Genomic DNA, 67,311 nt, shown 5'->3' with positions numbered 1-67,311 from the left:
CTGCAAAAGACTCCAGGGAAATGCAAAATCCACTACATGCCTCCGACAAAAATCACACAACTGCGTTCAGCGCTGACAATGTGTGTCTTGTTTCCAATCTCACATTTTCCTCGTTTTGCTCTCCAGACAGCAAGTTGCGCCGTGGCTTGTCCCCAGGTGGGTGCCGGTAGCCGGGAGCCCCTCAAAAACCACGTCCACCTCTCCCCGCCACCCAGCAGAGGGGCACGTTAAGACAAAAAAATCAAAAAAAGGTGAATTAAAGCCAGTTAAAAGCTTAGGGAAAATGCAGGGAGGCAGGATGTCATTACCAGAGCTGGAATTTGGCCTGGGTGCCATGGAGATGAAACGCAGCAGATGGCTAAGGTGTACACGGGAACCACGCGCACAGCACCTGACTATAGATTTAAGACCAATTAATACGACAAAAGAGGAAACTTGACAAGGAAGCCAGAGACCTACAAAATGAATAAGTGAACCATGAAAAGGGGAGGCTCTCCCATCCAGAAAAAAAAATAAAAGGAGAAAAAAGAAAGGAGAAAAAAGAAAAGCAGCAGAGTATACAATACCTACAGAGCTGTGAATAAACTGAAGTTGGAACAGATGGAGACAGAAACAAACCACCGTGTGTATTAGTTGGCTACCAAGTAAAAGAGCCACTGTGGGGGAAAGAGCTTCCCCGCAATTCAGGGCAAGAACAATAGGCACCGGTTCTGCAGCACTCCCTTCCCGAGGCGCTCAATGTCCTTCCTATGGCTTAATTTAAGGCTCACGAGCTGCAGCACTCTCAGATACAAGATCCTAACAAATGATCAGGAAAGCATATTCTTTTAAATAATAAACCAAGCCGCTCTAATTAAAAGAGCCCAGGCACTACACAGCAGAGACAGGAGCCTTCCCTGGCAGCCCATCACAGGGGAACACACCCTGACTACATGGTCCTGCCTCAGACCTGATATGAAATGGGATTGGGAACAAGAAATGAGGGATTTCCAATGGATGGCGACTGCCCTGAGGTGGCCGTGGTCTCAGCGCACTGGTTAAACACACGATAAACCCCAGTGCTACCTCGGAGGCACATAGGTGACCTTTATCTTTGCAGGCCAGGGCCCCAGGGCCGCAAAGCAGCTTCGCACACAAATGTTTCCATTGAATTTTATCTGATCTCCTGTGAACTGAAGCCCTGGCCAGGTCAGAGATGGGAAAACAAGGAAGGAGACAAGCCAACACACCATGGGAATGGGAGCAGGGAGGGGTGAGCATGGTGCAATTAAGCACAACATGAGAAACACCTCACTTCAAGGACATTTAAAATCCCAGCTGTGAAGAAGAGGAGGCAAGCGTCCCAAGGAGCACCGGGCACTGGCTTCCCAAGAGCCACCCTCGTCCCAACCTGAGGGCAGCAGCAGCACCCCAACACCCACGGCAGCAGCACCCTGACATCCACGGCATCAGCCCCTTCTCAGGTCAGGCCAGCAGGAGCAGGCACTCAGCTTTCACTCCAGATCTGCAAACACAGGGCTGTCCCGCCACTGTATCTGTGCTGTAAATCCCAAAGATAAACAAGCCCAGCTCTGCAGACAACATTTATCACCCACTTTAAAGACAGGCAGCTTGGGGCTAAGCCCCCTGAGAAGCACCCCCCATGGTAAGCTCAGCCTGGAAGCGACAAGTTTTTCACAGCTTTGAGTCCTGCCTTGAAGCCGGCTGGCCAAAACTTTACTGACTTCAAAGCGAGAGGTTTTTTGCAGAGCCACGCAGCCCCTGAAAACTCTGTCCCTAGAAGCCCTTCCTTTTGTCCGTGGTCTGGGCAGACCCCAGAGCATCGCTGGTTCACGCAGCAGCAGGCACGCTCATGCACCGGCTGCTCCACTCCTTGCACCTCTAAGGAGACACCAGCACATTTCCCCACCACCACAATGACTTTATAAAACAACACCAGCTGAGAGGCAGCACCTGCAATGAGCCCAAGCAGAGGCACAAGCTATTAAAACACCTCCTTTCCCCACCTCTACCCCCACTTGATTCCCTTTGTGGCTTTAAGCAAATCACATAACTTTTCCTCTTTAGTTTCTGCACCTGGGAGAGAGTAATATTTACCTACCCCAGAAGGGTGTTGAGAGGATTAGTTAATATTTGCCCAGCATTTTAAAGGAGAAAATATCCTGCATTAATTCCTAGCTGCTGAAAAGACTGATATGTACAGCTTTCATTAGCCCCAACAGAAGACTTTTTGCTCAAGCTAGGCTTTACTGCTCCAGAAAAACATAAGCAAGATGATGTGTGATACTAACATTTCAAAAATACCTGCAGCACATACTGTAAAACCTCTTCTGACTTCTTCCCAGCCTGTGCTGTGGAGGTGAACCTGCACCTGTTAAACATTACAGCAGCCCAAACCCAACATGGGGTTGGGTTGCAGGCCCCCACGGCAGAGAGCTGGCCTCACCTGTGAGATGTCTTCTCATGGATGAAAAGCAGCCTTTGCACCTTCTGCTCAGATTTATCAGCTCTTATTTGAAAGATGGGAGCTGATGCAGGTGTTCAGCTGTCGCCTTTAGGTGGGATCCGTGCAGCGCCGCGTCTGTTGGCAGATGTGCTGGTGGGTGGGCATCCCCTGTGCTCAAGTCGTGTACAACCAGGTACTGGGCAGAAAGAAAAAGCGAATAGATGAGAACTGGGCTCTGGCTGAGCACCCAGCAGTCTCAGCACACTTTACAACCCAGGACACCCACAGCACTAGAGAAAATACATCATTGCTGCACATCTCACAAACCAACCCACCCTCTGCTCAGGCCCTCTGCATTCCTAGCGTGGCACCAGCACAGCATCCTTGTTCCCCCCCCACATGCCGGGCATCTTCTTTTGGAGAGCAAGGACAGCGAGGTGCCACCTCTGTGTGGTGTTGCACCCCCAGGCTCATTTCTCTCAGCTGTTTCCCACCACAGCTCACCTCAACACGGGTCTCCCACACGTTAGGGGTGCCCATGCCTTCATTCGTGGGGGCTCCACTCTCATGAACAGCAGGTGGAAATGCCAGCAGGCCTTATCATAGAATCATAGAATAGTTTGGGTTGGAAGGGACCTTCAAAGGTCACCTAGTCCAACCCCCCTGCCATGAGCAGGGACATCTGCAACTAGATCAGGTTGCTCAGAGCCCCGTCCAGCCCGGCCTTGAATGTCTCCAGGGATGGGGCATCGACCACCTCTCTGGGCAACCTGGGCCAGGGTTTCACCACCCTCATTGTAAAAAATGTCTTCCCCATGTCTAGCCTGAATCTACCCTCTTTTAGTTTAAAACCATCACCCCTTGTCCTATCGCAACAGGCCCTGCTAAAAGCTCTGTCCCCATCTTATAGGCCCCTTTTAAGTACTGAAAGGCCACAATAAGGTCTCCCTGGAGCCTTCCCCAGGCTGAACAACCCCAGCTCTCTCAGCCTGTCCTCACAGCAGAGCTGTTCCAGCCCTCTGATCATTTCTGTGGCTCCTCTGGCCCCTCTCCAACAGGTCCATGTTTCCTGTGCTGAGGGCTCCAGAGCTGGACGCAGGACCCAGGTGGGGTCTCACCAGAGCAGACCCTTGTGGGCTCCCAGGACAGAACAAGCAGAGGAAGAGGCCTGGCTTTGGACCATGGTGTCTGTGGCTTGCTGGGGTAAGCAAGCTACAGGCACTGAGCTCCCGCCTCCAGTGAACACCATGGCTGTGGTGAATGCACGTCTGTATGCCTGTCTTCAAAAGCAGCATGGCAGGGCTGAGCCCCGCAGCAGTGAGGAGGGGGCGTGAGGGGCTCGCAGAGCCGGCCAGAAAGGGACTTGGTTTTAACTGCTGGTTTACAGCCTGTCAGCAGAAGTCTATGGCTGTACAACAAGGGAAAGGCTGGAGGAAGGTGTTTGAAGATCAGGCCAACCCAGCCCTAGACCTATGAAACAAAAGCAACATCAAACCAGCCCCCCACTAGCCCCACAGTTTCAGGAAGGGGAAGCATTTTTGAAGCCCAAGAACAACAGGGCGATCTTTCCCTTCTTCTGGTGAAGGTGAAAGACCTCCTTGCAGAGGTGTCCACGCCAGGGAAGCTGCTGAGTGAGAAGCCGTGGGCCAGTAAAGCATCCCTTTGTGCCTTCAAACACCCTGTCTGATGGCAATTCCCAACCTTCATCGCTCCGGCCTGCTGGCAGCGCCGGCAAATCTCAGCCCTCGGCAGCAGGTCACCCCGCAAACCCTGAGGAGAGACAAGGGCACAGCCGTGCCAGCACCAAGGGCTGCCGGCCAGTGCTGGACCATCGCTCCCCACGTGCCGCGGGACGGCTCGGAGGGCTCAGTTTTTCCTTTCCCCGCTTCTCCCATCTTGCCCGACTTCCAGGACGGCAGGCAGAGGCCGAGGCACCGCAGACGTCTGCTGAGCAAAATCAGAAGCACAGACCGAAACATGACTAATTTCAAACACAGCCCTGCCTACGAGTCACTTTGTTTGTGAGCCCAAATCGCTCTCCGCTGCTTTCATACCGGCTTGTTTCAAGGGTGAGTAAGCAGACGGTGGCAGACGTGACTTCTGTGATTCCCAGAGCTTTGAAGTGGTACCATTTCCCCGCGGTTAGCTGACTGCATCAGCCGCCTGTAGTGGCACATTTCGAAGAACTCAGCAATGATGCCGAGTTGGAGCTCAGCATATTCCATTGACGGTATTTCGTGGTGACTCATTAGCTGCCCACCCTCTATTACTCATTGGTTTTATCCCGTCATTTTATTTCAATATTCTCGACAACTTCCAAGAAGGCCCTTTTGTGGACAGAGGTCAAGGGCAACAAAACCAGCTTCAAGCTGTAATCGAAGCCACTTTCTGTTAAATTAGCAGCATATGAGTTAAAGTGGATTTTGTGATGAATATATCCTCGAAGAGTAAACAACGCCACTTGAAGAGGCAGAAATGTGGAAAAACTGTCTCCGCTACAATAGTATGAGCATTTCATGTATTTATGCATGTGGATATGATCGTACATATGCAAAAGACTAAACATAGAATCACGCATCTATTAGATAAGAAAGTGAAACTTCCTGCATTTTTGAATGACTCATTTAAAACAGCTTATTAAATAGATTATTTTTTATATTTAAAAATACAGCTCTTGCACACATTTTGACAGAGAATTGTATGGCTTATTTCCATCTCAGGTTAAACTGCTATAGTATTTTTTTCCTGCTGCTCCAGAGTTCCATGTTTCTCATCTATATTTCTACATTTAACCACTTCTAATTTGAATGGCTGAACATCAAGAAGACTCTCTGCATAGCGTGAAGCAGCACGGTTTGAAAGCGTGTCATATTTTTAGCTACGAAACTTAGGTCAGCTTCAGCACAAATACGAACCTTTCGTCAACTGGAGGCATCACAGCCACTTCCTCAGGAGAAAGTGGCACCACAAACACCCGAGTCTAAGCAAAAGCTCTGGATTGTAATTGTGGGGTTATTTACACAGACCAGGTCAAATTCTACTGTTAATTCCAGTGCCAAAAGTTTAGGGGCTGAGATAAATCACTCTTTTCCCTTTGAAAGAGGCTGCTTGCGTTTATGGCTCATTTCAGAGTCCAAGGGCCCAGGCTGAGATGAAAGGTGGGGGGCAGAGCGGGGCGATGCCCCATGTCCAGCGCCGCAGAGGGCTCGGGCTGCGGCAACCGGGAGAGGAACTGCCAGATTCGGTTCCCAGCAGCGCTCAGCCCTCTTGGGTAACCTCAGATGTGTCATTTAGTCTCCCGCTGACTCAGTTTCCTCATTCATGCCGTGGAAATAACACCACTTCTTTGTTTTGCAGGAGTTTTGGGCAGATAAATATCTTCTAGCTCGCTATCGGAATCCACTCGAGAAGCGTAACTGAAATAGAGATCAGTTACGATCTGAAGAAATGACACAAGCGAGGGCTGGGAGGAAGGAACAAGACGTACAGTACCAACATGGGGAGCTCTCCAAACTGGGCTGATTTCTCCTGTCACCTCAGGGTACCTTCAGAGCAAGAGCCTTGGCTCCCCATACAATGTGGAAAATTCCAGGGACCAGACGGTTTCCCCTAATAGCTGAGGCTCACTCTGTCGGTGCAGTTTCCCTGCCACGCTTGACAAGGCTTGGCATGAGCTGAGAGGCACAGGAGAGGTGCAGATCCCAGTTTATGATCCTGACGGGGCTCCTGCTCCCCAGGAACTCCTACGGTCCCTTCAGAGGCTCCACGGTGCCTTTGCCCCCTGGTTATGAGGGACGGGCTGCTCCCTCACAGGGGGAGGGACATGAGACATGGCATCTCTCCCATGGGTCTGGTGCATCTCTGCAGTCCCCCCAAAGGCAGGGCACCCCACTTGAGTCCCTGCTGGACGGGCATTCAAACCCCTGGGCCGTGCCAGACTTCTGAAAAGACGTCATGTTTTGGCATGTCAGACGTCTGCACGACCCAGATTCTTCTACTTCCCTGTGAAGCGGGTGCAAGGGCAGGTCCCAGCCCTGTTACTCCGGCAAGATCAGATATTTCTGTGTCTGACACCTGGGGCTGCCTGGACCAGCGCGCCCCACCACTCGGTGCTCTGCATCCCCACCCCATAACGCAGACATGGTAACTACTGCAGGGGGACGTACGTGGCCGGATGAGATTTTAGACACGTGACCAGTGACCTCGCAGCTCCGTCCCCATTTTGCTGGAGGTGTGATGTGGCTGACCACAACCCCCCTCCACCTTCAGCACATTTTGGTGGGTGAGCCGGGGAGGGAACAATACTCCTCTTTTTTCACAGAAGACAAAGCTGCAGAAGACACCGATTCCCATGGCAACGAAGGCAGAGAAGTGTCCCAAGATGTGATTTGCTGTCACCGTACCCACCTCGTGGCAGATAAGGACAAGCAATAGCTGTGAAAGGAACTGTTTCCATGGGACCCTTCCCAGCGAGCACACATGGTGACAACCCAACTGTCTGCCACAGCTTTCGGTGCCGAACAGGTCTGAGTGGCAGAGAGCAGCAAAGGCTGCCTGTCTCCTTCTCATCCTCTTGTGAAGAACACTGCCCTCCTCGCTCCTCTCGTAGCCTCCCTAACCCCAAACAAGCCAGGCTGCTGCTTGCTAATCCACTTACCCAGGCAATTACACTGGGATAGCAGCTTGCAGAGAGCCATGCTCAACTTCTCAGCTAGACATCATCCTAAGGGGTTTTTTTAATCCATGGAGTGCTACCTTAAACTGTGCTGAAAGCTCCTCACAGACCTCACATTTATGCTTCGGTAGCACGTGCTATGTAAGTGCGTTTCCTTCCGACACTTTCATTTATCATACTTGTCCCCTCCCAACCCTGCCCTTTCAGTTCCCTGGGGAAAGTTAGTGAATTTATGCAGGAACAGAGTCACCTTGAGCTTTAATCCACACCCTAGCAGAAGGAATACGTCTGTCGGCAATCACATCCACCCACTCTGCAACCGCATTACAATGCTCACTTTGTTAGCACAGAAAATACTGGCTCCTGTTCTAGTCCTGGAGACGAGCTACCACAAAAGCTAGAGCAAAGAAAACAGACTGGGGACAGAAGAGGGAGGGATCCAGCCCTGCAAATTTGAGAATGAATGGGTAACCTGAGGTGAAATGGTGGAAGCAGGAAGAAGCAAACAAGTCTGGCAAACCAAGACCTTGACTTATGATAAACTCTCCAAAGCAACTCCCTGCTCGCTTCCTACGAAAAGGCAGCTGAGAAACCTGCAGTCAGCGAGGTCACAGAAGACAGGCAGAGATCCTTATCCAACTGATAGCAAAACAGCAGCCCAAGCAAGTGGCAAAGTACGGCAAACCAGGTGCATAAAACAATCTGGATTTCGCCATCTGGGAGCAAAGGCCAGAGTCCCTCAGAACCAAGGTGGCACCCAGCTGCTGGGGCCATAGAATCACAGAATAGTTTGGTTTGGAAGGGACCTTCAAAGGTCATCTGGTCCAACCCCCTGCCATGAGCAGGGACATCTTCAGCTAGATCAGGTTGCTCAGAGCCCCGTCCAGCCTGGCCTTGAATGTGGCTCCATGTTCCCCCGACACCCTCCTCCTTCCCTCAGGGAAACCAGCCCTGACGCTGCCTGAGCACACAGAGCCAAGGCGGTGTTTAAAAAAGGGCCTGGGAGCTCCAGTAGCCCAGAAGAGCATCGTAGGTGTGCACAGAAACAAAGGTAGGCAGCAAAAAAGCCACCTCCAGCAGAGACCCTGCCAGCCTGCACACATGCTCACCTGATGTTTCAGAGCTGTGCGTGAGTTGTGAAATCCCACGTGCTGGCGCAATGCTGACCCACGCCTGCTCCTGCGGGCAGCGTTCCCACCTTTGCATCTCCCCTGGCGTAACAGCTCCTTTCCATTCACCAGCAGAAACCGCGGCTGCCTCTTGCCGTCTGTCCTACGTGTTGATGAGAAGTCCTGGGATGAACCTGCTTCTGACGGGAAGAAATGAAACATTAATATTCCCAGAAGGATGCATGAGTTACAGCAGAGGGCGAGGAGACTGAAGAAGAGGTGAAGGGATGGTGGAGCTGGTCCCGACGAAACTACCTCTTGGATACTCCCATCCTTCCGGCGGAACAGCACAGTCAGCTGTTGCCCCACTGCTTTGTCATCTTTGGCAACCGCTGCAGGCAAGCGCCAGCTTTTGTCAGCCCAACGTCACTTTTCTCTGCCATGCACCCCAGAGCAGATAAGGGAGTTTCTGGAAACTGGTGTCACCTGACAAACGGGAAAAAGAGTGAGGATGTAGGTCTCCAGGTATAGGAGGTCTCGGAGCTAGTGCTGGAACCCAGAAGCCCAGAGAAATCAACCTACCCTGAATCGGCCATAGTTTGCTTACCACATTATAAGGAAAGAAGATTTAAATAGCACATCTGAGTAATCTTATCCTCATCTGCTGTCATTCCACTGGTGCACTCCAGATTATATTGCTACCTATGCAGCCCACAAGGACATGAGGTGGTGGTGGTTGGATTTCCTATCCTTGGCAACTGAGCAAGAACACCAAAGGACACAGGCTTCACCAAATCACCTGGAGGTCCATCAGCTGCCATCTGCTGCTTTAAAACTATGCCAAAACAAGATAGGTTGTCCCCAAACAGTTTACCTGGGCTCCTGCGATCTCAGCAGAAATCTTCCTTCCCCTGGTAGTAATCTTAAACCTAACAAGAGAGCCACGAAGTCTGCTTTCTGCTCCCGTGCTCCAGGAGTATGTTTTGATTTGCCCATTGCATTTGTTTTCGTAGACGCCTGCACACTGTTGCAGAGGTGGTCAAAGGAGACATTCCAGGAGAACCTTCAGGCATCCAGACATGTACACAGACACAATCACCAGCGCAGGAGAACCAAAGGGAACATTCACAGCTATTGCCCAAATTCTTCTTCTCTGCATTATTGCAAATATTCATCTAAGCAACTCTTATTTAGGAAAGGCTTCAGTAAAACCAAGATGCTTTCATGGGCCTGTACATAACACACACACCCCCAATCCAACCCCACAAAATGCTCTAAGAGCTTGTATTTATGGCCTCCAGAGAACGGCAGGCTGTTTACTGAAAGGATTAGATAAGGCTTGACAAAGATGCAGAAAGGTGGGCATGCTGTGCCTTAGAAAACTTTTGCAATACAGAACCCAGAACATCCCTGTAGGCACTTTCTGTTCGAAAACCTAGAAAAGAAGGGGGGAGAAATAGCAAATAGGTGTGACAGAGCACTCTGGCCACCACTGGATAGGGGATAAAAATCACACGAGAGTAACCAAACAGTAATGTGTCCAACACATCCCTGAACAGCTTGTGCTTCTACTGGTGAGATCTGTGTGACTCTCAAAATAGATACTTCTGCCTTCTATCTCAGGGAGAAAACAATAACCCTTAAAACATGCTACTGCTCCTTCTCCCACTTTCCGGCAGAAGGGAAAGCTGCTCTTCTGGGTTTGGTGGGGACAAGAAGCTCATATCCTCTCCAAGGCTGCCCAGCACTCAGAGCAAAAGCCCAATTCTTTCCCCTTTGGAGAGCACTGTGATAACTGTGGTGGTAACTGCAATAACAGGTGGTGAAACCCTGGCCCAGGTTGCCCAGAGAGGTGGTAGATGCCCCATCCCTGGAGACATTCAAGGCCAGGCTGGATGGGGCCCTGAGCAACCTGATCTAGTTGCAGAGGGGGTTTGCTCATTGCAGAGGGATTGGACCAGATGAGCTTTGAAGGTCCCTTCCAACCCAAAGTATTCCATGATTGGTTTCTGGAGATGGCAGTCACAGTGGTGGTGTTAGGACTGCTATCACCATTTTCAAATAGATACTCAAGCAAAGCTCTATTCCTTAGAGTACTTCCAGTGTTGGCTGGAAAGTTCTTTGTGAGTAGGAAAAAAAAGACAGAAAAGGGTTAAAAATAATGAATTGTTGCTCTTCTTGAGGAATAGCATCATGGCACCACTAAACTACTTGGAGTTGAGGGAGCAGAACACGCAGGCATGGGGGCTTCCTCCAGCAATCGAGTATTGTGCTCAACCCTGAATTTACGGTAAACTATAAAACACAAACACAATTACAAAGTTCCCCACTGTGCCCATTTAAACACAGCTAAGCGTAGGTGTGGATTTGTGTTTAAAGAAACAAGCCACGGGAGAGAAGGCACAGCAGGGCCAGCAGCCACACGGCACATTTAATTTCAAGGGAAAAACACCTGACTTCTACATGCAGATCAACAAATAAATAAATAAAACCAAGTACATGTTCTGGCTTCTTTATTTAAGACCATTAATTACATCGTTCTGGGCACCTCTGTTAGGAGACTCTCACAAAGCTTCTCGTGAGACATCAGGAAAGAGTGCCAAAGCACAGCATGTGGGACACGGTCTCCTTTTGGGCTGAGGTGAGGGTTTGGTTTCAGGGTTAGTCGGGGCTCAAGCCTTCACAGCAGTTAAGAGAAATGCAGCTGTTAGAGCCAGGCGTACAATGAGGAGGAAATAAGCAGGCTCAGCAGAACCGCGCTGAGAAGAGTAGAATAAAGCACACGGCAGAATTAGCCCAGATCAAGTCAAAAGAAGTTTATTCATGTGAGATCAGATTAAAACCTTTCTCCATCTGAGCACCTTGAGGAAATTCACACAACCGAAAATCCAGGACAACAACAACAACCACCACCACCCCCTGAAGCCACAGGCACGCCGAGCTAATTGAGGGTGGCCTCACAGCACCGCCGCGCACTCGCCGGCGAGCTGCTGGGCAGCTTGTGCTTGCAGCGCTCACACCGCCTCTGACACTTCTCCAGAGGGGACAGAACTGTTTACAGGAAACCATTTGTTACAGGGGCCCTGCCTCTCCTCCCCCCCAAGCCCTGGCCATGTCCATTTCCCACCCCACCTTTCATCAGAAGCTTATCTAGCACCCGGCCGGGCCGCCCAAAAAGCTCATCCAGGTTGGAATCTGAAACCACGAGATTCCCAGACGCCGTGGCTGGGGCAAACGGTGCCGCCACCAATTTTAGAACTAAATTTCAGGGAGTTTTGATTCTATTTGTACAGGGGCTAATGAGTAGCTTGGGATGTGAACACTAACCCCAGGGCATAATTCTGAGAACAGGATGATAGATTCTCCGTCTCCTGCTCTAATTATACGGGCAAAAATTGGAATGGGAATGAGAAGAGACAAGAACAGGGTTCAAGTCCCTCATCAGCTTAATGGCATCATTTGGCATCAATGGGAAAACCAAGCACAGAGATTTTTCAAGGGTTAGCAAAAAATGCAAGAATTGCCTCCACCAAGAAAGAAAGAGACTCTCAAAAGTATAAAATGGAGCAACAGAGTTTCACAGTAAGCAAAGCTGTGCACAGAGCCATCACTGCAGAAGCAGCAATCACCAAGCAGCCGTCCAACACAGTAAAACCGTAAGGCACTAATAAAGTTTCGCTCCTTACAATCAACACGACTGAAAACTGACATTCATAACTTAAAAAAAAAATCACCGTACATTTTAAAAAGGCAACTTTTCCCATTTAAAAGGTTTCAAATTTTCAGCTCCCAGAATTTTCCTACCCCCCGCCCTAGCCCAGGCATCACTGACTAGTTAGATGGAGTGTTTAATCACAAGTTCTGCTGGTTAACACACACCTATTAAAATGAAACATCCCAAGGCATAAGTGGAAAACAATCTGCTGACAAGTTACTCAACGATCCCATTAACACCACCACCAAACGTTAGAGGTGGAGGTGGCAGGCAGAGGCACAGGGGGATGCCACGAGCACCCTCCAGTCCCTACCTGGAAGCCCACGGCCGAGAGCAGCCACGTCCCTTAAACTCCTTTAATTCCATTCTGGTTCTCCTTTGCTGGAGATGAGCAATTGCCCAATGAGTACAAAATCAGTGACACCGGTGTCCTTCAGAGGGTCACCTGACAGTCCCATTTTGGTCAGTATTGATCAGAGTTCCAATAACAAAGCAGTAGTGAAAGGATTTGTGTCCCGTTACTGATCTCCAAAGCCATCTAAGGATCCTTTAAACACAAAGGATCTAGTAAGGCTTATTCTTAGAGATCACAGTAAAGTATTGCACACTATTTGTCTGCTTAAATATTTAAAAACTGAAATCTCATTTTCCAGAGATTTGTAATATTATAATTATTATTATTATTAAAAAATGCTAAAAACAAATATGGAGGTAACATCTCCATGCGAACCTACTGTAATATTTAACAGTTAATAGCTGGGGATAGCAGAGGTCCCTCTGTGCAGAAATTTAGCAACAGCATTTTTTAAACAACCGGACAGCGTAAATTCCAAATAATTACTTTTGCCCTTTCTAAAAGCTAAAGTGATCATAAATTCAGACTACCCATGAAATGCACTGTATGATTTCACTGGCACAAGAGAGCATCAGAATTCATTGCAACACAGCCCCTCCACTGTCAGTTTTAAACACTCGACCTTTGGTCAGGACATCCAGAAATAAATAAGAAAGGGTATAACAGAGAGACCACCCAACAGGAGACGCTGCTGTGACTGCTGACATGGAAGAGTCTGGTAGGCTGGGACAATCTGTCAGTCCCGTGGATTGTCTAGCTTAGGTCAGCAGCTCCATGATGCGGGTGGCCTCAGGACGAGTATTTGGTACTTCACTATTGAGCTCGCAAAGGCAGGTCAGTCAAGTCTTGCAGAGTCATTTTGAATTAGTCCAAACCTGGAGGATGTAAGAAACAAGTCTCCCAGAGTTCTGATTAGTGTTCCAGCTGTCAGGTCCATACAGCAGTCCCTCCAGGGGCAGGCAGAAGTCACTCAGCCAGCACCCGCAGGCGCCGCTCGTGCAGAAGCAATCTGATCTCCCTCACTATTAATGGCGAAATGAACAGGACTGTTGAACTTGTCTGCGAAAAGAAGCATATCCAGGACAATTAGCACAGAGCAGCCGTAGTGGCAGCCATCCTGTCTCCAATGTGCATTCAAGGCCTCTCCAGAAAGACACAGGCTAAGAGAAGTGATAACTAAGTGGCACAGCACATGGAGGAACTGAGCTTGCAGGGAAGCTCATGCTATTTCAGCCGTCATGATCTTCTTTTAACAAAGAAGATGAGCTCTTCACCTCCTCAACAGCCCTCCTCCTGACCACCTCTGCTGGTTAACCAAAGCGGCCTTTTCCCTTGTCAGCAGAGATGCAGAGACAATTCCTGGCACTTCCAGCAGGGAAGATGGGGTTAATTGTATGGCATTCACCACTGTGACAATGCTGAGGAGATCAGGGCATGAATGGTCTTCTCCCCCCGTGCTACACCAGGGCAAGGCATTTCTATTTTAATTTCAAGATCCTCATCACTCCTTCTACTCCTTCCAAACAAGCAGCTTAACTTCAGCCCCCCTGAAAATATTAGGAACTACGTATCATGGAGATGAAGAAGTCCTGCCTTGGAAGTTAGTCAGGTGGCATTAGCTTTAGGAAATGGACACAGGTGTTTTAATGCAAGTGTTTTTGTGTCTCTGCCACAATCTCAGTTCCTAGTGGGCAATGTGACTTTAAAGGATCCAATTTAAAGGATCCAAAATGAACCCAGCTGATCTAGACACTCTAAGGTAACACCATAGACCACTTTGAGAAGGGCATCAGAGTTCGCAGCTGTTGCAGAAACAGATTGCACATCTACATCACAACTTTCGGGTTCTCACAAAAACTTTCTATTGCAAATTGAACTTTAACAAAGAATATTTTAAAAGGTAATTTCTTACCATTAGAATAAAGAAATAGAAAACCCACATCCATCCCAGGTTCTCCTGGATCAAAGACACTAGATACTAAAAAGAAAAGGGAAAAAAATTATTCCAGCTGGGAAGATATGTATGACTTTAAGGCATTACTCTCATTTTCTAGAATTTGTGGGCTGTTAACACTCCATACAGAGCTGATCACAAAACCTTCCAGCTGATCTTTTCCTGTCAGAAGAGATGACTCAGGACAGCAGCTTTTCTGTGTGAAACCCACAGTCTCAGCAAAGCGGAGACACCATCCTGAAGCTTTACAGTAACTCATGGCAGCATAAAGACAGAACTGAACTACAGTTTCAAAGGCTGACAAATTGACTCCGCTGAATACGAGGTTTTTGCACAGAACACTGTGACATAAGTGGATCTAAGTACTCTCAGAAGAACTAAAAGCTCTAGAATGGCTTATAAATTACACAGGACGCATTTTCAAGAGCTGTGCAACCACTGACTACTTAACCCTTCATCGTAGGTAACACACGTGAGACTACAGTCTGTTCTGAACTGCAGCCTGGTTCACCAGGACTACGCAGGCTACAAAAGAAAATGTATTCCCTATTAGCAGATTTATATTCGGATGCTGTACAAGGGCCTCCCTTTTTCACCACTGGGTGTATTAGCACAAAACAGGATCTGAATTTCTAACATGTTCATTGTGCATTTGCTGTTATTCACACACCCCCAGAATGACGTCATGGTTGTCTCTGTTGAAATAAATGTAATGCTAGAATGGAAGGCAGGTGGAATTTTTCAGAACTAAAGACTCAATTTCTGTGATGATGTAAGTTTGAATGGTATGTGTGGGGGAAGACAGAAACACTGCAGACGATGCAAGAAGAACATCGAGTGTAACAGTGCATTTTAAGATGTCCACAAAGCACTTATAATTTTCCATTTTTATGGTGCTAAGCAGCATCTTGCCTATGAAACACAAACTGAATGATCGTATTTATCAGGCACTCAATGTCAAGTATAAACCCAACTCCCTTTCCAGAAAAGAAACTTGTATTCCTTGCCTGCACCCTTGGTATTTTACCAGCACTAGAGGGTGCCTGGAACAGAACTGGCTCCAATCTTTCTACTAAACCCTCCCCTCCCCAAAGTACCACTGTGTTCTTCCACATAGTTAACGCTTGTATTTGAGAAGAAAGAATGTCCCCAGTGGGCACACTGTCAGCTTCCTTTTCTGCAACAGTCTAGTCTTCAGACCTCTGGCAGCGTACTGTAAGGGCTATCAAAGCAAGTGGGGCTGGATTTACAAGGTGTAAGAGACATCCACAGATAAAAAGGGGGACCACAAATGAGAGCAAATTTTAAATTACTTCATAAACACTGTAACATTTATAACGGGTATTCTAATTTCACTCAGTTATACAGGTAAACATTTCTGTAAGTAATGGTTTTGCTATTACCTTTGAACAAAAATCCCCCAAAAATATGCAAAATGTTTTATTTTCACTCTTTGTGAAGTTGACCTTTGCTTGCTTTTGGGAGTTCGGGATATGAAAGCCTTTAAAATTTAACTGAATTACAAAAGTGCCATAACATTAGCACTATCAATATTTAGTTTAGTTTGTTGTGGTTTTTTTTTTTTTTTAATTGCTTCCACTAGAAGCTTAAAACACACATTCCTTTGGCTGTTTCATAAATAAATATTTTTTTAAAAAAACACCTTCTCTTTCTCAATGTAACTTTGGATTAAGGAACTGAGCTAACATCTCTAACCACAACAGACTCTTTGCCTCCTTCCCCAGACCTCTGTTTTCCTTTAGGTAGCCTCACCTGGCCCACTGCAGCACCAATACTGCCAGTTCCATCCACAATTCCCGTGACTGTTGCCAGTGCCTCGCTGCTGCCTTTCACCAGGTCCTGGCGCCCCAGGTCAGCAGATATTGCAGAACTGATCATGTTGGAAGGGCCTCCGATGAAAAATCCTGGAAGCGCCAAGAAAACAGGCTTGGTGCAAAGCAAGCATGAGGATAGATTCTCAACAGAATATCTTCAAAAACACAGGTTTTCTACCAAGCGAAGCTCAGGAAAAGGATGAAGTCTAGGGGTAGTGATCACAGTCTAATCATAGGTAGCGGTGTACCCTCACAGCTAAAGCACATGGCCATGGCACACATCGTGTACCTGGAGCACACGCACAGAAACTGTCAACAAGCACATTTTCATCCAACAGCAAAAATGAGGTAATTAGCTGCAGCACACTCTGCAAGATGAGTCAGGACACCCCAAACTGAATACAGAAAGCTACTTTTGAACAGCATGCATATACAAATCCTCAACACAAAGCAGATTTAGATACATTTCTGCTTGGGAGTAGTATATCCCCGTGCTACTGCCTCAGTCTCCAGGGGCTGGGGAAGGAGATGGAAAGGGAAAAAAATGCAACAGGACAGAGAGTTCTGAAGTAGGCGTGTTTGAAAAGAAAGGCTCTATTCATGCGGGCTAATCTTAATTCCATAAAACAGCATAGTATGTCTGGTAGCACACAAAGCTTGTGACCTTTCACAGTACCCAGGGCATTTGGGGTTCTGACAGACAAACACCCTCAAATCTGAGCTGCAGCTCATGACTTTGCCATACGTACACTTCCTCAGATACCTGATCGCTGCCAGGTATGTTGGCATAAATCCATCCTCATCATACTGAGCCAAGGCAGACCCCTTTAGGCCCAAGTTATTATTCTATACAGTCTACTTTCCATACCTCCCCCTGTAAGGCAGTTTTCCTACAGCTGTATTCCAAAAGTAACAGAAATTGGGCCCCAGCTTTTACTACTTCGGCAAAACCAGCAGAGATGGCAGCACAGACAAACGCATTACCACCACCTGAGGCTGGCGTTACTGATTTTTCTGCAATGTATATACATGTCTACTAGCATTAACGGGCATTTGGTAAGATACCTGTAATTGCCATGATCACAGCATTGACAGGTTTGCTGTTTGGAGAACCTGCAAGAGAAAGACCAGATGAGTGTACCTCAAACAAATGAACTTCAGAAAGCCACTTACTTGGAATCAGAAAGCAGCATGCAAACATCCAGGTTGAACTGCCTGTTCAATTAGCTACATAGTGACAACAACAAGCTCTATTTGACTAGATACATCTACAGTCTTACTGCAAAGGCATTTAGAGACTATAGACCCATAAATTTCCCCACAGCACTTTACAGTAGAAAAGTCACCTTTGTAATTATAATATTTTCCCTTATTTTGATACCAGGTTTGCCTGGCTCTGGGTTCCAGCTCTTGTTATGCTTTTTTCTGTGACCCAGAGCTTGCATTTACTCTCCTTGAAAGTCCATTTAAATAGTAAGAGAATCCTCCCTCTGTCTCTCTGGGAAACTTAGACTCAACTCAGTCTCTCCCACCATAAAGTATTCAGCACTTGGATCACCCTTCCACTTGTTCTGAATTTTCCAAATTTTTTTTTTTTTTTTTTTTTTTTAAAATACAGAGATTAGATCTGGAGGTAGTAATTCAGCAACTGCCTAAACAATGCTGCACAATAAAACAAAACATGCAAAACCTCATATCCTCATTCCTCTTTACAAAGCCATGCTTGGTTATTTGTGGGTTCCGCTTGCCTTTCCAGGAACAGCATCATCCTGTGCACATGCAGCTGTTTTTCCACTACAGTCTCCGTGCTTTTCAGTCACTGTTTTCCCCGATACCTCACTACCAGGCATCACCTGAATTCTTTTTAATCGCTGCTTCAACTTAAGGCTCACACGTGGTCAAGTTACCACACATAAGGCAAGTTGCAGCCCTCTTCACATATTCTCAGGCCATTGTTACTCCTATGTGCAACTCACTATGAGCCTGACAAGGCTTTTTGGTCTGGCTGATGGAATTTAATCATCACACTGCAGCAACTTTGTATTGCCTGTCTGAGCCTTCTGTATCGGGCTGGACAGAGTTAAGCACAAGACACTGGGACCTCTGGCTGCTCTGCTGTCTAGGACAAGCTTCAAACTTGGTCAGCAGTAATTTCATATTTGCTTCCAACTCACTTTTGAAAGTAATGAGTTAGCACAAGAGCCTACAAAACTCCACCAAATCCAACCCTTGCTATTTAATGACTACACCTTCTTGACCTTACTTTGAGAGTGTCCAAGCAAGCCAGCACACTTCTGAAAGGCACACTTTACTGCTCATGTTCAGCTCTGGCAGCGATTTCTGTCCACAGATCTTTAAGTGCCCTATAAAAGCCAGTCTGTATCACCAACGCATTTGGGAGGAAGATGCAGAGAAGTGGAATGACATCCCAGTGAGTTAAATCACTCTGGTACCACAGGACACCATGTCTGAGGGCACAAAACTGTTACCCTTAGAAGAGCTTCATAGAAATGAGATCTGCCCGTCTCCTTCTACTCAGTTTTCCTGACAGACTCCTTTCAATAACCAGTCATAGAGAACTACACCTGTTATAAAAGAGGCAGAAACTCTTCAATTTCACCACTTACAGAAGCATAAATGGTGAAGTCTAAGAACTTCTGCCTCTTTGTGGTGTGTGTATATATATATATTCCAGCACAGATTTGTCCCCAGATTCTCTTTCCTCTAACTATAGGGATGCACCTGAGATTTCCTGCTCTGCCAGTTGTGGTGTTGATCCAATGACAATATCAAAAATCCCACTGACACTGGAGAGGGATCAGTACCATAACTCACCAGTACGGGGAAATCCAATCACTCGGCGAATTATTTTGCACCTCATTAACTAGAGAACAGATTTATTTCTGTGCAGTGCCACGCTTCAGGCAAAAAAAGACGAAAAGGCACCATCCTGATCCAGAAGCAGTTTCAAGACCAGAAAACGTAATTAGAACAGGCTGCGCTCTGGTTCTCTCTAAGAAACACCCAAAGAACGTCTTATCAGTGCCCAGCAAAAGCATACTCACGGCTGTATCCAAAAAGAGAGCCTACAGCAAAGAGCAGGCTAACCGCTAGCACTGGGGCTCTCTTCTGTAGCACATCAGAAATCAAGCCCTGGATAGTCCCACCTGCAAAAAAATAAGTCATCGTCAAGCTCAGGATATTAACAACTTGAACAATGCTCATTTCAGTGAGTGCAGTGGCCTCTTGCCTTCTCATCAATATGCTTGCTCTATAAAATCCTGAAAACTAAGTCTCTTGTCCTTACTGCCCCAGACACAGAGACAACAGTAAACTTAAGTGGCTCAGACAGAGCAGGGAAAACTACCCATACTGCTTTCCCAGGAATTTATTACGACTTTTTTTTTTTTTTATTTCTGGCACACAACTAGCCAATGCTCCTGCTTTCCTTTTCCTTCCTCTACAGGACCATTACAGCTCTAGGATCACCACAACTCTGGATGTAGGCAAGCTTAACATTGTGGCTGTTTTCTTTAACAGAAAGTGCAGAAAAAAAACCAACTGTTTTTCACAGGGAAAGCATTAGCACACGGGGTCTCACACTCCCTGCTGTCTCACCTACTTAGGGTAGGTACAACTTATTGCAACAAATGCTGATAGTTGATAAAAATCACCCTATGTATCATTGCTGTGGAACTGCTCTGCTGGCAAAAACTAGAGCACTTCAGAAAGCCTAATATAGAAAAGTCCACAGAGGCAGAAAAACTGACCCTGAACAGACCAAAACAAGGATGTCTATTCTAGGAAAGCTAACTGGACAAGGTAATGAAGCAAGAAACTGAGCACAGGAGAGTGGAAGCCTAAACACATATACAATATGTTCTTTATTCTAGAGGAACAGGGTCATATTTTGCAGCCAGCAGAAACAAGTGCAATTACATTTCATTTCTGAGCGTAACACAGTTGTGCCTGCTCTGCTGAGATCTGTGCTGAGTCTGTTCTTAAAAATACAGGACAGAAGGGACAACACAGAACCCAGTAAATCGAGACACAAACTCTCCCTCAAGGGTACCCGTCAGAAAGGAAACAGCAAGCAGCAGGGTCACCATTTTGTACGTGCCACTTTTCAAGAAGTCCCAGCGAGTAAAGAAAAATACTCACTGGTGGTAATGTCCAAGAATAAAATAGTGCCCTTTAAATTTTATGTAAGCTCTTTAGGTGGCTCCCATATTCTGTGTTTTAGGAAACAAAACAAAACAAAAACAAAAACAAACAAAAAACAACAAACAGCCAAGTAGCTACATACATAACTTGCCTTTTCATTTATTCAGTAAACAGCAAGATCCCACTGAACACCACTACTCCGAGCTGCATTCACTGCCTTTCATTTTCGAATGCCAGCAGGGCAACTGCAGGAAGATGTCATTCACTTGCTCACTCACCTACGATTCCTCCCACATCGTACCAGATCGAGAGCTGGTCAGCTTCTGCTTCTTTCCACCCAAAGTTGTTGCTGAGGTAGAAGGGCAGCCAGAAGAAGAATGAGTAATTCACCAGTTTCAAGCAGGCATAGGCCAAAGAGTACTGGAACAAAGAGAGGGCCAGCAAGCAGTTAGCACTTGAGAAATGCAAACAGCATTTCTGCTTCTTCCCATAAAGCTCTGTAACCTGCTAAAGCTTTCAGGGGGAAGTGCCTCTGCATTTCACATGAGAAGGCAGCACTATGAAAGCTTAATGCTGAACAAAGAGAAGCCAGGAATAAAAATTAAAAAAAAAAAAAAAAAAAAAAAAAAAAAGGTCACTGTCAAGAAAGTTACTTTCACTGAATGCAATGGGTTAAAACACTTTCAGTGTAATCTTGAGAGGAAATGATACCATGCTTCGAAAAATGAAGGAAATTTAATTCACCTTCTGAAGAGCAGAGGCAACCACATGACATGAAAAAGGTTGGGATTTAGTCATTTGTACGTCACGCTGAGAAAAGTTATGTGAAGTAGCTCCTATGTGCTATCTTTTGCTGTTCAGATGGCTCATCTGCTTACTGCACCCGAAGAGAAAGCTTCGCTCATAACCTCCAGGACACAAGATGAAAAGTTTGACCAAAGCTAAGCACATGCCTCCAAACTCAACAGCTGAAACAACCTCCTGCTTTTGGCTGCTGGGCTCACGTTCTCCTTAGCTAACAGGGGGTCTCCTTCTTTAGAGCTTTCACAAGTGTGGCAAACGTTTGCTCTCTGGGATCACTGGCCCAGCATGCAGCGGGACAAGTCACACCATTTCAGTAAGGCCTCCTGATAATCACTGACATGACAGTTCAAGGAACCCATATTTGAAGAGGTAAACAAGGATGAAGGTGGAAAAAACCTGTTAGAATCACAGCTTTTGAGACTATGTATTTGTGTATGCACACATTTGTCTTTGAATTTCAAAAAGCAGATCTTTTCATATATTAAACTCCACAAAATCTTCTCTTCTGAATTCATATTACTTTAACAGATACATCCTTTTTAGCTGTATTATTAATGCTTTTCTACTCTTAGAGGACACAAACTAATCTCTACCATACACATAAGACACAGGGATGTTTGGTAGAGTTCTCTTGCTCTGGGTGTGAAAAGTGCACTGCACGAAGCGATCTTTATTACAACAGGCTTAGAAACTGTCTACCAGATTGTCTGACTGATTAAACACTGAATTTCTAGAGGCTCAGGGGAAAACTGTCTGTACTAAAACTCTTCTAACATACCACTCAGCAGGAGGAGAGAGGAACTGCAGAAAAAATGTATCAAATAAAAGTCTTTGTAGAATCTTGACAAGGCTTTGGAAGTTTTCCTGGTATTCAGTCTCACTGATCTGACACAGTGTCCTGTTTTTGCTGGGCACTGATCTGACATCAGATAAAACTCACAGAATCAGAGGTGTTCACATTGCTGGGTTAACGCACAGAACACGTCCTCAAAATCCCAAGTACAGAAACAGCAACATCATTTGCACAGGACCTGCTTATGTTCCGGCCGATGAAAAAAGTCACACAACAATGAGGCAGCCTCCATCACTAACAAAATTTGCCTAAAAGTTCTTCGTACATCAACCCATTCTTAACACTGCCAAAACTGCGCCATACTTTCTATGGCATATAGCCATCCTGGGAAAGAACTCAAGATTGGTAAGCTTTCTTTTGCCATCTCTCAACCAAGGTCTTAATAACAGAACTGCGGTTGTCCAGCACTCTAAACACTGACAATCCACTCATCCCTTCCTAGATTTTGTGTTTCTTTAATCACAACCACCAACTGCTTTGCCCACTAGGGGCATCCGACAATACCATCCATTCAGTAGTTCTGCTTCATGATCAAATCCAGACAGTTCACACTGTATTACTGAGTCACCCACTCTGCCCCCTTCCTTTTACTGGTTCTAGTATCCAGGGAGCACACAGCCCACTGACACAGAACGTTAACATTGGTTTTTAATGGCACTGGTTTTAATTTTTCAGCTGAACCAAATCCATGAATTAGGCAATACTGCTGACACAGAAGTACAAGTTCTCACACAAGGGACAGGATGAGGATATGTGGAAACTGCATCACCAGGCCTTGTTTCCAGTTGTTTATAAAAAAAAAAACCAACACCTACTTTGCCACATTACATCATGCTGATTAAGGCTTTTGAGGCCAGCTTTCTGTTTTAAGGCAATTAGAAAAAAAACACCAAAACCAAATATCAGTGCCACAGAGTTGTGTGTGATGCTCAGCTAGCAGTGAAAATCCCATTCCTCAGGGCGCTGTAGCTACCTTCCCAAGAAAGCATCCTACAGCCACCTTTGCTCATGGCTTCCCTTCTAAATCCAGCAGGAAAAAGGGCAGAATCTCTGCTGCCCTTAGTTGGCGCATTACATGCACTAAATGAAGGAGGACTCCAATGGGAAGAGCAACATGCAACCACATACTCAGTATTAAAATCAATGTGCACAAGAATAACAGTCCCAACCCCAACGTTTTAACAGCATAAGAAGTCAAATGTCGTCAACTACAACACACGGTCAACATATTAACAGTGATGTCAACAAATGCTAACAACATAAAAAGTCAGCTTCCTGTTTAACAACATAGGAAGTTGGGTCCCATTCAAGATCTGCACGTAGCAGTACTCACCAGCACCACACCCGGAAGGCAACACGCCTGGAAAAAGCCAATGGCCTTTGGCTGGTTGTCAGTGTCAGTTGCTTGAATAGAGTAATTCCGGTCGTCATCGTCTGCATCATCATCACCCATTAAAGGTCTGTTGGCGTCTTCCTCCACACCACCGTCTTCATCTGCTCCAAGCTCTGGGAGGCCTAAGTTATACAAGGGATATGCAACAGGAACAACAGACAGCAGCCTCTTCACCCTCTCCCCACTCTAAAGCTATGCTCACTTCTTTTAAGCAATTCTCCCTTCTAGCAGTTCCCTTGCTCTCCCATACCTCCATCCTCCTTTGGCTTAGAAACTCTTCTAGATGGTGCTCTGCAGTGTCGCCAGTTTCTACCCTTTGTCTTCTAGTGCTCTTGAAAGTACTCTGTCTGATCCTGGCGTCCGCTTTCTCTGTTCTGAGTGTCTGGCCATTAGTTGGAAGACACAACAAATTAGTGCAATTTCCCCCCCTATTTAGTGGTTGGGATCCTGGGACCTGGCTCCTGGGTACCACCGCCCTTGAGTGTGCAGGCTGAGTGACAGCGGCTGCCTGTCGATGCCTCCACTGGAACAGGAGGCCTAGGAACTGCACTGCGCTTTCTGGGCTGATGTGTGCTCTTACAAGCACCCTTTATGGTAGCTTTAGTGCTACCAAATTTATAGCCTCTGCAGGCACCTGGGAAACCTCGTCCATGGCCCTGTCAAAGCCCCAGAGTTCTTTGGTCTTCATATTACACTCTGGCTTGCCCATCACCTTCTCAGAGAAGGACCATATCCAAGCTGAGAGCTATTTAACCAGCTGCTGGAGGCCTGCAGATGAAAGCACTTTCCCTTCCCACTGCACAGTTACAGCTTCCCGTAGTTTTCTCCTACAATAGCTAGTTACAAGTTTCCCTACTGTTTCTTTAAAAAAAAAAAAAACAACCAACTGATTTTTCCAGGTGAAGGAAAACTGATAATTAGGCACATCCTAACAGAGATGTTAGAGCCAGGCTGGTTTACTTTGCTTTTAAAAATATCCAGATCCTATACACACGATGCACGACAGCATTTAGTCTGATCTTGGCAACAAAAGCATTTTCTCCACTAAATACACTAAAGTGCAACACCATTTCAGAGGCCCTGAGGATATGTGCTGTCAGAACAAGCAGCACTTTTAGTACAACATTGCAGATCTGCTCTCCATGAAGGGACTGAAATGCTACAGCCCTCTTCTACTTACCCACTTCCTTCGGTGACGTCAGGAGCCCAAAGAAGACAATGACTCCACCAGCAAACTGTACCGAAGCAGTCACCAAGAAAGCATACTGAAGATAAATAAAAGATAATTTTTTAAAACACTTTTGGTCACATAGGCTTCCCCAACTAACAAGGGTTTCTTCACATTCCAACCCTGTCAGAGAGTAAACACAGCTACAACAATCCAGATGACATCCATAAAACTTGGAAACCAGTGATCTCTGCATCTCCTGAACAGACTCAGTTCTATCTAGGCTGAAAGACCACATTGAAACAGCTGTTCTAGTGTATTGCGGTGACAGTGATGAGGAAGGAACTCACCCAACATGACCGCAGACCCAGCTGTATTGGAAGGGACTGCTCAAAGAAGGGCCAAACACCAAATTCAGACAAGGTTGCTCAGGGATTTGTTTGATCAGGTCTTGAAACACTTCTAAGACAGATCCTCGAGGCTCTGGCCCCCCATTCCAATGCTTAACTAACTTCATAATGAAATAGTTTTCCAAACATCCAGTTGGAACTGTCCCTGCTTTGCTTTATACTCACTGCTTTTTAGCTCGCTCATTGTGCAACCCAGGAAAGAGTCTGGCTCTGATTTCTCAGCAATCCTCTCACAGGTTTCGGAAGGCTGCTGTTTGGTACCCTAAGCCTCCTCATCTCCAGGGTGACAAGCTCAGCTCTGTTAGCCTGTCCTCACAGGTCACACGTTGCAAAACAGGCTGGTTCACCTACATTCCCTCTATTCAGTTGCATGCCTGCCACATTACAGCAACGTAGCACATGCCTGGCCTAATGTAGAGAAGCTACGTCTCCATGACTTTCAGAACCTCACGACTGTTCAGCGGCAGTGACTTCCGTTAAGTGAGAACCTGTGATGGATGACTCTGAAGAGCACTTCAAGCCACCCAAATCAGAAGACGGTGTACTATGTCACTAGGGCTCTTTGATAACATCAGTCCCATTTACAGAGAAGTCTCATGCTCCTTTCCGCTGACTTGGAAGGGTCAGGAAAGGAATATTCTTTCTATTCTGCCTACTGCTTCCTACCACAGAAACCAGGACGATGAAACTGCACACTCTGAGCCTGTTATCTCTCAGAGACAGGACAAGAAGCTAGTCTCGCATAACCTAATCAGACATGCGGTCCTAGCTAGAAGCCAGACAGCAGTACCTACCTCATAGCCGTATTTGAGAACACAGGATGCAAGGAATGCCCCGAGGATATTTCCCACAGAAGCACAAGCACTCCAGAGTCCAAACACAAAACCTCTCCTGCAGAACAAGGAAGAAAATTTGAAGAAGCCAATGCAGGGAGAGGTGACATTAGGAGCAAGACAAAGATATAACATTAGAGCAAACTTTAACTTATGAATAAAGCTACAGCATCCTCCCAGTCCACTTCAAAGAGACTCCAAGGTCACTTAAAACATAGAATAACTTGGGGGTACCAAACAGATAAGTAAGGAATGTTCTATCCTGAAACACCTGTGTTACAGCAGAGGTGAACTAGCAACACCATGGTTACAAGCTCTGTCTAGAGTGCATCTGCAATACCCCCAAGTGACAGAGTTAAACATATGATATGTCAGTTTGTATTCAGTCTCTTCAGTGATAAGTAGACAGAAACAGGCTTTCCAGTGGCACAAAAATTTGAATTCTGCTACTCTGCACTACAGGACTTTTAAAGTTTGAATCTGTGCTTTTAACACACACAATTGTGTTCACATCAAACTGTTCAGTGGCTCCAGAAAAAAAAAAAAATAACAGTAACAAGTAAGGTATTAATCATCCCACATAACTTTAATTCTGATCTAACAGTTAGCCTTTTTTGTTTAAGACTTTCAGCTCAATCTGCCACAGAGCAGGTCAGATATGCAAGTCACTGAAGAAAACTCAATTTACCCAGCTTTTCCAAACCAGTTGCCCATGACAGCAACCACACAGGGCCAACCAGTGGACTGCAGCAAGCCGTTCACAATCCAGAGACAGCAGTAGAACCACTTGTTGTAGAAATGCAACCATTCTGTAAGTGTGCCAAAGAAAAATACCTAGACAGGAGGGAAAAAGAAAAAAACAACACAGAGGAGAAACCCTGAGGCTACTGCTGAAAGCCAGGCAGGAGTGGGGTGCTAAAAAAGAATTAACATTTGAGGGAGAAGGTCCTCCGCAGGGGCCAGACCATAAGCAGACCTGGCATTGTTTAAAAAACAGCTCAGAGCTAACAGCACCCTCTGCTGAGGCACCGCAGCACAACTCCAGAGCCCAAACAACAGGAGGGACAACCGTGCTGTCATGGCGCTTCCACTCCAAAAGATTTTCAGCTTTGTAAACAGCACAGTTGTAACAGGAGAGGAGGAGAAAGAGACAAATACTTTCCGTAACAATGCCAAGCATACAGTAGCCTCTTGATCTGCTATTGTACTGGCATCCAAATCCACAAGCTCTATGCAAACACAAAACCCTCAGTAGTCATTTATCTTAGCAAAATTTAACATAAATACTAGAGCCAGGTTTCAAATTACTAAGAGCCCCAACCCAAACTAGCCAAAATAAACACATTTTGTGGTGCACTGTGCTTGATGCATGTTTGTGGTCATGTGTTTGCAGAACGCAATAGGCCATAGTGGGGTTTGTAGCCACTGGGTAAATCAAAAGCACTCCACACATTTTACCACTAGTTTAACAACCAGAAAACCACAATGAGATAAATCTCTCTCACACTCATCTGCAGTGGCTTGAATCTGAAGAAAGCTTCTGTTTTAAGTGAACATTCTTTTTTGATACATGCTTTTCCAGCAATTACAAAATAAGTAAATGAGTGCTTAGTGTTGTTAGCATGTCCTTTAAGAAGAGAGCAAAGATTGTGTTTAGAAGCAAAAGCCTTGATGACAACATATGTGGGCTGGGAGAACAGTTATAAAACAAAACAGTATCAAAAAGTCCAAATACACCAGTCTTGTACAAAGGCTGTTCATCAAGTCTCTAGACAGTACCTCAAACTCAGGAATTTCCTTCTGACACAGAATCCATAAATAGATATTTCAGGAAGAGGTGAGTCATCTAGCATAGCTCTGTGTTTGAGACAATGCAGTGAGTGCAACCAGGACAAAGTTTTACACACAGACTTTGAGACCACTGAGGTACAGCTACAGAGCCTCCTTCCTCCTAAAGCAAACCCCCATCCAGAAACCCTAAGAGAGATTTCTAAAGCACACTAGCATGTTCTAACTTACCACTAGGGCAGAGGAACACATGCCAAAAGACAAAACCCAGCGTAAATTCAGGCGATCCCCAACTATGCCACTGACAAAGAGACCCTAAGAACAAAAAACAGCATTAAATAAAGCCACAAGATCTGCATCTGTTATTTGCAAGGATTAAAAAGATGTAGAAGGGTCAAGCTGACCCAAATGTTGCTGTTATACAAATTTACAGTTTGATTCTAACCACTTCTTCCGCCACCAAAGAAACCCTCTCATTGAATTGAGTTGTTCATTAAATTCTTATTTTAAAAAATTTCAGTTGAGAACTCTTGGAGAGCTAGAATTAGTCCTCCCACCCACTGGTGATAGAGACATAAGAAATTCTGAAGTGGTAGTATTTCTTTTGTATTTGTTAACAAGCATCTTTACGTGGGGGACAGGCATGGGCAGAACTAACAGATATCGAAGGAAAAAAATCCGCTCATGAACTAAGCTTTTTAACTGCATTTGTGCTAGGCAAGACCAAGAAGAAGATCCTGTTAGTCCTCTCCAAATGTGGGTGTGATTATGCCAATAAGATTCAACCAAAGCTAAGCAGCTTAGGGTTAGTTTTACTTACCACAGCATAGGAAAACAAAAAGATAGTGTCCAATGTCCCCAGGAAGAGAGTCGCTTCTTCTGCATTTGGAAATAAATGGCTGCTGTTCCAGAGCTACAGAGAGAAAATTTTGACAGCTAAACAGGAAGAGACACAACCCATTCTACTGTTTTTTTATAAAAACCCCAACTCCAAAGGAGAACAGCATCTGGCCCAGTAACCTCCCATTACTCTAGCACTTTAATTATCGAATCAAGAACAATTCTGGCATTATCTACTGCAGAAAAATGCCCACTGCCACTTCATGTCACTTCTAAAGGGCAATCTAGCACATCAGAAGTGAGAAATGCTTGTTCCACCTGGATCGACACAAATGACTCGCAAAATAAACCCTACTTCTAACAAGTATGCAACCGCTAGACAGTTTCTTACACAGAAACACTGATGAGCATCTTAATGAATAATACAATAAAGGCATATTCTGTTTTATGTGCAGTGTCTCTTCTGTACTTATCTTGCTGTCTTCACTAAATGAATAATTCCCTTAAAGTATTTGTGTCAGCAATCATAATAAGAAATGACAGACCACAAACAAAAAAGAAAGAACACAAAAGGAACAAGGGGAAGAAACAGACTGGTTGGAAACTATTTACGATGAACTCCAGTCACTAATGTTGGGGTTTTTGTGTTTACTCTGAATTTCAGTATAATCAAAAAGGAGACAAAGTCTCAGTTGTTCCCAAACTAAGACTAGTGACATTAGCTGAAAATAGCAAGCTTTGAGGATGACTTAAAGAATGAATAAAGTTAACCAGGACAAAGTTTTCTTCCCTCTCCACTGTGCCCCCATTAGAAAACAAACAAATAAACCAAATCCAAACCTGACCTATGGATGTGCCTAACTCAAATATCATCAGTTTTAGCTTGATTCTGCCTCTCCAGTAGAACATGCTGTACAGACAACACTAACTACACATCCACTTAGTTTAAAAGATGTTACATTGGTAAGGCCTACCGACTTCTACTACCAGCTTCTGCTTAAGTCTCATGTGTCCAAGAAAACTAATAAAGAAAAATAATTGTTACCACTTGAGGCCACCAATACCTACTTACACCAGTAGCTTTCAATTTTTAACCCAGAGGTCCACAAGCTATGAAGAGTCTTGTAAAGATAAGAGAATCAAATCTTTTGTTATTGGGCTTAAATCCATTAAACAATCTCCATAGGACTTACAAATCTTTAAAGGCTGAACAGTATAGATCTAAGTTATCCTTCTAATAAAATCATATGAGGGCCTACTCACAAACAATTGCAAAACAATTTGTTATACTTAAATAATCTGAAGTATAACAATAAAGAGCAACTGTAGTCAGAAGATACATCAAAGTTCAAAACTGACAGTACATGACTTCCCTGTTCGTGTCCTTAATCTGTTCTAGTAATTACCCAAAACACATTTTACTGTTAACTGATGTAACCTAAACTGATACCAAAAGGCCCACTTTGACCATTTTTTAATCAGACACATGCACCTCAACATCCAGCAAACACTAAATCATCCATTAAAAAAAACCCAAAAACCAAAAACCAAAAAATCAAAACAGCTTCCAAAATATACTAGTTGTTTGAACGACAGTTAAGCAACTAAATATAAACACCTTGTAGTTCATTTTAGCATCCTCAGATGCTCACTCCTTTTTGTCATACTATAAAATCCTGAACCCCTTGCAGGCGCGATTTAGTGTTTTAACTTATCACTAAAAGTCAGCATTTATCATCCCTCAGTCAAACATTCAAATAACCGATGATTTCTAACGCAGACAACACCCAAGCAACCGACTTGGAACTCCCTGATCTAAGAGATCTCATCGCCTGTGACCAAGCTCTCAATGTAAGATTTTTTCCACTTTTCAAGAGTATTGGGATAAGCCACTGCTAAAAACAAGCATATCCTTAAAAATACTATGGGTAGGAGCCAGAAGGTAGTTCTTGCATCCCCATTTGTGAGGTGCAAGCTGTATACAACTTTTTCTGCAAGCAAACACTGCCAACTCCCATGGCTTTCACTCAAGTTAGGATTTTACAGACAAGGGGTACTTGATGTTCAGCATTTTTGGAAATCAGACCCTTTAGATGCAATATAAAATGTCATTCTTCGGTGTCAATTTAAAATATGCAGCTAGCACTTTCAGATAGCTTTCTTCTCTCCTACTTTGGCTACCCTTTTAAGAGGGTGGCAGCAGCAGCAGGGAGAAAGCCACAGCCAGGGTTTTACAGAGATGTCTGGAAGCCCATTAATTGCTCCCGTTTATTGCGTCTGACACTTCAGAGGTAGGGTCCCCCTTTCCCCCTCCTTCTCCACCTCCTTGCTGCTGGCTACTACAGAGATTCCTGGGGTCCCCATTTCCATTGGAATACTGTCACACCTTGAGAATTTTCTCTCTGAGGACCACTAGGAAAGATTCCACCATTGCCTGATGATCCAGAAGTTTCCACTCACGTTCTGAAGTGTCCCCGATGGACACTTAAAAGGTCCTCTTCAGCATCACAAGCTCAGCATACTGGAAGTCACCCGTCTTTCTTCGCACTTGCCTGTCCCTTGTGTCCTTACCTCATATGGCCGGAGCTCAGGGGCTGTGCTGTTCAGGCAGGAGGGAGTCCACTGGTTGGAAATGCTGACTTTGACATTACTGAATGTCTTTCTGGAAGCATGGAGCAGGGAATAACTGCCAGAAAACACACAAGCACAGGTTGGCCAAATCTTCTCTGGAGGTCAAGCAGGAAAGGGTGGGACTCAAAATACACATACATGCTGTCTAAGTAGGCAGCACAGCAGAGGACTGGTAGTTTTGGAGATAGTAGTCAAAATACCCCAAATTATGGGTAGACACACTGACTTCAACGGGGAGTTGTGAAATCAGGTCTTGATTGGAAAGGACTTCTTTTATTTTCAAAAGAGGAAGCGATTGTGCAAAAGCAATTAAATACCTCAGGAAAAAAAAAAATCCAACCACAATAAAAAGAGAAGACGCACTCATCTGGCTAACTACCGTTACAAGTGCTCTTCCAGAGACAGATTAGGTATCAGCGGCAGCATTGTTGTGAAGACCAAAGGATATCAGCGAGACAAAGTTTGTAAGGAGAGGCAGTACCGTATTCCAGCTGCTGTCAGCTGTGTAACAGACAAGCTTTCAACAAACAAATCCAGCAGACCTTCAGATCTGAAGCAGTGATCTCACTGTTCTAGAAGCCTGTCCACCCTCTGCAAATAGTACTTTCAGGAGAGAAAAGGACCCCAGAAGCATTGGCAGCGTGTTCCATCAGTCAGAACAAGCATTAAATGAGTTCTCAGCATCAGGGTTTGCTTCCTTCCTCATTTCAGCTAGTTCCTCCCCACACCCACCCACAGTCATCCTTCTGCAAACGACCACTGCCAGCTTGGCACAGTCAGCCTCACCTTTGGCACAAGCCCTTTTTGTGGTTTGATTCCCCAGGGGCACAGCACACTTACATCCACCCCTGAATGACTCCAAGACGGGCTAGTACTACTAGTTTTTAAGTTTGTTTTCAAGGCTCACAGCCAAAGGTTAAGACTGTTTACCTGCTTTCATTCTCCTTCTTTGGACATGCTCTCGCTCCCCAAATTCAGTGACATGAACATCTCTCTGTGCAGAGATATACTCAACCTACCTGAAGAAGGTCAGCAGGAACACAACAATATGATGGTGGGTGCAATGGGACACGAGGCCTCTGTTTGCAGGCTGCCTCCGTAAGCTTCCAGGCAAAGCCATCCTCCTGGCAGTCCCACCCCTGCTCCTGCCCTCGGCCCTGAAGGCTGGATCGTGCTTAGGTCATTTTTCTTCACATTTAAACAGAAAGTGGGAGGGGAAGAAAGAAGAAAACATATTTAATTAAAACACAAGTACAAAATACAGGTGTGTTCCCCAAACAGTTGGAATTCATCAGGAACAACTCTATGCCATTCCTTCCTAATTTGTTTCACATCTCTATCCGTCTCATTCCCTGTACATTTCTTGACATCTTCTATGCCCAGTAGCATCTTTTTACTCTCATTCTCCCAGTAGCCCGGTGGTTATCCTCCAATCCACCTCTTTTTTTATTCCCCTCCTAGCAGATGCCACTTGAGTGCCAATCACTGAAGGTTTTCCCCCAGGATCTACCAATTTCCAGTGTTCTCACATTAAAGACCACTCCGCACCTTTTACGTACACAGTGCACTACAGAGTGGTCACAAATAAGCTAACTTGCCACTGCTACCTGCCTGGCTATAGACGGGCGAATAAGTTGAGGGAGCAGCATTTGTTTACTGGTGGGGAACGGTTTTGGATCTAACTGCCTCTAAGATGTTGTTGAAAGAATATTCCCAAGAGTGAACTCGCACAGCTGGAAAAAGGGAAGTAGCTGTGAGGACAGTGCCTGAAATCCAACAGCTGGACTCCCTGCCTATTCATTCTCAAGTCCTACATCACAGCTCCATCTGCCACTTCTAGTACTGCATGTGACAAGCCATATTCTCCTGTCCCAACCTGCAGGGCATGGGTGACATCTGCCTAGACTTCTAGGTACCAGGTACTATCAGTACTGAAGAAACAACTCCACTCCCTCAGCTGTGCTGGTGTGGCCCAGGGGCCATTTCTGAAAAACCGAGTGAGGGAAACGACCCTCCTGGGCGGCGAGGTGGTGGATCTCTCTCCACGTCTCCCTTTTTCTTTCCTTGGCAAAGACCTCTTCAGCCAGATTTCCCTGCCACAGCTCACAAAACAGCTACATAAACACCTGCGCCCGTGCAACAGAGAGAGCAGTGCGGAGAAAGATCCGCTGTATAGTGATGCCTGCTGATTCTGTTCACGCTAGCTGGCGTAAGGCAGCCAGACAAACCAGCTGGTGGAAGCTGTGCCTTCAAGAGACGTTCAAACATCACACACATTCTGAATGTTGAGGAGAGGTAAAATAACCCACCACTCCCGCTCCCCCCAAGAAATCAGAGCTTAAATGACACAACGTAATGACTTCGTGTTCTATTGTATCCACAGGTGGTTTAGTAATGATTTGTAAATCTGACAGAAGAGTTTTCAAGTTCAGCTTCATAACTTCACTTGGAGAAATCAGAAGTTACTGCCCAGACACCCTCTTATCTGAATTTCTGCTGCTGAAAACCCTGTATTTCTCAGAGGCTTTCTGCTCTTTCTTGTAATAACTCCTAAAGGTTTCACCAAGACAACTTTCACTGTAAGAAGCCTTGCTTTCCTGTTCTCTCAACAATGATGCGTGCCTGACTCGCAGACAGATACCAGCTACTACTGGATACATTAACCATCACAGAACCTGAGGTCACATCTGACCTCCAGAGTATGGCAGAGAGATCCTCCGAGTAATACAGATCCAGCTATTACACCTTTGAGACACGGGAGTCACGTTTATCTCACACCACACTTGAACGCCTCCGTTCTCATCCACGACAAATTATCAGGTCTGTGCAAGATCTGACACCGTCTGCATCTGGAAGGGGCAACTTCACAAGCAGTCTTGATATTACCACCACCTAAGGTCCCAGAACATTTCTCAGCGTCAGTGAACGAAAACTCAGCACCCACACAAGTAACACATGGTGCTACTTCCTTCCAGGCAGCAGTAAAGCTGCTCAGGGCTGTCCCCCAGAGAAGGTGCATGAAGAAGAAGGAATCCAAGGCACTCCAATTTCCCAGCACTACGGTCCTTACAGGCCTGCAAACCACACAGTCTGTTGGTCAAACACAAGAGCTTGTTCTCCTTCGCTGCCTCTCCCTCCCCTCCCACCAGGCAAAAGCAGATAACAGAGCTCTCCCCAGGAAAGCAAAACACTGACACTTGTGCAACGCTGTGGGAAAAGTTCCTTCCTTGGGTAATCAGTTCACAGCCTGAAGCACGAGATTTACTACTTGCTTCACGTCAATATATGCAAACACAGATCTTGTTTGCTCAAGATACCAAGTCTTTTTAAGGCTAATACCTGGTTTTGACCTTAAAGTCACCTATTTTTTTAGAGCATTTACTTTTGAAGTTATCTATTCCTCAGAACTTTTCAGTCTCAGCTAGCTTTCTAGAAGAACTTCTGACCCACGACAATACTTTTCACTTATTTACAGTGCAGAGACGAATATGAAAGATTTTGTTTTCCCTTTTTTTTCTTTCTTCATCCTGTCCTTTCTCCCTAGGCTAGAAGAGTATGCAACTAGGAGTTCATCCTTACATATTAGTCTTTTAATTATTCTGACAACACCACATAATGGAGGGAGATCAAAAATTAGGAGGAAGGATAAACCACAGAACTCAAGGCTATGAAGCACAAGCCTTTAAGAAAGGAAGAGAACTGCTTTTTAGGGTGCTAGACTGCCTTGCCTGCTTGTTTAGCAATATTTACCTCCAGCTAACCGGTGTTTTGAATAAGCTTTTGTTAAGCTTTCTGCTTTCTCCCTTATCCCTTCACTTAAGGTCAAAATAAGACACCTTAAGTTCAAAACACACTTCCTCAACACCACCCTGGCGCCTTCCAAAGCCGGCAGGAAAGACCAGAATTATCGTTCCTGGGGCATCCAAACGGCAAATAAACGAGAAAAAAAAAAAAAAATTTAAAACACACTCTTCTATGCCGTATTCCCGAACAGACACAGGAGGCACAAACCCGCCCAAGGCCGTTCGCAGCCACCACAAGCGCACGGGCTGTGCCCCGGGGGTCCCGGCTGGATGCCGGTCGGGAGGAACAGGGACCCTCCGAGCCCCGTGCTGCGGACGCCCCAGCCGGACAGGCCGCCCCAGCCGGACAGGCCGCCCCAGCCGGACAGGCCGCCCCAGCCGGACAGGCCGCCCCGCACGCCCCGCGGTAACCCCGCTCCAGCGGAAGGCGCCCGGGCCCGGCCCGCCGCGCAGGCCGCGCTCCCGCCGCCGGGCACGGCTCACCTGAGGCGGCTGCGGCGCCGGCTCCGCACGCAGCCCCGCCCCGCCCCGCCGGGCCGGGCCGCCCGGCTCCCCCGCCGAGGCAGACGGTGAGGACGCGGGTGCCTCCCCTCAGCGAACCCCCGCCCGGGTCCCGGCGCAGGTGGCCCAGCGGCCACGTCCTCGGCAGGGCGGGGTGGGCGGCGGCGGCGGGGCCCGCGGCGGCTCCGCCACAACCCTTAGCGCACCGCGGCCACTGAACCTCCGCCCCGCGCTCCCTGCCCCCGCCGCCGCCCCGGGGGAAACCACCCGCCCCCGCGTACCGGGCCCGGCGGCCAGCACGGCGCTCAGGAAGTCCGAGGGAGGCGGCTCTTCCGGCGGGAGGGGCCGGCGGGAGCTGCAGTCCGGCCCTCGCCGCCGCCGGGGAGGACCCGCCGGCTCTGCCCCCGGGCGCCACGGGGCCGCTTGCGCGCCTCCCCCCTCGCAGGGGGCGGGGAGCGATCGAGCGGCGCCGGCACCGCTCCCCCAGCTGAGCCCGGGGGCAGGAGGAGGAGGAGGACGACGACGAGGAACTACATTTCCCGCCGGCCCCGAGCGGGCCCGGGCGGGTACAAAGCGGGCGCCACCTGTCCCGGCAGGTGAGCGCCAACAGGTGAGCGGGCGGCCGGCGGGGACAGGGGTTCCTTCCCCGGGCCCTCGGCTGCCGGGAGCGGGGCCAAGGCAGCTCCTCTTCCTCCTCTTCCTCCTCTTCCTCCTCTTCCTCCTCTTCCTCCTCTTCCTCCTCTTCCTCCTCTTCCTCCTCTTCCTCCTCTTCCTCCTCTTCCTCCTCTTCCTCCTCTTCCTCCTCTTCCTCCTCTTCCTCCTCTTCCTCCTCTTCCTCCTCTTCCTCCTCTTCCTCCTCTTCCTCCTCTTCCTCCTCTTCCTCCTCTTCCTCCTCTTCCTCCTCTTCCTCCTCTTCCTCCTCTTCCTCCTCTTCCTCCTCTTCCTCCTCCCCGCCGCAGGCCCGCCCGGGAGCCGCGATGCCTTTCTCCAGCTCCGGCGCGGACGATGCCTTCGACTACCTCTTCAAAATCATCCTGATCGGGGACTCCAACGTGGGGAAGACCTGCGTGGTGCATCGCTTCAAGACGGGGCAGTACAACGAGAAGCAGCAGAACACCATCGGTGTCGACTTCACCGTGCGCTCCATGGACATCGACGGCAAGAAAGTGAAGGTCGGTGGCCGGAGCGAGCCCGGGCCGTGCAGGGGGGACACCTGCTCCCCGCGTCCCTGTCCCCGGGCAGGGGCAGCGGTGGGATGCGCGGCGTCCGCTGCTCGGTCCTGCTGGAGGCAAAGCTGGCTGCCCTTTTCTTAGCGGTGTTGTTGAGGGGAGCTTTCCCTCAGGGGGATGCCCAGGGGGATGCAGTCGCCCTAACTAGGTGTATGGTTGCCCTCGTGGATTCTCTGGATCTACCTCTGCAGAGGGCTCAGGCTTCGCCTGCAGGGAGTTCTTTGCAAGCTGGCTCTGGTTTGAAGAGGAGGTCTCTTCCCTCTTTTAGAAGGGGTTTGAGCTGGAGGCAAACCTCCTGGTTTGCAAAGGCTCCACTTCGATGCATGCTTGATCTGGGGGAAGATGAAGACTTGCAGGATATACACAAGAAGAAATTGTTACCTAGAACTTCCCTCCACATGCTAATGAAAGTTCAGATACCTGCCCTTTACATAGCTCTTCTCTGCCCAGCCCTGCCCCAGGGCTTCTTGGCTCTTTTTCCTTTCCTATTAAAAGGCTGTAATGCCCTATATCTTTTAGTGCAGTTGTTGGAACTGGTTTCTTGGCCTCTTTGCAAAGCTGGGTTTACCCTTGCAGCTTTCTCTTTGGTCTGTGTATATCATCTTTACAAGCATGTAAATGTCTCTTCAGATGCAGAGAGGGCAAAGCCACACTGCGGTGGAATGGAGTGGGCTGGGACAAGTCTAGCTGCCTTCTAGATATGTGGTTTCAAAAGTGTAGATGCTGACTTCAAACACCTAGAAAGCGGCATCTTCCAGTCTTAACTTCCATCCTTTCTCTTGCAGATCCAAGTGTGGGACACAGCCGGCCAAGAACGCTTCCGGACAATAACCCAGTCTTATTACAGGAGTGCCCATGGGGCCATCCTTGCCTATGACCTTACTAGGAGGTCCACATTTGAATCCATTCCTCACTGGATTCATGAAATTGAAAAGTATGGTGCTGCAAACTTGGTCATTATGTTAATTGGTAGGAATCTAATTTTAAATATTATGTTGTATAGCTTTTCTTAAAACATGTGTCAAACCCCCCTCGCTTCCCCCCACACACACTATTTAAAGCACCTATAAACTATGCATTAAAGAAGAATGCAGTTGTAAATAAAATAGATCAGAAATTGTATCAATTTGACCTAAGCTTAAAACTTAGAGTCACAATCTTGTCCTCAAATGACCAAGCCTGTTGCAGTCAGTGAAACCTTTTTATTTGTTCCTTTCCTGCTGGAATGAAGCAACAAACTTGCTGCTAGAGAGCAGGGACAACCTTATTGAGGTTAGAATTGCAGTAAGCCTGGCCCTATACTCCTGTTGTGCAGGAATTTAGCGGCTCAATAATTCAAGACTAAGGGGAATGCACAGAGCAACACAACTCCTTGTTCTCATCTTTCCTGTCTGTTCTTCTGATATGCATGCGCCTTGCTCTGTAATGGGACTCCCATCAGGTAAGACAGTTGATGGGGACATGGCTTATGCAGAGCATTACATTGTCTACTTGCATTCCTCCTCCTTTATTCCACTAGTATTCAGGAAAAATTGTCTCTTGAGGAAAGGAATGGGTAGAAATTGCTGAAAACGGAGTTGGTGGGAGTAGTGTGGTTCCTTCCCTTTCTGTTCCAGGTAGTTATTGCTCTTCCCTCCCCCGAAGAAGAAGCTGCAAATGAGAGAAGTGATGTAGTAAAATGACAGAGCCTTTTCTTTATTTGCATTCCACTGCTTCTGCCTGTTCCACTGTGGCACTGTGCCGAGAGCAACACATGCAGCCGCAGGAGCCCAAACTGGCTCTTGAGGAAAGGCAGCATTGATCCCCACAGCACAGCAGACACAGCACTTAAGCTTCTGCGTGTGCCCCTAGCAAATTACTTACTTCTACCGTGGTGGTTCTTCTTGTTCTTCCTCTGAAGAAACAAACAACAAGTTCTGACCTGTATGTAACTGCAGTGCTTGGAATGAGTAAGGAGGAAAAAAAAATTTGCTGAACTTTGTAGAGTTTTTCTCATTTTTCTAATGAATCTAAAGAACAAGACCTATTTGTGTGTGCGGTGGGGGTTGGTTGTTGCTATTGTTTTGTTTTTCAAGAAATAGATTCTGAAGTTGGCAAAAATAAAGTTTTTTGTCAAGGATCCAGCTTGGTGCTTTCTTCCAAAGCTGGTGCTGTTTACTTACTTTGGCAGGAAGTCTTTGTACATTTAATTACACGTAATCACGTTATACACCTTTCTAGTATGAGGTTAAGTTTAAGAAGTCTAACTTTCCCATCTGGAACTGAAGAAGGAAAGTGGGGGGGGCTCTTTTTAAGAAGGCAAATAACCCTCAAGAAGCTGTTGTTTGGGGGGGGGGGGGGGTTCTTTTGTGGGGCTTGTTTCAGGGTTTTTTTGTTGTTTGTGGGTTTGGAGTTTTTGGTTGGGGGGGGTGGTGTTTTTGTTTTTTTTCTTTTAGAAAAATGGGAAGGCATTTAATGGGAGGGAAGATGGCTTATATATGCTTCAAATTCAAGATCTGAATTTGACAGAAGGTTGTCTTGAAACTATGAATGTAGACTGCAGCCAGGTACTGCATGTGCCAGAACTAATGATAATTCCACATCTGTAGCAACTACTTAAATATACAAAGGTATTTTATCTGAGGCGTTTCATGATTTCTGACAGATTTTTGATTAAACTGCTTTGAGTAAAAGTTTATATGTGCAGAAACTTAAGTATACATTTTAAGCATTAAGGTGTGAATGCTTGCCTTTGACACCATCTTAAAATGACTAACTTGTGTAAATATTTTATTTTAAAATCTGATTAACAGTTGAATGGGTTCTTCCTGGGTTTTGGTGGAGTTGTTTTGGAGGAGATCTGCTTTAAACTAACAATGCTGCAGATCTTCAGAGCTGACTATCCACTTGGAGATGTGTCAAAGTCGCTTGACAATAGTGTAACACGTGGCTTCCACTGAAGGCGAAATAAACCCTTATGCAACATTGCTTTGGTTTACTGTGTGCAGCCACTATAGCTACAGGATTTCTAAGATAAATATTTTTTAAAATATTTAATTTAAATGCTACTTAATGGTTAAAACCACTAGTGAATAGGCACAAACAGTTGCCTCCAAATAATCCTCTGGCACCACTACCTACAGCAAATAATCAGATGAACACAGGTCTTTGGCTTTTGTTTAAACTCATTTGATATCATCATATGATTATCTGCAGTTTTGATCCACGTTCTATGTTTGTGGCTCTGATGGGCTCACATCTTGTTTTTCTAGTAATTCTTATTCCCAACATATTTCTGTTATTTAACAGCATTGAATTAATGTATTGCATTTAAAGATGAATCTTTAGGAGACTAAATTACTGGATTATCTGTTTGACTTCTCTTAAGGGAACAAATCGGATTCACTGGACAAGCGCCAAGTCCTGTTTGAAGATGCCTGCACACTGGCAGAGAAGCACGGGCTCTTAGCTGTCCTGGAGACATCAGCAAAAGAAGCTCAAAACATAGAAGAAGTGTTCACGTTAATGGCTAAGGAGCTCATAGCGCGAAATACCTTACAGCTTCATGGAGACAACCCTCTGAACAGCATCTATCTGGATTCCAGGCCAGTGATTGCCAGCCCAAGCGTGGAGAAGAACCAGTGCCTGTGTTGAAGACAGATTTTGGAAAGAACTTGGAAGTCATCGTTCTTCTGAGGCTGTTTGATTTCCTTTTGTTCGGTTGATGAAAGTGTGCTATGTGGCCTCAAGCCACCTCTCTGATATCTCTCTACCTTGCAGTTTGGCTTGTAAGTATTTTCAGAGATTGTTGTTGCTGTTGGTAGCACAGGTTGCTTTTGAACATGGCAGCTGATACTTTAACAGGAACTTCTGAACTGAGAGGACTTGGGAAGCTGCCAGTCCTTGCCTTAACCAAAGAGAACTGTAAAAATGAATGCCTTTGATTATATCCTTGAATGATTTTTCTGGCTGTGTCAGAAGAAAAATTTGCACCAGAGCTCTGCATTGACTTGACCCTTCTAAGCTATGTTGTGTTTTCTAGTGCGAGCACTTTACTCTTTGCCAGCAGCCTTAAAAAGTCTGACACACGTTTGGGCAGCACTAGCCCATTGCAGCTCAAACTTCCAGTTAGGGGCGGTCCTGATGTCAGGTGTGTAGCCACCCATCCCAAGGAACTCAACATTTGTGAAAGAGTACAAGATTTCACATCTGTTCTAATTTCTTCACCAGACAAACCTGGGGTTTCACAGCAGGCAGAATATTATACACTAGAGTCCCAGCCTTCTGCCTGGGGTGAGAAAAGTTGTCCTTTCACTTTGCTCTCTAATTGTAAGAATTGTTTCCAGTAGTGATCTCTGTCTTGCTACATAGACTTGCTGGTAGTGGAACTTTCAAGGCACCAGTAATGGCTTAAATCAATGCTAGAGTGAAAGGACTTTTTTTTAATCTCCTCTCCCCCACCTTATCTTGGTTTTGATATGCTGATTTTAATCAAAAGCCTTCTGTAGTTTGTGTGGTGGGTCAATGGCAGCTTGAGAGTATGCCTGTAGATTTTCAAGGGAATGTGAAGAAGGGATTCAAGGTCTTGTAAAATCCAGCAAGAGGTTAAGAGTTTAATTATATAACTGCGTCTTAGAGCAGAAAGGCAATACCAGAAAGCTACCCATAGGCAAGAACATATGCTACTGCTATGGAGACTTCACATCCTGGTAGCAATAGAAGGTTTTGTATTGCTAGTCTGAAATGCAAGCTCTGCTTTTGGGGGCTCACTACTTCCATGTACTAGAACTGAATGAAGGGTTTGTTGTTTTGTTGGGGTTTGATTTGTTTTTCAGAAGATGGAACAGGGAAGGAAAGGAAGGAAAGAACTATTATACTGAGGAAGGTTTTGACTACAGTCCACATGTACCAAAGTGCATCACTTGGGTAGTTACTGTTAAGCTATGAACTGAAAATCATACTCTGTAACAATAAACCACAGTCTGGGTTCCATGCACAGATGCCCTGGGAAGGCTGGTACGCTGCTAGCTTACCAGATGGCAGTCCAACCATTTTTCACAGGTTCTTGGAAAACAGGGAAAAAACATGTAGCAGATATTTCTGGAAAATCTTGTTTGAGAAGCACAAAAAATAAAGTAGAGTGAATCACTGATTTACAGTCTTGCAAATATTTCTAATATCATTACTGTTTCTTCTGGCCAGGTTCACACGCAAAGAGCAGGGGTTAATTCAGCTGTGTACAAACTGAGGGAGAAATCTGCAGTGCCAGCCTCTAAGCCTTTTGCTATAGCCTGCTATGGAGAAAGCTTCAAATTCTTCAGGCATTCTCTTTCTGATCCAATTACTTTTAAATCTTAATTTCATCTTCATTTGGTACTAGCCTAGTAGTTGTATTTCAGGTTGCATATTTAAACAACAGTTAACACCATAACCTTTCAAAGCACCTGAACAAGTAACAATCCAGCTTCCAAACAACCAGTTTCTACACCTGTTGTCACTAGGAAAACAGTCAAATGGAAGTTTAATATTCTTGTATGCTTAAAATCCAAGCTACTCCCAGTAGTAGTTTGTAAGGTAGCAGTTTATAGGTTGTTTTTTTGGTTTGGTTTGGTTTTTTACTATCCACACTTAAACTGCTAGCAAACTTTGTTTGTTCTATTTCAGATATACCAGAGACAGTATTTGTAGCAAACACTAATCTTCCAGGAAACCTTAACAGAAAAGTATTTGTGTTTACCTCCAGTTATACTCTTTCATTAGCCAAGAATTAGAGAAAGGATCTTACCAGGAGAGTATTAACCTTTGCATGGTTTATTTGGTTTACTGCCTTAATTACAGATTATTTTGCTTACAGTCAGTATGGAGGCTTCTGCAGGCTGATGCTCCCCTAATTGCCAAGCACTACCAGGTTACAGGATTCTTGCCATTCTTTTCCTGCACACATGGTGCTACTTGCAAAGTAAGTCCTTCCTTGGCAACCTGGGATCGCAAGCTTCTGTTTGTGCTTTGAGCTGCACTGTTCCCTTTCCTTTAATAGGTGTAACAGGCTCCTTACTGCTCCTTCAAGAAACTAGTCTTAAATACCTACCCATTGTGTGACTAAACTGGGAGCGTGACCTGTCTTGGTTGTGTTCAGCATCTTGCACAAGCGCTTTGGACAGTTAGACTGTATGGCATCCACAGGCTCATTTTTCAAGCTGTCCTCATGTGAATGAAGAGTGAGCTGCAGCAATTGCTGACGAGAAGGTTCTTCAGAGCGTATATTAGTAGACAGTATTATTCATGAGGTAGTATGTGAAGAAAGCTATGAACTTAAAACCCCTCTTCATTATAGTATGTTGTTCTATACTTTAAGACAGCAACCACTGGATTAAAAAACAGGGACAGTGTGACTTGTGCAGTTGTGCCTTTCCCCATTGCAGAGAAGACGGAAGTATGCAGCCATGACACAAGTTAACCAAAAAACAAATTAACTGCTATGGAACCTTATATTAATGTGCTTGTTACTCCAGCATCATATGCAAATCCAGTGTGCTTCTTGACAGCATCATGAATGCACTTGGAGAAACCGTAGCTTATTGTAATGTTTACAATACTATTGTTGAAACTACTACTGCCCCACAGTTTTAAGAGCTGCATTGCACATCCGGCTTGATGGCAACCTTATTTATTGAATTTTTATCTACTTGAAGGTAGTATTTGAATCTTAGCTGTTGCACATGACACCCATGGCACATGAGACTGAAGCAGCACCTATGTAACAGGGTAACAAAAAAACCCAGAAGTATTTTAAAATGGAGCAAACTCTGACATCCCCCAGAAGCTGACTGGCTTAAAAGCCAACACAACTGCAACCCAGTGATGTGGAATGCATGTGGCAGTACATACGTAGTCAAGCTTTTCTTCATATATAGGAGACTGGCTCTAAATAACAAAAGCTGAGGTTCTTATCTAATCATTCCAGTTAATGTTTAAGTGTAGTTGGAAAGGAGTCAGAGAAAGCAATTTCCAGGCCCTGAATTTTCAGGGCTCTACTCTGGAGCCTTCTTTCAGGAAGGAGATGAATGCCTGTGCTTTTGGACAGGGAACTGATTCTTCTCCCAGCCAGGTGAGTGTTCCAACCAGTGCACAGTTTAGAGGTGCCCTTTCCCAGCTGTGGGTTGCCAACAGGCAGATTTTTTTTAATATCTCTCCCTTCCCAGAACACCACATTCAGCTCCCAGCAGGGCAACTTCAATACTCATTGCTCAGTGTACTGACTCCTGAAGCCATTTTCAAGCAAGTGTGTTAAGGACTGGAACTACAACAGGCAATGCTGGGATACCACCATCTTTTGAGAGTAGTTTTAGACAGGCCAAGAGCCTCTTCTATTTAAGAGTACTTCAACTTTTAATAGGGACCTGCAGTTTGAGAGAGGTAGGACTTTTAAAAGTCTTTTAAAGCATTTTTTTCTAGTGCTGTTGTTCTAAAATCAACCTTAATTCAGCTGCCTGCACAGGCTATGTCTATGCAATCACATCAAGCTGTTGCCAAACAGGTGCTGACTCTGGCTTGGCTGCAAATGACAAATAGCACGCTCATAGGTAATAGCAGCAAGTAGGGGCAGAAATTTAGCATATTTGCAATCCTGCATTTCCTTGCTGCTGCTGCATCCATGAACATCTCTACTTATTACAGTTTTCACTGCCAAGTCTGTCTAGTTTTGTTTACCTGAAGTGACAGTCACCACAAATATAGTTTAGTAATGCCCCTCTAATGCTAGCATTAGATTAAAACTGACTTTGTAGCAACTTGATCTCTACAGCACAGTCCTGTATTATATCTCAGTCCTAAGGGACCACATGCAGATTCCCTTATTTTAGGCTGCTGCAGCATTAGTAATTCCATCTACACAGGTTTTGTTCCAAACATGAGACATCTCATGCTGCTTGGTATCCTCCAAACAGAAACCTATTTTGTATCTGCTCTAGTGGGAAAGAATTACTTTGTATTTCATTACATGAACCAGGCATCCCCTCAGCAATATTACAATACACCTTGGGCTACTATCAGGAAAGAGCTGTGCTATCAATATTTCAACTGTAACAGCAGAGGTTGTAAGAAGTGCTCTTTGTATGATCACATTCCAACCAATTAGAATGGGCAGCAGATGCTTATTTTGCACTTATGACAAGATGCAAAATTTTATGTCAAACCATATGTATATATTCTTGCATAGGGAGTAAAGCTAAGGCACTTCAAGTGAAGAGCATGTATCTTTTCCTGGAGATTTTTGTTTTGCAATCAAGATTTTGCTGGTAGAAGTTTATGGAGTCTTCATACCTTTTTCATCATGACACCACTCTCATTGGCCTCTTCAGTTTCTGTACCTTAGGTATTTGCTCAAATAAAATGTAGCACAGCCTAAGTCATCTCCCTTTGTATTTTTGCATTAAAAGTTTGCCTTAATTCTCCTGAATTTATTCTTGTTCTTACAGAGGAAAAACATAGCAGCCTACTAACATACATTACTAATTTCAAAGGCCCTTCTCCTTTCAGTCATTCCAGTTAGGGAGGAGGAGGAGGTAGAAATCATAGTGCAACAGGAAGCTTAGAAGCAGGCCTACCATGAGCAAGATCCACACTGGAAGTGACACACAGCAGTACTGCTTGATGAAAAATACATGCAGTTCTTTAACTCAGAGAACAAGAGCTACAGCACGCTTCAAAGCATGAGATGAACAGAAACTATTAATCACTATGTACTTGACTACATCCGTTGCCTTGCAGCTAGATAGAACAGCCGCCAACAAAGCACATCACCCATGCATATGTTTCTCAGCTTCCCCTGTAACTCGTACAGAGGTCAGGTTTGGAAGCAGCAGCATCCGCCACTGTGCCACATGTGCACCCACACAACAAGCAAAGCAGGTCGTGCGTGACCGCTTATGAAGGAAAGCTGATCTGTGTGCTCTGGCTGGTAAGTTCATTATCTTTTTCCTCCTTACCAGCACAAAGCTTTGTTAAACTTAGGTTTGAATGCAGCTTTCCAATAGAGTGTTAACTTTGTCCACTGTGTAGGGGAGGATAGGCTAGTTCTACTTCAAAGCCTTCCTTTTTGTGTGTTTCTCCCCATCTCAGTTTTAAATGTCAATTGTGCAAATTATGTTCAAATCCTTTTCTCCCTCTGCTACTTGCCTCTGAGAAAAACAAAAAAAAAAAACACCCCACAAAGATGGGTTTAGACTGTTCTGTTAAATTCTTCTTAGTCATAGCCCTCAGCATCTGTATATGTTTCTAGTAATTCACTTCCGACTTCATGTATTTCTGCAAAAGAGTGTTTCTGAACACACATAGGCGTAAAGCAGCATGTGGATTCTCAGGAGGTGGCCTGCAGTAATGCTTAGACTTGCTGTCCAAACAGCATTGCAACAGAACCTAACAATAGAATACGCACTGCAATTAACTTTGTTAAGGACAAATTTAATACCGTAGTGCAGAACTTACTCCTGAGAAATCAGGCTATGTCTGTTCCCACTAGTGGCCCCATATATTCTTTCAGCAGTTCAATCACCTCAGCTGTCTGTTCAGAATGCCTTCCTTCTGTTACAGGTTCTTTGTCGGAAAGGTTATAACCAAGGTAAAATTACATATTTACAGAAACACACAAAAATAATCGGTCAAGCTGAAACAGAAGCTTCAAGCTTAAAAGAACAGACAGACATCTTGTTTCACTTTTTTTGATTTTTTTTATTTGGGAAAAGTGCTTCTTACAAAAGGCAGCTGCAAAACAATATGTTATAGACCTCAGAACAATTTCTCATTCCATTTAAAAGTGAAAGGAGAGGCAGTCTAGGGGACAAGAGCAGCAGGAGAACAGATCACGGGGCATCCACAAGTCAATAAAAAACAGCAATAATGTAATGCGAGGTTAAAATTCCTGTGCTGGGGCTTTGGTGGCAAAGTAATTTCTCAATGCAAATTACAGCCAGAAACTGCATGACTGCCTTTGTAAGCAGTAACTCACATAAGCTGAACAGCTTCACCAGGCAACCTGCCCAACTCAGATGCTGAGAGGCACTTGTACCTCAAACCAGCTGAGGGGCACAGCCATTTCCTAGCAAAGCTCACAGCCTATGCGGTTACACCAAGTTCTAAAACTTAGAGAGCAATAAAGCTAGAGGGGCCTCTCTGGTGTTACTCTGACCCCACCTTGGCTAACCGGATTTCTGCTCCTGGACAACCCTAATCATCCACACAAAAGAGAGCTGGTGTTATCAGGGAGTGCCATCAGTTAAGTTAAGCCATAGTTAAGATCAATGCCACAGGCTGGGCTGAGACCACTAAATCAGTTTCATGTCCAATTGGAGGCTAGACTTCATGCACCAAGAGGGGATGAAAGATGGTTTTGTTATTTTTAACTTACACAGAGTCCCCCCATCCTTGAGGTCCTACTCTGCATTTATCTGTATATACACATAGAGAGTTCTCCTTTCACAACGACATTTTCCTTTCATGCTAAACACAGTAAAAACCCAGAACGTTCACACCTGGTTCTGGTTACACAGTAGTAATAGTAATGTGCAAGTAAACAAGAGACCAAAATCACAAATGAAGATGTGTACATGAGGGGGCTGGAACAGAGCTGATGCCAGAAAGAAAGTATTTGTATCTAGCCTGAAATCAGAAATATTGGTACAAAGACAGAATAAAGGCCATCAGCCAATTTACATCCCCACTGCATGGCCACTGCTCATTTTTGTATCTGGGCTCTTCAAAATGAGTGTGGAAGTCCTGTAAACACTTTAACCCTGGAATTGGGTGAACTCTGTTGGGTACACAGATGAAGCAACAAACCTAAGCTAACTGTTTGACAGTTAAATTCATTTTTACAAAAACTAACATTTTAAAGATTTATTTCTTGTTATTTGTTTAAACAGAGGAAAAACAACACTCCTGGGGTGGGAAGGGATGGGAAGGGAAGAGACAGACCCTGGGTAAAAGTTATTACAACAGCACCTGGAATTGATCGGCCTGCCTAGGAGAAACACAGGCACTGCCACAACACCACAGGTAATAGCTACTGCCGGAAGCCAAGACGACAGTCCACACTCCACTGACAGGTGCTATAGATCCAAATCATAATAATCTTCCAGCTCATCATGAAACAAGTCCCACTCATCCTCGGAATCCGTTAGCTCATCGTCACCTCCTGCTGCCAACAGCATAAGCAACATCTCACCAAGCTCAAAGGTCACCACCTCGTCCTCATCGGTCTCGAATGGATCACCGTTCTCTCGCTCCTCGATGAACTCCCAGAACCGATTCCTCCGCTGGGCCTGAAAGTGGAACACAGGTATTTCCCCAGGTGACCAAGCAGTACAAGGTAAGAGTCTTCCCAGAGGCTGACACGGTGCAGCCTCAGTGCACTTTCTGACATGCAAGAAACCATGTCTCCTTGTTCAAGGAGATACCGACCTCTAGTAGCATTTACCCTTACACAGCCCTATGAATGCTGCCCAACATTTCTACTTCTGTATCTTGGGGTACTAGGAAAGTTTTTTAAATTGACTGTTTTCATCTTGGCCTTCAGCGATCATACACTTCAGACTACCACCTCCTTCAAATTCACCATTACAGACGTCTATCAGTAGTAAAAAAAGAGGCGACATTTCCCTCTTCTCAGGGCAACTGATTTAACGCATGGCCCTCTTGCGCTCTCTCTGTATAGAAAGGACAAAAAACAGCAGCACTGACCCGGTATCTACTCGATGTTCCCACTTTGGGTCTCTGTGGCTCCTCTCGGCGGCCATCAGGATACGCATGTTTGTAAAAACAGTTCCCTCCAAACGGGCAGCTCCCACGGCCTTCATCAAAATACCTGCATGGCTTGTTGCTGGAAAGGAAAATATCGCAACCCTTACTCACAGCAGACCCCAGCCAGACTTCAGAATTGCTTTTACCTGTAGTCCAAAAGGGACCTCAGGTACCATTTGGAACCGACAGTATTTTGTCAGTACAACACCTACACGCAGAAATCACATAGTACACCATGTGTGTGGGGCAATGCATGCACAGGGACACCGAAGGCTTGCAGTGCACAAGTTCGTACTACCTTATGGCTACACCACCAGTGTTTTGTGTATAGAAGGGAAAGACTGAGGTCAAAGAACACAAGAATAGCTGTGCAACTGTGTGGTTGCACACATCTGTGAGCAGATAGGTAAGGACACACAACACATGGTGGTGGAAATGAGGCGTGAGAGGGCTTTACATCAAGCCCTTTCTTCTCCAGATGTGCCTTTATCTTTGCTGTCTCAATTTGACAAAAGGCTGCAGTGTTCATACCTCATTGCCTCCTTGTATTTCTGAATGAGTTTCTGCTTCTCTTCCTTCTCCTCCACCCAGTACTCACTTGGAATGACAAAGTTAGATGTGATCCGACATTCTGGGCAGGACCTGGGGAATGAACAGACTGTGCTGCAAAATTCCACATCACAGGGCGCTCTCTCTCCGATATGAGAATTCATGGCATATATCCATCTTAAAAGTTGCACTGTACCCACACACTTGCTGTATGGGCTTTTCAATCTAGATTCTCTCTTACACATGTAGATAACCTAAACTCTCTTCTTTAAGAACACAATGGCAGCTGGTCAGCTTGTCTCAGAAATGCTTGAAAAAACACTTCACACAGACTCCTTTTTCTTTAGAATTAAATAAATTTATTTTGGTTTGACTTCTATATTTATTTGATTGAAACTTTGTTTTTTTTTTTAGAACAGCCTTTAAATGGAGAAATGTTTGGTCAACTGATTAATGAACTGGGGCGGTAATGAATTAAGCAGCATACATTCTAAAGTGGTTAATCTGTTTTCAGACTCCTGGCTGGGTGTCCAAGACGTAAAACAGTAACCACTGGACAACATGCTACTAAATAAATGAAAGTTATTTTCCTACCATTAAGTGAGTTTTGCAAACTTAACCCGTATTAACCAAATCAGAGTGCGAATGTTATTCTTAATCATTTCACTTAAAACTAAGGTCAGTATGCATTAAATGCAGCCTCTGCAGTCTGCATCTGGAAGTCTGTTGCGAGTTGTCACAAGTTACTAAGTTCTTCCATAGTAACAAAGCACGATCAAAATGGGAAAGTGCCTCACTTTATAATCTTGCTCTCAAATTGTTTAGCACTCCTCCACTTGCGGATGCACTTGAGACAGTAAGTGTGGCTGCAGTTGGAGAGGATCCCAAAGCGGCGCTCACTAGGATTAGCTTTCTCATACACCACCTCCATGCATATCCCGCACACCATGTCTTTACTACGCTGGACGGCAAATGAAAGCTCCATGTCCTTCTCGTGAGCTTCAATGCAAGACTGAAAAGGAGAGACAAAGAAAACGACTACAGAGGCAACTGGTCACCTGGTGAAATCTAAGAGGTTTTTAAGCTCGGTTTTACTCTGCTGTTTTGCATGATGAATGGAGTACAATTAAGCTAAAAAATCTTTATCCTCAAAAGAAAAATTTGCTAAAAATAGCGGGGAATAATTAGTTCAGACTTAAAATTCCTTTCTTCAGACACTGCTTTTAAACATAAGAAAGGCAACCTAAAAGACCATCCAGTTTTAGTAGGCAAAGAACAAAGCTTTAGTATCTTTAGGAAGACTGCTCTCCAAGCACAGATAAGGAAACCCAGCTGCTTTCAAATATGGCCCTGGCAGGAAACAGTCCAGTTTACAACAGGAATTTCATTCACTGCCTGACCTGCACGCATCTTCAAATGAAAGGAGATTAGTGACAAGTGATTGCGGGGAGCTAGGAAGCAATAAGTTGAAGCTGTTTAACATCAGACGGTTGCTTGCTTACCTTTATGTGCTGGGATCTCTGTGCAGCATCAATTGGATGCAAGACCTGCAGTCCACACATATCACACACATCCCCATGAATGTACACGCAGTTTTCTCCGTAACGACATTCTCCTACTGCAGCGTAGGGGCACAGCTCCTTCTTTATCTCCACATCTACCTCCTGCTTTTCATATTCTTCCTCAATCACCATTTCCTCCAAGGGTGCTTCAGCGCAGCAAGGAGCAGCTGGGAACAAAATTAAGCTCAGTAAGCAATACATTCAGATCTAAAGCACTGGGAGTGAGAACACATTATTTTAATGCGAAGTAATCTTTGTATAGCCCTGGCTGAAGTTACCCAAAGAAAATAAAAACAATCAAGGTTCATTTCAGTCCAAGTTTCACATACCCTCAACCTGAACTAACAGTTATTTTCCCACTCAGGAAAGCATGACTAATTTCTTTATCCTTCACCACAGACAAGACCAAAGCAACCATGGTTTCAGTGGTCAGATTCAGATCCATTTACAGGCTGAGACGGCACTAGAAAAATCTCACGAGTCCTCAGCAGCTTAAGTACACTTTTATACAAACTCTTGTTCAGCAACAACTAAATAAGTTTACAAATCTCTCACTGCTTTGAGAATCAATTCCACACTGGCTGAAGTTAACAGGCTTTTTCCCAGAAACTACACAGCTGAAGCAATAAAGGTCTATCCAGCATAATAAAACGATAGTATAGAAACACCACACCAGCAGTTCATTCTGTGCAGGTTAACCAGTATGTTGTTATTAAGCCCGAACAAGAGACTTTCACTTCTAGACTCCCATACACCTATATGAATGACATAAAGGCTGTGTTCACACCTCTCACTGAACTAACTCTATTTCTAGATACTTGCCAAAAACCCTGCCCTAAACAGATAGCCCATCTACCAGTCAGACACATAAACCTAACTTTAAGAAACTGAAATTCAGGATGTTTTCACTGCATACTAAGCTAGCCATCAGTTTTTCAAAATCCTAACTAAGTAAATTCCCCTACCTTATTCTAAATTGAACCAAAATCTGTATCATTTCCCTGTGTAGACAGCTTCTGCTTAACACTTCTCCCTGTACCTCTTGAACATATGCTTGTCTATGTCACCGCAAGCAAAGAGACTTTTAAAATCATAAGTAGGAAATTACAAGACAAAAGCAGTCAGTTTGAAACTAAAGATATAGTAAATACAGGAGAACGAGGAATTACTATATTCAGAATAAACACCAGGAAGAACAGCAAATGGACTTAATTTATATAACCAGTAGCTGTTAAAACAGTAAAAAGTCATCTATGCTATCAGAAAGTATAACTTTTATAAGTCATTTAAGCACTAGATCTGGACAAGTAAGCAAAAACTATCAAAGGTGTACTCAGATCAGTAAAAGTAAAGTACAGACTTCTAAAAGAATCAGAGACTGCATGCTCACACTTCTCATTCCTATGGAGCAAAGAGACACAATAAGTATGTACTGGTCTGTTTGCTTTTGGACATATAGAGAAAAAGAAAAAGCAGGTCATTGAGAGAGAGCTCACAGTTTGGGGGGATAAGCAAATATTTAAGATCATCATTAGCTCTCAAAATAAATCTCCTTCCTGAACCATTTCTGACTTTAGAAGTCACTGGCACTGATCTTGGGTTAGTTGGTTTGCTAGAAACATATTTTTCAAAAGTGAGTGACAGAATAAAAAGTCAACTCTCAACCTGCTTGTCTTTCAGTAAGAGATTCCCAGCAAAAAAAATTTTCATTACGTCTTCTTCCTCATGAGTCCTAGTGAGCTGGCACCAAGAACAGTAACACATAACCATATAATAGGCTCTACCTACTCTTTGAGTAGCTGAACATACTATGAAAATTTGTACTTACTAATTGAAATTCCCTTTCCCCAGTTTGAAATCCATGGTCTCCACTTCCAAAATAAGTAACAAAAGTCACAACTACCAGTCAGTTTCTATTCCCTCAACTGTCATTTCTGCCAGTGTTCCCTCAAGTTAATATTAGAATTTTTATCTAGTTGATTCACATGACTTCTGACATCTTGTTTGACCCTTACTGAGGAAGGAGAGTTTAGTACGTTGTAGTACGGATGGGCAGAAGCCGACTAGACAGCTAAACACCGCTGAGTTTCAAACAGATGGAGTGATACAATACTTCTTTTAATGGGGCTGGCAAGATGATCTTTGCTCAAGGCAATCCTCTATCCCTGGAAAATGCAGGCTTTGAAAAAGAGCCACATTTGAAGAGTCTCTTAACAGAAAAGTTGTCCAGAGTCACCTACACTCCTCTGAAGGATACATTTTATAAAAACTCAATTCAGTAAGGGTTTTATTCATAAAAAAAAAAATACTTATTTCTTGAGGTTCTTTGAGAATAAAGGCTTTGAAGTCTTAACCCTCCAGACACCGACTTAGAAACTTATTTATTTACTACGCTGGTTCACATGAGAGAGCAGAGTTTCACATCTTGGCACAAAAAAAAGTATAGACACGTTGCTTAAAACAAACAAACCACCAGGAACAACAGCTCCTTAACTTAACAAGCACAGTACACAGTATAGCAATTAAATTCCAGCCCAATCCACAATACCATCCTTGCGCAAAAAAGTACAATCAATTCTTCATGACTAGATGTCTAGACAAGAAGATGTATATCTATGAATTGTCAGTCTTTAATAATGGCTCTGGGTAATTCTACAGTATGAGAAGGTGGGAGAGGAAAAAACATGCTAAAAGTGACATTAGTTTTCTAGTCTCAGCCTTCTGTGCTGTCCCAGCACTTCCCCTCAGTGAGAACTGTATTTCTATGAAACAAAAATTAAAACAGCATTTCCACTTCTGAATATCTCAGTTCCCATAACCTAAAGCCCTGCATGCATCTCTCTTGTATCTACTGCACTGTTCCTGCTACAGTTTTGCCTCCTCTTCAAGAGCACAATTAGGGAAACTCACAAGCCTCCATCACCTCAGTAGTTCTGAATCCATCATCCCTCAGGGTACCATTTACCTTGCCTTCTGTTCCCAAGACCACTACTCTCCAGCAGGTGGACCCAATCTCTTTCTTCTCACAGCCCAGTTCACAGTCAACAGGGCTACATTCACATGACTGAAAAAACTGGTTCATTACCTTTGATTCACACACCACCTGCTTTCATTCTAGGACACACTTCATAGCATCAAATATGTTCATCTTGCAGCAGCAGGAAACAGCTACCCAATTCAGAATGTTTCTTACATTTCTGCCTTTCTACTCTCAGTTATTCTAGAACATCTAGCAGTAGTAGCAGCAGAACAAATACAGAAGTGTGGTGCATCTGTATATCAAACAGGTGATATCTGACGAATTGTTACTATTTTCTTTGCTAGGCCCTGAGGTCATCTTCAAGATATCAGGTTTAATCCCAAATCAGAGAGCCATCTGCATTAGCAGAATGTCTTGTCTTACTGTAAAAGACAAGCATTATACACAAAGCTACACCTGGGTAAACTGCCAACCCCAAATCTTCAGCATTTGTTAAGACAATTGAAAACGCAAAGGCTTCTAGCTAATCTTGAGAAATAGATTCCATTTTAAAGTTTCCAAGTACTTGTACGTTTCTCCAGGCATTGGACAAGAATATATACTTTTAAGTATACACCGTGGTACACACTGCACACATCTTCCTGATGACTACAGCAAAGTTCTTTATTTCTATAGTTTAAACAGTGGCTTCGGAAAAGTTTTTAAAAAGCAGCTTTTAAGAAGTCACCATGGTGATCAGCATCATGTAGAACTGTTCGGAACAGAAACAGCTGAATGTGTTTGTACATTAAAATACATCAAATTTCAAAGGATACAAACCACAGAATTCGGAACAAGATTCAGAGAAGGCTCTGTTATTTAACTTAATCTGTGGCAGCCACAAGTTTCCACAACAAATAAGCCTGACCCTCTAGAAGAATTGTTTCAGTAAAACTAAGGTATAATGAAATGCTCTTATGATTCAGGAATTTCAGAGAAAGCACCAGCTCTCCTATAAGGATTCAGGCATATTTAAAAGATCTCTGGCTGTTCAAACTATCAATGAACTGATTCCCAGCCATTAAAGGGGCTGAAGCCCATGAAAAGAGATGAACAAAACAGGACTTGTTCGGCTTAAAAAGTGATCTTTTTGTTATCTTCAACTACTTAATGGAAAAGTATAGAAAACAAACAAAACCCAAACAACACAGAGCCAGGCTCTTTTCAGATGTGCACAGGGCAAGAGACAGAAGGCAAGCTGAGACAGAAAATTCCAATGACACATGAGGACAGAGTTTTTCCTTGTAAAAGAAGTCACACACTACAAAGGTTGCCCAGAGATGATGGTGTTTTGAACATCTCTGAGGACAGCAATTCAACTAAACAAAGCCCTTGGCAACCTGACATAGCTGACCCTGCTTTGAGCAGGAAATGAACTACAGGAAATCTAGAGGTCCTTCCCAATCTAAATGAGGGATCCTTTGTCTCAACGAACACAGAAGCCATATTTTTTATGACAGTAAGGTGACAGTAGAAAACAAGTTTTCGTGCCTTTGGACTACATCCAAGTCACAGATACACCAAACAATTCCATAATCAAACTTCTCAACAACACTAGCAAAATGTTGCTCCCATTTCCCTCTTCAAATCAGATCAAAGCAGGCTCCAGTAGCACCCTGTAACATTGAGAAGGTAACTCCTCTTTTTAGATCCAAGAATCTGAGTAGTGCTGTAGAGACAAATAAGCGTAATCTGAGCACTGTATGACAACTTCAAACTCTTCCGGACACAAAGTGCCCATTTTAGATTCATAGCAATAAGTCTTCAGTTTTAGAGAGACAAGTATCACATTATGCTAAAGTAAACACATTCAGCCTGCTTTTCACCTAAATTTCAAGTCTTTGTGCTATCTTTATGCAAGGAAAGCAGATGACAAATATGCTAATTAAACAGTCTGGTCCCACATGATTATCTTCTTCAATTTCACTCTCAATGAGCTGTCACCATATTAGAAAGTCAAGTCTCAGGATGGTAACTAGGATAAATTATTTTCAGGCTCTGGTCATGGGGTTCATGAAAGCAAGCATTAGGTTTCAATTCATTCTTTGGGAATCTGTACCTCCACTTGAAAACCTTTAAAAGATTGGGAAAAAAAAACAAAGAAACACACACCACCCCAAAAAGCAGATTATCTTTCCAGAGTATTAATTGCACCACTAGTATTTTCTTCTCCCATCACATATGCAAACTACACTTCAAAGACAGAGATTCACCAAGTCATTCAGAGCCATAACAGAAGGAAGCCAGTTATGCCCAGCCTGTCTTTATCTGTTTTCAGAACATTAGGACACAGCAGTAGGAACTGATGTCGAACAGTCCAACTATTCAAGTCAGAAAATTCAAGCATAAGTTAAGGAAAGATCACTTGAAGTGTTTAATAAAACCAAACCAAAAGCACCGAAATAAACACGCTGCATATAAACTTTTGACCCATGACAGAAACCTACTGTTATCCCCATGATCAGCTTACCACGTCCACAGTATGGCTGCCCAGGGACAAACTCTACAGCATTCACCCAATCTTCAGCACCTACTCCTGCAGCTGCCAGATCTATATTTTCATCTTCTATCTCAGCAATAAATTCTTCAACTGTTTCAGGGAGCGATGCGAAGTCCGAGGACACTGAGGCATAAATTTCTTCATCTGGATTCACATCAATCATTTCTTCCTGTTTCAGTGGCTTGGTATGTTCGTATCTAAAGAGTTAAAACACATGTCAACTCTTCACAAAAAAATACCCCCACAAAGCAGCCTAAAGGATTGGAAATAAACTGATTAAGATGTAAACAAATTATTTCTGAAGAACAGCCTAGAAATGGCTTCAAGAGAAAGCCACTGATGACCCTTTACAGAGAAGTGCTTCCACTTGTGTCATCTGTCAGCACTGCTTAAAGAAACAGATGGTACTCCATGATTTTCAAGGAAATGGAGCAGCATTGGCAAGTGCAGCCAACACCACACTTCTTCCTTTTGGACCCACCTAACTTTGTGAAAGATCTTTTTCAGCTATGACAACCATTAAAACTAAGCACTGGAATAAGCTAAATTTCGCACTAAACCTTCAGATCACTGTATTACAAAACATTAAACTAAGATTTTCTTTTTTTTAAATGAAGCATATTCGATCAAGACTACTACCAGTAAAAAATATTACTACTTTTAGTGAGAGCAAAAATGGTTTTGGACTGTTAAAATATTGATAAAATAGTGTTTATTTTGTCTTTATTACATCCTTTTAAAAATTTGTATTTGTGTGTATGTTTAATAATGTACATAATATATCAATACAGTAGTAGATATATATAATCTATAAATATATATGTATTGGAGGATGCTCATAAATTTTCTACTGATGGGGTGCATGGTCAAAAGTTCGTAGACCACAGATCTACATGATCAAGAAAGCAACACTGGCAGAAGCCTACAGAGAAGCTTGCTTCTCTTACCTCTCATATATAATAACCATATAATAAACACGAAAGTAAAGCTAAGCATGAACTACCATATGAAGTCATGATGCAAATATTTAATCATACATTAGAGCTGCAACAAGACCATGTTAAAACTCCTGATAAATTTTAATAAAATAAACTTAAGATGATGCAAACATCCCTAAGCCTTTATAAAGCCTTGCTAAACTAGAAAAGCATTTGTTTCCATTCTTCACACTTTTTTTCTTTTGAATATGAAAACAATCGCAGAACCATAGAATCATTTTGGTTGGAAGAGACCCTCAAGATCAGAATCCAACCATTAACTACTCTGGCACTAAACCACATCCCTAAGAAGCTCATCTACACATCTTTTAAACACCTCCAGGGATGGTGACTCTACCACTTCCCTGGGCAGCCTGTTTAACTGCTTCACAACCCTTTCTGTGAAGAATTTTTTCCACATATCCAACCTAAACTTCCCCTGGCCCAACTTGAGGCCACGTCCTCTCATCCTATCACTTGCTATTTGGGAGAAGAGACCAACACCCTCCATGCTACAACCTTATTTCAGGTAGTTGTAGACAGCAAAAAGGTCTCCCCTCAGCCTCCTCTTCTCCAGGCTAAACAGCCCCAGTTCCCTCAGCTGCTCCTCATCAGACTTGTGCTCCAGACCCCTCACCAGCTTCATCACCCTGCTCTGAACTCTCTCCAGCATCTCAGTGTCTTTCTTGTACTGAGGTGCCCAAAACTGAACACAGGATTCAAGGTGTAGCCTCACTAGCACAAGCGAAAAACTTCGAAGGTATAAGTTAAGTCATACTATGTTTTCTTAATGTAGGGCCATTTTGTATAGGCAACATTTTAGAACCTACATGACTACGTTCCCATTACTTTTCCGAAATAGCAGTTTATGTATCAAAGTGGTAATTCCTGAAGAGACAGACACATTCAGACAAAAACACACATATACCACCACCACCTCCCACACAAAACAACAAAACCAAACAAATAAACCACAAAGCCAAATCCTTACCTGTTCGGACTTTTATGATCACTTACGAAACTCATCTCCGTTCCGCCAGTTCAGCTAGTTTGAATGTACCCTCAGATTTCAATTAATTCATCTACTCATGTTATTAATAAACAAAAAATACCCCACACCTTGACAACCAGTATTTTTACAAAAACCAGTTCTCTTGCTTGCTTTCACTTATGTATTTCTAGAGCAAAGAAATGCTATAGTGTTTACCAAGAGAAGACAGTTTGTGAAAATAAGGTATTTTTCTAAGTGTCTGCAGTCGCAATGATAGAGGAAAACACTAAGATTTATTGCCTTTCTCTGAGCTCTCTACGCAGGAACTCAGTGTGAAATAACTCCCCTCCAGGCTGGTCAGCGGAATTACTTTACCTGCAACGATCTCCGTAAGCACAGCATCCTCGCTGATAATACCTGCACACCATCGCAGACTGACTAGTGGAGAGATCATGGGAGTAGCGACAGTTGTCCCCTTCCTTGCAAACTCCATGCATGAAATATCTGTAGGACAGAAGATTACCGTGAATTAAGGAGAAGCATTGAAGCTGTAAAAAAAGCACTTGGATGACAAGTTACTTTATAAATCAAGGTATGCTGAATTAAGACCACCACTAATGACTCATGGGACCACATACCAGTAAAAACATACAAACAGCAATGAGAAAAGATGAAGCCTTAGCTATTCCAGTGAACTGCGCTGCACATTTAGGGACTTCAGCTTACAAAAGCCTGAAAAACACCTGCAAAACAAATGTTATCCTGGGCCATGACACAGAGAGGAAAGAGTCTTGGACAAAGTAGACGACGACAAAGTTTTACTTGTAGCTCATGTGTTCTGACACCAATAAAAACCTTAAAAAAGCCCACCACTGAATCCAAAAATCAAAATCAGCCACACCCTAAACAAGTTTCCTCAGGGCTTAAATCTATTTTGAACTTGTAAATATTTCAATCAGAAGTAATTTCCTTTTCCAGAATGCAAAATGTGTTTGTGATGGATAATTATATCTGACAAAACATACATATTCGTTTTTGCCATAGGAGACAAATAATCAGTAGAAGCACTTCAATACTGTGCTGTCTGTCTTGAAAGAACTGTGTGGTTTCAAAGCTTGTGAGGACAGTTTACTAAACTTTAGCATGTCAAATAAAGCAAGTTTAATTGCTTTATTTGCTTTATTTCATCCTCAAATTCAGCTATTCAAGAAAACTAAACTGTCATTTCCAATTTGTTCTAAATTTTAACCTAAAAGACACAAGCTTCTTTAAATTCAAGGCACTGCAACCAAGACTCAGTATGTCCACATCCACACAACTGAAAACACACATTGAAGTACATCTTTCCCAATTCACACACGAGTACTAGCCAAAAAGGAAAAAAAAAAAAAAAGCCACAACACAAAACCACACACACCCACAAAACAAAAAAAACCCCCAAACCTATGTAAGAAATGAACCTACCAGTATATTTACCAACACTTCAGTTTAGAAGAGAAGCAATGGCTCCCAGATAGCAAGTAAGTTCAAACTCTGAACTCACTGGAAATACAAAGACCTAGTAAACAAGGGAACTTGTTAGGTCTTAGGTCTCATATAAAATACCACTTGAGGGAAGACAGAAGCAGATCCTACCGTTCTAAGCCCATCTTGCTGCTAAATTCTACCCTTCTAAGCCCATCTTCCTGCCCTCCTGTTGCACACTTTCACCATTTTGTGTTGGTATTACCACACCTACACAGGCAGCAGGACCGTGTTCTCCAACCCAGCCAACTGTGCAGCCAGACAGCACTACAGCCAGCACAGGAGACAGAAGGATCATTTTTCAGCTGCCCAAACTAAGATTAGGATAGCTCTTCACAACACAGCACATTCAAGTCGACATTACTAAACTTAAAAGGTGTCAAGTTGTTGATCTCCATGAACTTCCCCATAGGTACTTAGTCTGCTTTATTTTTAAGAAGTCAGATAAATCAAAGTGAACAATTCACCAAAGCTACTTTTGTAGTCCAGTACTAGGGATATATTAAAACCTGAGGTGCATCTTAAGAGGGCTCATAACCCTCCATCCACAAAACCAGTCATGTATTCAAGGTACTAACAAAAAATAAAATCTAAAGTGGTTTTATAAGCCATCAGCTGACACTTGCCATCAGGCTGCAATTCACATTCAAAACAATAACCTGTCTGTACACTGTAGCTGCATAGTAACCAGATAAGAAACATGGTCCTACATAAAAAGAAGTGGCATAAGACTAAGATGAGGCTCCGCACAATATTCACCCCAGAGAGCAGAGTACCCTGGTCAGGTTTGCCAGGTGGCTGTAGGGCTATGCCAGCGCACACCAGAACAGGGTGTTGCAAAAAACCAAAAAAATCTGACACTCCACAACCAGCACTCTCCACTGTGAACAAAAAAAGGGAAAAACCAGCACTCTCCACTGTGGGGAAGGTTTTTCCACATATCCAACCTAAACTTCCCACCTGAGCCGAAAAAAACACCACCACCTATGAACTCGTGGAACCAGAACGTAACTGGAATTTCTGGCTTGCTTTTAAGAAACGGGAGTCACACCAACAGCATGAAAAATAATTCAGGTTGTTAAATGTTTGTTCTTTAACAACTGTTATCTCCACCCTTTGCTTATTTCCACACAGCATTGCTTCCTCCGTGTGTTGAGACATGCAATTTCACAGCCACCTGCTGACTGAGATCAGAAAATGGCTTCAGATGTAACCTGGCATTCCTTTTGCTGCCCCCGTGGTTATTTTTAATCTAGATCAGCCCCACTGCTACTCAAGCCAACAAAGTGCTGGGACACCACCACAGCTGAAATAAGCGACTGGGAGAAAGGCACCAGCCCAAAGTGAGGACTTCTGTTAGAAAATACTTGGGCAACATATCTTAAACACATAAGCCTCAAAAAATCAGGCTCTCCCACTGCTTGTTAGACAGAGGAAAGGGAGCCACAAGTCCTTTTCCTTCTTTCCCAGCTTATATTAGAAAATCCTCTGCCAATACAGGTTCTATATAATTCTGTTGTCACAACTACATCAAGATGGTAGGCTACAAAGGGAAAAATAAGCACACTCACAAGCTCGATTTAATTCACACGTCACTTTTAAAGGCCTGCAATTCTACGCAGCAAAGTCAGCATTATTTGAACAAGGTGGACGGGGTGGGAGGAAAGAAAAATTTATTTCTCTATGGATTACACCAACTTTCACCCCCTGCTCTGCCATAAGGTAAGATTTTTTTTTTTTTTTACTTTAAGGTCACAAAGAATTTAACATCTACGTATGAAATCATTGTTTGGCTAAAACATGCTTGGGTCATGTCAAAAAATAAACAGAGTGCATTATTTTTGGTGAAAGATAACAAAACTTCTGTTGGAGAGCATTTTTACACACACAGTATTCAATTTAACTGTAACATTATGGAACAGCAATACCAGCCTCTTGTTTCTGGTTACAGGAAAAAAAGACCCTTAAAACTGCGAAATACATGAATCACCTGTCTCAGTGGCATGTAGGATAGCTGAAATTTGCATTCTGTTCAAGCACACAGAGAACACATATAATTTCATCTGAAAAAGTAAAACTGGATCAAGACAAGTATATAACTGGATCCTGAGTGTCTATGACGCTGTCATCCAAGAAGCACATATTCTGGCAACAACACTCTCTGTCTTTCCTATGCAGATATGCCAGCATAATTTGGTGAGGCTGCACAGGGAACGAGACCACAAAACTCATCAGGGTCCAAACCCAGATCCCAGTTCAGCATGTATAGAACATGAGTGATACCAACACACAGAGGTAATAATTGCCTGCACTGGCATTTTATAACCGAAAAACATTTCAACTCATGTCTAGTCATGGAAGCCTTGATCGAAACAGCATAACATGATTTTCATGGGATACTTAAAAAAAGAGCATAGAAATCAGGCTTTGCACATCCAAAAGTCTCAAGCCGTAGACAAGGTGGGCATTTTTTGGAAACACATAGAGAAAACATTTGCCCAAGGCCATGAAGCTAATCATGTCTCCAACTCCCTGGAACCTCAACCACTGGTGAGAAGTCAGATGTTACAAATGCTAATTTACCAGAATACTTAAAATGTTCAAGTTTATCCAGGCTTCAGCCACTTTGATTTCCATAATGCTTCGAAGTATAATAATCTACTGAAGATTTTGGTTTCCACTGCTAAAATAGCATTATTTCTACAACCTGTCATAAGCCAGAGAAAAATAATTTGCAGTGTCTTTATCAAAAGGACAATGCAGTGTTAAATAAAAGTAACTTCAGTATAAAATCCTGAACACATACTAGCTTCTTTCAGATGCTTTACCTCTGTAATCCTATTAGTGAAATCAATATGCAATACTTCTTTCCATAGCTTTTGAAGCTTGCAATGGTTTCACTTATTCAGGTGTGGTTTGTTCTTTACTTCAGGTCCACTTAATTCTGCTTTCAGGTAACCCCATTTTGTTTATTAAACTACTGGTTTTGTTGAATTAGAATGTCACACCCAGCAACAAACCTCCTTCAAATCTCCTTCAAAAACTGAGACACTGCCATAACTGGCCATCAGGGAACCTCAGTATGACAGCCAACTGCATTCATTGGCTTCTTCAGGTGCCACACAGAGACTGAGAATTCTCAGGGAAAAACATAGAAGAGGCCAGGCATGCTGTTCCAGCACAGCATGTGGGCTTTCAGGCAAGTGAGTAGTTGACGGAACTCTATACGAGTTAGTAACCTCAAGAAAAAGGAGAAAAAAAAGTAGGCCTTAATAGCATTTATCTCCTTGTCCCTTCTTCTCCATAACCTCGTTCGGCAAGAACCAGCTAAGAAATGGGCAATACCAGCAGGCTGTTAGGAGGTTTGCACTCCACACCTCATCACTAGTACTGCACTGAATTAAGGAGGCATACTTTACCAGTTCAGATTCTTCACATTAAAAGAAAGATAAATACCTGATCTAGGTTTTCTGAAAGAACAGCAAAGATGCAAACAGACAGACAATTCTCAAAATACGCCAAATAGTTGCTAAACAAACAAGTGAAATGTAATCTATTTATGTCAGCCTGATAACCCTAACTATTATTGCCTGACATATGGAAAACACACATCTGGAGCTAACTGCGTCAAGTCTTTGGAAAAAAAAAATGTTGGTTACATCACTGCTCACTAAAAGCACATATCCATCTGAAACTGGAAGCACAGAGAAGCTTGGTAAGGACTACCACCCTTTCTTATTTCCAACATATTGATAACAAAAGGATCAGAATAGTAAATAAAGAGTAGCTATGAATTACAGTTTTACTCCCCTGCAGTTCATTCCAGATTCAAGTATTATAAATTATTACACGCCATAAAAGTAAACTGCTAAACCATAGATGCAATTTAAGAAAATTTTTCATAATCTCTTAAGGAACATGAATTCTTACATTTTACCCTGAGACTTCTAACCTTTAGCTGCAAGAAAAGCAGAAAGGTAACATCTGCAAAACTAGATGTCTAGTAGAAATCAAAGTCCTTCATTTTAGTCATTGTGTCTCTCACTCTGAGATATCAATCATCCACCCCAAGGATATCACACTGGCATAATAAAACTCATTAGACAACCAGTTTATCAGATCAGGTATTCAAAGGAGCATCAAGAACTTATTCTACCGATTCTAAAACTTCCAGTTCTAATAAAGCAGTATTCCCCCCACCAGCCATGAAGCACTAAGTCCTTGTACTGAAGAGACTACAATTTCCCAGAAGTTTTCCAAGCAGCATTTACCTTCACCCGTATGATTCAAGGTAAATAAAGCCTATAAACAAATATAATTTTGCAGTGCTACTCAAAACAGAAACTGCTCTATCTACTATATTAAAAACACACATTTCGAAATTCAATCCCTTTATCTCACAGTTAAATCCTCAAGCTCCCTTGCTAAGGTAAAACAAACTTAATAGTAAGAAATACATTTTATTGAATATTAATACACCCTATTGTAACCAAACTAGAAAAACAAAATTATTCCCAGAAGCTTAAGTCGAAATTGTTAATTTCACTTTAAAGTCTGAGGAAAGCTTGTCTGCCTACAACTTAAGTGGCCCACTAAAAATAAACAAGTAAATAAGAAAGCAATGGGGTAACTGGGAGGATTAGTGAAAAAGAACAATGAATGGGGAGGTTCGTTAGGTCCAAAGCTGAAAACTCATTTTTATTTAAGCTCACATTAAAGCACATTACCCATTAAATAGAGTAGTTTTAACTTCCCACTAGTCCTGCGTGTTTGTAAATAAATATATTCCTTAGACAGGCTCACTGCACGACACATTAAACACTCACTGCACGACACTGATGAACTTGACTGCTTCTGTACTACTGCAGTCACTGTCTTCAATAAATTGATTGATTTTGTCTGTTGCCTGAGAAAATATATGTATATGTATCTCTCACCGATCCATCTAACCTAATTGAGCCTTTCGATCTTCACAAATAATGAGGCAATCTATATAGAGGGAGCACTAACCTATACTCCTGCAGCTCACTTAAAAGCTGAGCTAAGCATCATTCCCGGGCATTTCCTCATCACCGGCCTACGTTTAAGTGCCATGCATCAAATATTAACCCGGTTATTCACAGGCAAAACTCTCTACTTGCAGAAGCACTCAGAGAGAGCTGAGAAACAGTGCTTCTCAAATGGCCACGTTAGCAGTGCATTAACCAAAATAAACAGCGATCGTTAACAGGAATGGTCTAGATACTGCAGGACATGCTTAACAGCACAAAAGAAAGACACAGCAATTGAGTGCCCTGTGAAAGCCAAGCAACGGTTCTTAATACTGCTATTTGAATATGCAATTAGCACTAATGGAAAAACATGCAGAAAAGACCTAGATCTCGCATCAAGATCTGGAGCCTCTTCCGTTCTGCACAGGAGATGGTCCTTTTTGCTTCTTTTTTGCTCAAAAACATTCAGGTTAAACGTAATTTACAATTTTATTTTTAAAATAACTTAAAAAAATTCAGAAGATGCTCCCTGATGCTAATCTTGGATTACGACTTGCTGTCATATAAACTGACTAATATATTTCTATATTCACAAAAGCTGTTTCATATTCCTTTCAGCCAGCAAATAGGCCAGCGTTGTAAGTTCTGGCAAGCTTTACAACATGCAGGATGATTTGCACTACTACATATAAAAGATTTATCAGAAATACAGTTACAGGAAAATACAAACAGAAAATGACGCAGCATACAGAATCTTTTAATGTAACACAAGTAGCAGCACTCCTCACATTTTTCAGTCTATCATGAGTTATTCCCGTCCTCTGATTTAATAAGTAATTCTTGCTATATCAGCCACGAATTTATTTCCATTTAAAAATTTCTATTCGAAACGACAAGAAGTTAAATCATTTTTTATTTCCTGCTATATCGCGTTTTCTGGAAGGCGGTTACAGCACTTCCGCTCCACAGTCTCCTTCACACCGGCCACTGCGGGCATATTTTCACACAATGAGTAGTGGCCTACAGCATCTCACAAGGAGCCGGCAAGGCTTCCAACCCCCCCGCCACGGCAAGGGGACAGTATCCCCATGCCATCTGCACAGCGGAGCCACACGAACACCCTCCCGTAAGGCATGGGCAGAAGAAGGGAAGGGCCATCGCCCGTCCCGCCCCCGCCCGCGGGTTCGGCTGCGGGAGACCAGGCCCGGAGCGCGCCCGACGCCAGCCGGTACTTCCGGCAATGGGCCGCCGCCGTCTCCCCCGCACTACGGCCCCCACCAACTCCGCCGCGGCGGCCGGTTCCGCCCGAAAGCGCGGCAGGGCGCGGTGCGGCCCGCTGCGCAGTTTGCCGCAGGCCTCCCTCAGGGCGCCGGGCGGGGCGGGGCAGGCCGGGAGGGGGTGGGGGGGCGCTGCGGCCGCGCGCTACGCGAACGTGACCGTGGGGGGAGGGGAGCGGCGCTGAGGGAAACGGCCGCGGGGTGTTGGGGGGGAAGGGAAGGGCGACCGCGGCCGCCCCCACCCACACACGCACCAGCTGCAGACAGCGCGTACCTGCAAGTGACCTGCTTGGTCCAGCCGCCTCCTCCCGGCCCCACGGCGTCTGGCGGCACGGCTGCGAAGTCGAAGGCCGCTGCCGTCGCTCCTGCGGCCGCTGCGGCGGATGCTTCTAAGGCCGCGGCCGCCGCGGCGCCGGCCGTTGTTCCCAGAGCCACCGCCTCCGCCATTACTGTTTATCCCACACAGCGGCAGCCCCGGAACTTCCGGGAGCACATCCTTCCGGCCGGGCGGACGGGGCGCAGCCGGGCGGCGGCGGGGCGGAGCGGAGCGCGAGGCCGGGCGGCGGTGGGGCAGCTGCGCCGCTGCGCCGCTCAGCCGCGCGCCGGCCCCGCCCCGCCCCGTCCCTCGCGCGATGCGGGCGCCACCCCCGGCCGAACGGGCGGCTCCCATTGGTGGAGAGGAACGGCCGGGCGGCAGCGCGTGGCGGGGGAGGGCGCCGGGCGTTCGCTGCGCGCGGCGCTGCCGTTGTCCCCGCGCGGCCCCGGCGGTTGGACCCGCGGCCGGCTGAAGGGCACCTTGGCGGCGGCTGCGGGGCCGCAGAGGCCGCCTGGCTTCAGTCGGCCCAGAGGAGCGGCAGCGGCGGGAAGCGGGCCTTGCTCCGCAGAGGACGACCTGCAACGGCAACGTGGAGCCGGCTGCGGGCGGGGAGGGGAGCGGAACGACACAGTGCCGCCTCAAAAGCCCAGACTGAAAGTTGGAGCTAGGCCAAACAGAGAGCTCAGAGCTGCTGCTTTGGGGTGAGGGGCATCACATCCTCCTGCCATAATAAATCCTGGTTGTGAAACTCCGTTTGTCTCATCTGCATTGCGCCTTTGTCTTTCTGCTGCCAAGGGCCTTAAGCCAAATGCTAGACACAGCCCAAAAAGGCAGAGTGAGAAGCAGGGATGCAGGGGCAAAGTGAAGATGGAAGTCAGCCAGGGCAATGCTAGAGATTTTTCACATCTATTTGAAAATAAAATCACACACATCTAAGCCATCAGTCACTTCGGAAAATACTAAAATTAAGCTTCTGTTTTAAATTAGACAGTAGCACACCATCCCAAGATGGCAGGAGCTTAGGAAGTGCACTAGGGGGGTCAAAAGAGGTAAGTCTGTTTCCAGGTTGCCTTGAAACAGTGACTTCAATGCCCTCAAATGACCCGAGGAATGAGCTACTGTGGGTGCACTTGCAGGCATGTTCTGGAGCATGCAGAGATGTGACCTGGGCAAACAGAACTCTAAATAAAAGCAGTTAAAGCATACGTACAGATTACAACAGACTTCAAACTGAGGTAAAGGTATGCATCAGAAAAAAAAGATTGCCAAAAGCTGAACTTCACAGGATTTGGGGGACAGAGGTCAGGACACAGAGATATTTAGT

The 67,311-nt window shown here is 44.5% G+C and overlaps 3 protein-coding genes across 6 annotated transcripts; 1 reads left to right on the top strand and 2 right to left on the bottom strand.

Annotated features, from left to right (window-relative positions):
• Positions 1-10,740: 10,740 nt before the first annotated feature.
• On the bottom strand, positions 10,741-35,613 carry SLC37A3 (solute carrier family 37 member 3). 2 transcript variants are annotated; one of them, XM_065633164.1, is made up of 15 exons: positions 35,559-35,613; positions 31,993-32,161; positions 30,914-31,028; positions 28,323-28,415; positions 27,734-27,817; positions 26,403-26,548; positions 25,676-25,772; positions 24,484-24,568; positions 23,244-23,425; positions 20,532-20,673; positions 19,155-19,256; positions 17,155-17,202; positions 16,028-16,179; positions 14,213-14,278; positions 10,741-13,359 (listed from the first exon to the last, which is right to left on the bottom strand). In XM_065633164.1, exons 2-15 carry the CDS (start codon positions 32,091-32,093, stop codon positions 13,267-13,269), a joined length of 1,506 nt encoding a protein of 501 aa, XP_065489236.1. In that variant the 5' UTR covers positions 32,094-32,161; positions 35,559-35,613; the 3' UTR covers positions 10,741-13,266. The 2 variants fall into 2 exon arrangements, with proteins under 2 accessions (XP_065489236.1, XP_065489245.1); XM_065633173.1 differs by lacking the exon at positions 35,559-35,613 and adding an exon at positions 35,260-35,430.
• Positions 35,614-35,654: 41 nt separating this feature from the next.
• On the top strand, positions 35,655-41,637 carry RAB19 (RAB19, member RAS oncogene family). Of its 2 annotated transcripts, none has more exons than XM_065626917.1 (4): positions 35,655-35,873; positions 36,237-36,449; positions 37,292-37,475; positions 39,874-41,637. In XM_065626917.1, exons 2-4 carry the CDS (start codon positions 36,255-36,257, stop codon positions 40,137-40,139), a joined length of 645 nt encoding a protein of 214 aa, XP_065482989.1. In that variant the 5' UTR covers positions 35,655-35,873; positions 36,237-36,254; the 3' UTR covers positions 40,140-41,637. The 2 variants fall into 2 exon arrangements, with proteins under 2 accessions (XP_065482989.1, XP_065482988.1); XM_065626916.1 differs by having other exon boundaries at positions 35,655-35,887.
• A 5,726-nt stretch (positions 41,638-47,363) lies between these two features.
• On the bottom strand, positions 47,364-66,278 carry MKRN1 (makorin ring finger protein 1). 2 transcript variants are annotated; one of them, XM_065626915.1, is made up of 9 exons: positions 59,515-59,617; positions 59,344-59,437; positions 58,255-58,383; positions 55,882-56,108; positions 50,333-50,559; positions 49,628-49,842; positions 48,813-48,923; positions 48,222-48,360; positions 47,364-47,803 (listed from the first exon to the last, which is right to left on the bottom strand). In XM_065626915.1, exons 3-9 carry the CDS (start codon positions 58,374-58,376, stop codon positions 47,591-47,593), a joined length of 1,254 nt encoding a protein of 417 aa, XP_065482987.1. In that variant the 5' UTR covers positions 58,377-58,383; positions 59,344-59,437; positions 59,515-59,617; the 3' UTR covers positions 47,364-47,590. The 2 variants fall into 2 exon arrangements, with proteins under 2 accessions (XP_065482987.1, XP_065482986.1); XM_065626914.1 differs by lacking the exons at positions 59,344-59,437; positions 59,515-59,617 and adding an exon at positions 65,946-66,278.
• Positions 66,279-67,311: the final 1,033 nt, after the last annotated feature.

The sequence above is a fragment of the Caloenas nicobarica genome, chromosome 1 (genome assembly GCF_036013445.1).
Source record: "Caloenas nicobarica isolate bCalNic1 chromosome 1, bCalNic1.hap1, whole genome shotgun sequence".
Classification (NCBI taxonomy): domain Eukaryota; kingdom Metazoa; phylum Chordata; class Aves; order Columbiformes; family Columbidae; genus Caloenas; species Caloenas nicobarica.
The sequence above is the reverse complement of the archived record's forward strand: the minus strand, read 5'-3'. Positions and strand labels throughout refer to the sequence as shown.

Bases quoted from the DNA above. Each gene is read 5' to 3' on its own strand.
- SLC37A3 (XM_065633164.1), bottom strand. From the start codon at position 32,093: ATGGCTTTGCCTGGAAGCTTACGGAGGCAGCCTGCAAACAGAGGCCTC. The intron at 28,416-30,913 runs GTAAGGACACAA...TTCTCTCTGTAG, and splicing joins CTGAGCTCCGGCCATATGAG to CTCTGGAACAGCAGCCATTT. The intron at 25,773-26,402 runs GTAAATTGAGTT...CTTGTTCTGCAG, and splicing joins AACTGGTTTGGAAAAGCTGG to GAGAGGTTTTGTGTTTGGAC.
- RAB19 (XM_065626917.1), top strand. From the start codon at position 36,255: ATGCCTTTCTCCAGCTCCGGCGCGGACGATGCCTTCGACTACCTCTTC. The intron at 36,450-37,291 runs GTCGGTGGCCGG...TTTCTCTTGCAG, and splicing joins TCGACGGCAAGAAAGTGAAG to ATCCAAGTGTGGGACACAGC. The intron at 37,476-39,873 runs GTAGGAATCTAA...ACTTCTCTTAAG, and splicing joins CTTGGTCATTATGTTAATTG to GGAACAAATCGGATTCACTG.
- MKRN1 (XM_065626914.1), bottom strand. From the start codon at position 66,118: ATGGCGGAGGCGGTGGCTCTGGGAACAACGGCCGGCGCCGCGGCGGCC. The intron at 58,384-65,945 runs GTACGCGCTGTC...TCTGTCCTACAG, and splicing joins ACCAAGCAGGTCACTTGCAG to ATATTTCATGCATGGAGTTT. The intron at 49,843-50,332 runs GTAAGCAAGCAA...TCTCCTTTTCAG, and splicing joins AGAGATCCCAGCACATAAAG to TCTTGCATTGAAGCTCACGA.